The 72,089-nt window shown below is 37.3% G+C and overlaps 2 protein-coding genes and 1 pseudogene across 3 annotated transcripts; all 3 read left to right on the plus strand.

The window, feature by feature from the left end:
- Positions 1 to 11,538: 11,538 nt before the first annotated feature.
- On the plus strand, positions 11,539 to 34,465 carry Klrg1 (killer cell lectin like receptor G1). 2 transcript variants are annotated; one of them, XM_047550486.1, is made up of 7 exons: positions 11,539 to 11,751; positions 14,648 to 14,748; positions 16,642 to 16,812; positions 22,467 to 22,567; positions 22,961 to 23,060; positions 33,389 to 33,487; positions 34,320 to 34,465. In XM_047550486.1, exons 1-6 carry the CDS (start codon positions 11,670 to 11,672, stop codon positions 33,392 to 33,394), a joined length of 561 nt encoding a protein of 186 aa, XP_047406442.1. In that variant the 5' UTR covers positions 11,539 to 11,669; the 3' UTR covers positions 33,395 to 33,487; positions 34,320 to 34,465. The 2 variants fall into 2 exon arrangements, with proteins under 2 accessions (XP_047406442.1, XP_047406441.1); XM_047550485.1 differs by lacking the exons at positions 33,389 to 33,487; positions 34,320 to 34,465 and having other exon boundaries at positions 22,961 to 23,894.
- A 19,254-nt stretch (positions 34,466 to 53,719) lies between these two features.
- LOC124983222 (polypeptide N-acetylgalactosaminyltransferase 1-like) lies at positions 53,720 to 55,475 on the plus strand. The gene has a single exon (XM_047550301.1). It carries the CDS (start codon positions 53,725 to 53,727, stop codon positions 55,402 to 55,404), a length of 1,680 nt encoding a protein of 559 aa, XP_047406257.1. The 5' UTR covers positions 53,720 to 53,724; the 3' UTR covers positions 55,405 to 55,475.
- Positions 55,476 to 55,678: 203 nt separating this feature from the next.
- LOC124982777 (purine nucleoside phosphorylase-like) lies at positions 55,679 to 56,210 on the plus strand (annotated as a pseudogene).
- Positions 56,211 to 72,089: the final 15,879 nt, after the last annotated feature.

Below are 72,089 nucleotides of genomic sequence, written 5' to 3' on the forward strand. Positions count from 1 at the left end.
GTAAGAAATTAACATCGTCACATTATTATCAGCTACATTCCAGACTTCATTGAATGTCACTAGTTTTCCACTAATGTCCTTTTTCCATTATAGGATCCAATCCAGGATACCATATTGCATTTATTTATCCTGTTACTCAGTCTCCACTGGTCTATGACAGTTTATCAGTGTTTCCTTGTTTTCCATTATCTTGATATAGTTGATAAGTATTGACTAGGTATTTAATAGAATACTCCTTAACTTAGAGTTATTTCATTTTTTCCTAATATTTCACTGGGGTTATAGGATTTGGGGGAAATACCTTAATAACTAGGTATTCTCATTGTGTCATAATTTGGGGGTATATGATATCACCAAGATTCATCATTGGTGGTTTACATGTTTATGTGGTTGAGATACTATTTGCCAGATTTCTCTTTAATAAAGACACTCTTTTCCCTCTAACTGTTTTATTCTGTGGAAGCAGGTATTTAAGTCTTGGCCACACTCAAAAGGAAAGGAATTAAATTCTACATACTGAAAGGATAGTATCTACGTATATTATTTTAGATCTTTCGTAAAGAGTATTATTACTTCTCTCTCATTTATTTACTTAAATCAATATAGATTCAAAGTCTTTTTTCTTTGGGTTATAATTAAGTATGAATTATTATTTTGTGACTGAAATTGTTCTATTGGGAATTTTTTCAGGTTGGTTCGTGTGTGCTGATATGCCCTCACTTAAAAAAAAAAGTTCTTTTTTTTTTTTTAGTTTCATCAAGCTGAATTTATTTAAGTTCTATAGTTTGTCTCAAAAGTAGTTTCAGTGTGGTTTTACACATTAATAGTGTCATAAGTATAATACTATAAGCTTAGCAAAGAATTGCATTTAAATGGTAATTATTTTCATTTATTTTACTCTTAGTTTTGTAAATTTCTGAAAAATATTTTTAAATTTATTTTTATTGTAAACAAAAGGGATACATCTTGTTTCTGTTTGTACATGAAGTAGAGGCATATACCATTTGTATAATCATACATTTACCTAGGGTAATAGATTTTGATTCATTCTGTTATTTTTTTCTTACCCCCCCCACCTCTCCCACCCCTCTTTTCCCTCTATACAGTCCCTCCTTCCTCCATTCTTGCCCCCCTCACACCCCCCATTATGTGTCATCATTGCTTATCAGTGAGATCATTCACCTTTTGGATTTTTGAGATGGCTTATCTCACTTAGCATGATATTCTCCAATTTCATCCATTTGCCTGCAAATGCCATAATTTTATTCTTCTTTATGGCTGAGTAATATTCCATTATATATATATATACTACAGTTTCTTTATCCATTGATCAATTGAAGGGCATCTAGGTTGGTTCCACAATCTGGCTATTGTGAATTGAGCAGCTATGAACTTTGATAGACTATATCTCTGTAGTATGCTGATTTTAAGTCCTTTGGGTATAGGCCAAGGAGTGGGATAGCTGGGTCAAATGGTGATTCCATCCAAGTTTTCTAAGGAATCTCCACACTGCCTTCCAGAGTGGCTGCACTAATTTGCAGCCCCACCAGCAATGTATGAGTGTACCTTTTTCCCCACATCCTTGCCAACACCTATTATTGCTAGTATTCTTGATAACGCCATTCTAATTGGGGTGAGATGGAATCTTAGGGTGGTTTTGATTTGCATTTCTCTTATCACTAGAGATGTTGAACATTTTTTCATATATCTGTTGATTGCTTGTAGATCTTCTTCTGTGAAGTGTCTGTTCATTTTCTTAGCCCATTTGTTGACTGGCTTATTTGTATTCTTGGTGTAGAGTTTTTTGAGTTCTTTATAGATTCTGGAAATGAGTGCTCTATCTGAAGTATGAGTGGCAAAGATTTTCTCCCACTCTGTAGGCTCTCTTCACCTTACTGATAGTTCCTTTGCTGAGAGAAAGGTATTTAGTTTGACACTATCCCAGTTGTTGATTCTTGCTTTTATTTCTTTTTTTTTTTTTTTTCAGTTTTTTTTTTTTTTTTTTTTTTTTTTTAATGGTAAGCAAATGGGATACATGTTGTTTCTCTGTCTGTACATGGCGTAAAGGCATACCATTGTGTAATCATAAATTTACATAGGGTAATGTTGTTTGATTCATTCTGCCATTTTTTCCCTTCCCCCCCTCCCCTCCACCCTTCCCCTCCATCTATACAGTCCTTCCTTCCTCCATTCCTGCCCCCCTCCCTAAACCCAACTCCAACCCCAACACTAACCCTTCCCACCCCCCATTATGTGTCATCATCCACTTATTAGCGATATCATTCTTCCTTTGGTTTTTTGAGATTGGCTTATCTCACTTAGCATGATATTCTCCAGTTTCATCCATTTGCCTGCAAATGCCATAATTTTATCGTTCTTTATGGCTGAGTAATATTCCATTGTATATATATACCACATTTTCTTTATCCATTCATCAATTGAAGGACATCTAGGTTGGTTCCACAATCTGGCTATTGTGAACTGAGCAGCTATGAACATTGATGTGGCTGTATCTCTGTAATATTCTGATTTTAAGTCCTTTGGGTATAGGCCAAGGAGTGGGATAGCTGGGTCAAATGGTGTTTCCATTCCAAGTTTTCTAAGGAATCTCCACACTGCTTTCCAGAGTGGCTGCACTAATTTGCAGCCCCACCAGCAATGTAAGAGTGTACCTTTTCTCCCCACATCCTCGCCAACACCTGTTGTTGCTTGTATTCTTGATAATTGCCATTTCTAATTGGGGTGAGATGGAATCTTAGGGTGGTTTTGATTTGCATTTCTCTTATTACTAGAGATGTGAACATTTTTCCATATGTTTGTTGATTGCTTGTATATCTTCTTCTGTGAAGTGTCTATTCATTTCCTTAGCCCATTTGTCAGTTGGATTATTTACATTCTTGGTGTAGAGTTTTTTGAGTTCTTATAGATTCTGGAGATTAGCGCTCTATCTGAAGTATGATTGGCAAAGATTTCTCCCACTCTGTAGGCTCTTTCTTTGCATTGCTGATAGTTTCCTTTGCTGAGAGAAAGCTTTTTAGTTTGAATCTATCCCAGTTATTAATTCTTGCTTTTATTTCTTGTGCTATGGGAGTCCTGTTGAGGAAGTCTGGTCCTAAGCCGACATGTTGAAGCTCTGGACCTACTTTTTCTTCTATAAGATGCAAGGTCTCTGGTCTGATTCCGAGATCCTTAATCCATTTGAGTTTAGTTTCGTGCATGGTGAGAGATATGGGTTTAGTTTCATTCTGTTGCATATGGATTTCCAATTCTCCCAGCACCATTTGTTGAAGAGGCTATCTTTTCTCCATTGCATATTTTTGGCCCCTTTGTCTAGTATGAGAAAATTGTATTTATTTGGGTTTGTGTCCATGTCCTCTATTCTGTACCATTGATCCACCTTTCTATTTTGGTACCAATACCATGCCGTTTTTGTTACTATTGCTTTGTAGTAGAGTTGAAGATCTGGTATTGCGATACCCCTGCTTCACTCTTTCTGCCAAGGATTGCTTTAGCTATTCTGGGTTTTTTATTCTTCCAGATGAATTTCATAATTGCTTGCTCTATTTCTGTAAGGTATATCATTGGGATTTTAATTGGAATTGCATTGAATCTGTATAGCACTTTTGGTAGTATGGCCATTTTGACAATATTAATTCTTCCTATCCAAGAACATGGGAGATCTTTCCATCTTCTAAGGTTTTCTTGAATTTCTTTCTTTAGTGTTCTGTAGTTCTCATTGTAGAGGTCTTTCACCTCTTTTGTGAGATTGATTCCCAAATACTTTATTTTTTTTCGAAGCTATTGTGAATGGGTAGTTTTCCTAATTTCTCTTTCTGAAGATTCATCGCTTATGTATAAAAATGCCTTAGATTTATGTGCATTGATCTTATATCCCGCTACTTTACTGAATTCACTTATGAGATCTAAAAGTTTCTGGTGGAATTTCCTGGTTCCTCTAAGTATACCATCATATCATCAGCAAATAGGGATAGTTTGAGTTCTTCTTTTCCTATTCGTATCCCTTTAATTTCTTTGGTCTGTCTAATTGCTCTGGCTAGAGTTTCAAGGACGATATTGAATAGAAGTGGTGAAAGAGGGCATCCCTGCCTTGTTCCAGTTTTTAGAGGGAATGCTTTCAGTTTTTCACCATTTAGAATGATATTAGCCATGGGTTTAGCATAAATGGCCTTACAATATTAAGGAATGTTCCCACTATCCCTATTTTTTCTAGTGTTTTGAGCATGAAGGGGTGCTGTATTTTATCAAATGCTTTTTCTGCATCTATCGAAATAATCATGTGATTCTTGACTTTAAGTCTATTGATATGGTGAATTACATTTATTGATTTCCTGATGTTGAACCAACCTTGCATCCCTGGGATGAAACCCACTTGATCATGGTGCACTATCTTTTTAATATGTTTTTGTATGCGATTTGCTAAAATTTTGTTTAGAATTTTTGCGTCGATGTTCATTAAGGATATTGGTCTGAAATTTTCTTTCCTCGATGTGTCTCTGTCTGGTTTAGGAATCAGGGTAATATTGGCTTCATAGAATGAGTTTGGGAGAGTTCCCTCCTCTTCTATTTCTGGAATACTTTGAGAATTATTGGAATGAGTTCTTCTTAAAAGTTTTGTAGAACTTGGCTGAGAACCCATCTGGTCCTGGACTTTTCTTTGTTGGAAGGCTTTTGATGACTTCTTCTATTTCATTACTTGAGATTGGTCTATTTAAATTGTGTATGTCCTCCTCGTTCAGTTTAGGCAATTCATATGTCTCTAGAAACCTGTTGATGTCTTTGAAATTTTCTATTTTGTTGGAGTATAGATTTTCAAAATAGCTTCTAATTATGTTTTGTATTTCAGTCGTGTCCTGTTGTGATATTCCTTGTTCATTCCGAATTTTAGTGATTTGGGTTTTCTCTCGTCTTCTCTTTGTTAGTGTGGCTAAAGGTTATCAATTTTGTTTATTTTTTCGAAGAACCACACTGTTAGTTTGTCAATTTTTTGTATTGTTTCTTTCGTTTCAATTTCATTGATTTCAGCTCTCAGTTTAACTATTTCCTGTCTTCTACTACTTTTGGTGTTGGTCTGTTCTTCTTTTTCTAGGGCTTTGAGGCTGTAGTGTTAGGTCATTTATTTTTTGAGTTTTACTTCTTTTATTAAATGCGCTCCATGAAATAAATCTTCCTCTAAGTACTGCTTTCATAGTGTCCCAGAGATTTTGATATGATGTTTCTTTGTTCTCGTTTCCCTCTAAGAATTTTTAATTTCCTTCCTAATATCTTCTGTTATCCATCATCATATAGTAGCATATTGTTTTAATCTCCAGGTGTTGGAGTAGTTTCTGTTTTTTACTCTTTCATTAATTTCTAACTGCAATCCATTTGATCTGATAGAATACAAGTAGTGTCCTCTATCTCTTGATGTGGACATTAGCTTTGTGGCATAATATATGGTCTATTTTAGAGAAGAATCCATGTGCTGCAGAGAAGAAAGTGTATTCGCTCTTGGTTGGATGGTATATTCTATAAATGTCTGTTAAGTCTAAATATTGATTGTGTTATGAGATCTATGGTTTCTTTGTTCAATTTTGTTTGGAAGATCTGTCCAGTGGTGAAAGAGGCGTGTTTAAAATCACCTAGTATTATTGTGTTATGGTCTCTTTGGTTTCTAAAATTGAGAAGGATTTGTTTAACATACATGGATGAGCCACTGTTTGGGGCATAGATGTTTATGATTGTTATATCTTGCTGATTTATGCTTCCCTTAAGCAGTATGAATGTCCTTCTTTATCCCTTCTAACTAACATTGGCTTGAAGTCCACATTATCTGAAATGAGGTGGATACTCCAGCTTTTTTTGCTGAGCCCATGTGCATGGTATGTTTTTCCCCATCCTTTCACCTTTAGTCTATGGGTATCTCTTTCTATGAGGTGGAGTCTCTTGCAGGCAACATATTGTTGGATCTTTCTTTTTAATCCAATCTGCCAGGTCTATGTCTTTTGATTGATGAATTCAGGCCATTAACATTCAGGGTTATTATTGAGATATGATTTGTATTCCCAGTCATTTGGTTCATATTTAAAATTTTTGACACATCTTGGTTCCTCCTTTATTTGACAGTTCCTTTAGGATAATTCCTCCCTTTGCTGATTTGCTTCTTTGTTTTTTATCTCTTCCTCATGAAATATTTTGCTGAGAATGTTCTGTAATGCTGGCTTTCTTTTGTAAATTCTTTTAGCTTTTGTTTATCATGGAATGATCTTATTTCATCGTCAAATTTGAAGGTAAGTTTTGCTGGGTATAAGGTTCTTGGTGGCATCCATTTTCTTTCAGAGCTTGAAAAATGTTGTTCCAGGCCCTTCTAGCTTTTAGGGTCTGGATTGAAAATCTGCTGATATCCGTATTGGCTTCCCCTGAATGTAATTTGTTCTTTTCTCTCATAGCCTTAAATTCTGTCTTTATTTTGTATGTTAGGTATTTTCATTATAATGTGCCTTGGTGTGGGTCTGGTTGTAATTTGTGTATTTGGAGTCCTATAAGCCTCTTGGACTTGATTTTCCATTTTCATTCTTCAGATTTGGGAAATTTTCTGATATTATTTCTTCAATAGATTGTTCATTCTTTTGGTTTGTTTCTCTAAGCCTTCCTCAATCCCAATAATTCTCAAATTTAGCCTTTTCATGATATCCCATAGTTCTTGGAGATTCTGTTCATGATTTCTCACCATCTTCTCTGTTTGTTCAACTTTGTTTTCGAGGTTAAATATTTTGTCTTCAATATCTGTAGTTCTGTCTTCCAGCTGTTCTATCCTATTGGTTATGCTTTCTATGGAGTTCTTAATTCGGTTTATTGTTTCCTTCATTTCAAGGATTTCTGTTTGTTTTTTTTCCAATATCTCTAACTCTTCATTGAAATGATCTTTTGCTTCCTGAATTTGCTCTGTTAACTGTCGATTGGTGCGATCGTTCAATGCCTGCATTTGCTCTTTCATCTCATCGTTTGCTTCCCTAATCATTTTAATTATGTACATTCTGAACTCCCTTTCTTTCATTTCTTCTGACATGCTGTCGTTGGATTCTATTGATGTAACATCTAGATTTGTTTGGGGAATTTTCTTCCCTTGTTTTTCCATATTGTTCAGGAATCAATGGGTCATTAAGATATTGCAGATTTCCTCTATCGACTTATAATGTCCCTGAAGATTGCTAGTATATCCCCTCTTATCCTTCAGTAGCCTGAAGTCTTGGAGGAAGTTGATAATGCGGAGCTCCACAAGGAAGCTGCCTCTCTAGGGTGGTAACCCTCAGGTGCGTATATTCCCTGCTAGTGGGCAGAGGTGCCTCCACTTGTTGACCCAATGGTCATCCAATGGGGAACTAGGCTGTGGGCTGAGGCAAGGCCTGTTTGTGCCTATGTCTCTGCCTTTACCGTCCCTGTGGGAAAACCTCCCCCGGCGGGGAAGAGTCACTCGGTGGGGACGTCTTGCTGGTCAGTTGCCCTCCTAGAGGTTCCCCTCAATCTACAACTACCACCTGGGCTGGGCTGTCTTCCTCTGCAACGATCCCAGGGGCCCGAACCTACGTCCTGGGCCTGGGAGCCTCACCCTTCGCAGGCGAGTCTCCTTAGGCTGCCTCTCCCAGAGAATCTGCCCGCAGTCCTGGAAACTTCGCTCCGCCCCTAGGCGTGTCTCTGTGAGGCTCTTCCAGTAAGAAGCCACCTAGCTCCTGGGACCCTGCTCTGCACCAATCGCCTGGCTATGCAGCCCCTCCCCTGAGCCACCACCTGGAGCCCCGTACAATAGCTCCGAGACCCAGAGACCCGCACACACCTCCTCCTCCGGACAGCCGCCCGGTGTTCCGACGCAGTCACTAGGAGTCCAAGCAACTCACTTCGGGTCTCCTCCCTCCCGCCAACCACCCGTAGCCCTAGGCAGTCACTCCAAGTCCAAGGACCGCTCTGTTCCTCCTCCTCCTCCTTGGGGTAGCCCCCAGGTGTTCAGGAGCGGTGGCTCCGAGACCAGGTGACTCACCACGCTCCTCCTCCAGGCAGACCACCGGTGTTCAGGAGCGGTCGCTTTGAGTGCAATCAAACTCACCACTCGCCTCCTCCTCTGGCAACGCCTGTGGTTCGATGCAGTCACTCCCAAACTAAGCGTCCCACCGCTCTCATCCTCCAGGCAGGCCACCAGTGTTCTGGAGCAGCTGCTCCGAGTTCAAACAGCTCGTCACACAGCTCCTCCTCCGGCAACTGCCCGCGGCTCTGATGCAGTCACTCCCAGGTCAAGCAACACGCCGCGCTCCTCCTCCTCCTCCGGGCAACCTCCCGGCATCAGGATGCTGCTCGGCTCTGAGTTCAAACCAGTTCACCACGCAGCTCCTCCTCTGGCAACCGCCTGTGGTTCTGATGCAGTCACTCCCAGACCAAGCGTCCCGCCGCGTTCCTCTCTTCCTCCGGGCAGTCCCCCGGCGCTCAGGAGCGTCCACTCTGAGTTTCAAACAGTTCACACGCAGCTCCCTCCTCTGGCAACCGCCTGTGGTTCTGATGCAGTCACTCCCAGACCAAGCGTCCCGGCGTGCTCCTCCTCTTCCTCTGGGCAACCCCCGGTGTTCAGAAGCGGTTGTTCTGGGTCCAAATAGCTCGCCACCCAGCTCCTTCCCAGGCAGCCGCCCGGAGCCCCAGCGGCTGCTGCTCGAGTCCAAGCGCTATGCTGAGCTGCCTCCTCTACGATGATCCCAGTTGTCCGTGTTTACTGCTCCAGCGGGGGGGAGGGGCGTCTCGTCGGGCAGCTCTACTTCACAAATTCCCTGCGTTCCGGGGCTACCGCCCTATCCAGGACGCCTCCCCAACAGGAGAGACTCACCGGCAGCTTTGAGTTGGTCCCAAGTCTTTCACTATCTCCTCTTTTGAATCTTGCGTCCTGGAGCAGCGTGAAATGCACCCGCCCTCTAGTCCGCCCTCTTGGCCCGCTCCTGCTTTTATTCTTATGCTAGGGGAGTCCTGTTGAGGAAGTCTGATCCTAGGCTGACATGTTGAGATTAGGACCTACTTTTTCTTCTATAAGATGCAGGGTCTCTGTTCTGATTCCAAGGTCCTTGATCCATTTTGAGTTGATTTTTGTGCAGAGTGAGAGATAAGGGTTTAGTTTCATTCTGTTGCATATGGATTTCCAGTTTTCCCAGCACCATTTGTTGAAGAGGTTATCTTTTCTCCATTGCATATTTTTGGCACCTTTGTCTAGTATGAGAAAATTGTTATTATTTGGGTTTTTGTCCGTGTCCTCTATGACATTCTTATTTTCTAATACTAAAAGACTGTAAGAGGCTCCAAGCTCATTTTGAATTTTCTCTGTTGTAGCATAGAATTAGCTATTTCTTCAAGGAGATTCTGGCTCTTGTGTTGCCTGCCTTTATTTTTTTCTACAACAACCACAATGTAAGCATACAGATCAGTAATGTTAAGTACTATATGGACTAAATGTGTCCCACAAAAACACATTCAAAACATATTTTGAAACTCTAACCACCAAAGTGACTGTTTTTTTTAAAAATGGGACCTTGAAACAAGTTATTAAAGTTAAATGAGGTCACAATATCGGGACCTTGATCTGATAGGATTAGTGTTCTTATAAGAAGACACCAGAGAGTTCACTATCCTGTGCACACAATGAAGAAGGGACGTTTGAGGATATACCAAGAAGTCTGCAATTCAAGCGGGGAGCCCTCACCAGATACCACTCCTGCTGACGCATTAATCTTGGAATTACAGTCTCCAGAACTGTGAGAAAATAAATTTCTGTAGTTTAAATCTTCCAGTCTGTGGTATTTTTATGACAGCCTAACACAAGTAGGTTTCCAATGTTCTATAGAGGTCTTGAAATTTTCATCTTGCAAAGCTAAGCCCTATATGCATTGAACAACTTCTCTTTCTCCCTCCTTCCTAGTCCCTGTCAAACACCTTTCTGCGTTCTGTTTTAATGAATATTAATACTTTAGATACCTTATCTAAGCAAAATCAAACAGTATTTGTCCTATGATCATTTCACTTAACACAGTGTCTTCATGATTCATCAGTGTCGTAGCATATGACAAGACTTCTTTCCTATTTAAAGCTGAATAATATTCCTCTGTATGTATAACCACATTTTGTTTATGTTCCCTTCCTTTAAAGGGCATCAGAATTTGTTCTCATAAGCAACTAAATTACTGGTGGATCTTTTTGGTACTGTCAAGCTTTTTTTGTTTGTTTGATTGTTAGTCCTGTTAAGAAATGCAGGCTTCTGTTCTAACTGTTCAGAGCTGACTCTGAAGGAGGCCCTCTCCACTAGGGCATGCACAGTTTTAGCTTATGTGAGCCGGATTCCCCCAGCCCTGCCCCATAATGAACCCAGGGCCTCACAAACGCCAGGCAAACATTACCACTGAGCCTCATCTCCAGCCCTCAGTTTTAGCCGTGTGTGTACAGACTTGCTTATATCCCACAAACCTGTGGGCAGTTTTCATGCAGTCTTCTGGGACCCTCCTCTCCGTGCAGCTCTCTCTTGTCAGTTTCCCTGCTGTACAAATTCCAGCCACTTAAGCAGCTCATAACTCCAATCTCTGCTTCCTTAGTTTGGTGAGAATGCTGTTCAGTTTAGGATTCATTTTCCTGCTCTGTGCCAGAAAGTGGCTGTATGCAGGAAGCTATAATGATGCACTGTAGCACTCACATTTATGTTTCTCCTCTCTTGAGGATCACAATGCAGCCTGTTTGTGCTTGTGTGTATATTGGCATGTTAAGTCTTTGGTTGGAAAGCAAGTCCAATACCACTCTGTTATGACTAGAAGCAGAACTGCATTAGTTTTTATTTTTTAAATCAATATGCTATCCCTGTTTCTCTTTTCTTCCTCTCTACTAATTTTATACACTCTCATTTGGTGATCTTATCTATTCTTAAAACTTTCAATTGAATTTCTGTTTTTCTTACTTTAACTTTTAGTAACCTTCCACTACTAGAAATAGATTACTAACACTTCAATATGCATTTTTTTAATTTGCTCTTTTATATTGGTCATTTCTGATAAAATAAGACAAGAGGGAAACAAAATTAATGGAATTTCTGACAATGTGAAGAATAAAGGTTAGAGCACACCTGAAGAATGTTTTGGGAAGACAGGACTATGTCCTATTCACAAAACATAACTGGGCAATAATCCTTTTCTCCTGTGATATAGGCACATTCAGCCAACAGTTCATTTCTCTGTCATGTATCACTACCCACAATCAATCCTATTGGCACATATCTATTTTCTCAGAAGAAAACAGTAGAGAAAACAATCTGAGATAAATGCTAGAACCACACTCATTTTTATTTTAGGATCCATAATAAAATTGCTGGATATGAGAACCATTTTACTTGCTCATTAGAGTTAGGTAAGATGAGAATAATTTAATATGGATATAATGAGCATCTAGAGTGTGTGGTTGAGTAAAAAAAATTTTTAGCAATGTAGAATGTTAATTTCTATAGGAAGCCCCAGAATTTGAATCATTTCCTGAAAAATTACTTCTGCTTTTGTCAAGTTTTCTGCTACCAGTTTAGTGACTAGGCTATTTCCTTACTGATACAAATCTTCTCATACTTCTATCATTGAACTCTCTTAAGTGAATGTGAAAGATATTAGGTGGAGATGACTGACAGTGCTATTTATTCCGTGTTAGAATTACCTACCACAACCCAAGTCCAGAATGACTACAGACCCCAGCAAAAAGGTGAGTTAACCAAGTTAGCTTGGAAAGCTGTGCATACTGACTCTAGGCCATGGATGAATAAGAAGTAGTAGAATAATTTTGGAGTAGAGGGTGCAGAAAAATTAAAGATAACCTGAAGAAATACTTTGGGTTCAGTCTGAAATTATGAATTGGAGTATGGAAATTTGGAATATGGTATGAAATATGATATTAGGTCTCAGGTAAATTCTTTTCTAGTCATTCACTTCTGTTATCACATCTAATGCCAAGCTAGGACAATGCATTATTATTTTTTTTTTTTATTGCTTCTGAATTAAAGCAAGAACTGTGTTGGGAGAAGTTTCTCTCTTTAATCATGTTTGGAGTAAACTTGGACCAGCTATTAAATTCTAGACACCTTGTTTTTCTATGAAATGAGGAAGATACCAATAATTTTACTAATTGGTAATGGCAAGATTTTGTCAAAAAAGAAACAAATTCACATTTGTAGAGTTTTTTCTTCCTCATTCTAGTGTTGTACCAAAATGGTGGTGATGGAAGATAAGGAAAGAACACTACCGATAAGTAGTCCCGTGATTTTGTTGGGGTTTGAAGGCAGAAAAAACTGTAGAACCCTGAGAGAATACTATCTGAGACAGACAGATAAGAGGGTAAATGCCAAAATTAATACTGATTTATTCTTAAGCAGATAACTTCCAGAAGAGTGTATTCTTTAGGTAGCTCCATAAGCTTTCTTATTGCTCCATAGTCTTATTGATAATGATTTTTACTGTTGCCTGTCAAAAACATTGTCATAATTTGCTAAATCATTTCCATATACTTGGGCAGTTAGATTTATTTCTATAATTATAATTATCAGCACATTTTTATTTGTATTTTCTTTCCCTTCTTTTGGATTATATCTTTGCTAATTTCTAAGAAATAGAAATATTAATATACATTTGAAGTAAAAGTTCAAAGTCACATAACGGGATAAATGGGAACTTAATAGTTGAAACTAATATATAATGTATATTTAAAATAAATTAAGAAATCTACTTTCTTAAATTGGATGGTGTACAAATATAATTATGTTTTAATGAAATTTTATCATTTAGCATAACATCTAAAATGAATGTTTATTTCATTAAATGTTCTTGTATGGTACAAATGTATTTTTTTATGTCACTAGAAATCTAGTGTTTCTGGATTCATCAGTCAAAATATTTGCTATGTGGAATTCTCTCTTTCTTAAGGCATCTCTCTCTGTGAATTTCTTTTACGAAATTCAGAACACTTCATAGATACACATATATACAGAATAATTTATCTAAATCTAAACAGAAAAATGAGGTCAAAGTGGGCAAAATTAAATTCCTAATTAGAGATTACCAAAAAAGGAGTCAAAATTAGAAGTTGAATGTCGTAACTTTAAATAATTTCACCCTTTATGAATAATTCTACACTATCAGGGTATGAGACACCTATGATTTTGAAATAAAAGTTTTGGGAAAAATACTTCACTTTTCAAACTAAAAGATATTATTCTTAGATATGTTGTATGCAGCATAGTTAATATGAAGTAATGTTTTCATCTTTAAGTATTTGGTCAACCTAAACTCACTGTGTTTCCAATAAGGGGAGTTTACAAAGCAAAAGGAATTTTTTCATTTACTTCTGAGATGTAAGTTACTTATTTTTGTTTACATTTTATTTATTTTAACTTTAAATAGATAATACATTCACATGGTCAAAATTCAAAAGATACCAAAAAAAAAAAAAAAAAAAAAAGTAAAAAGTTTCGTCCTATCTCTGTCCCTCCCCATTTGTCCTCTCCAAGGCAAACAACATATCAGGTTCTAGCACAGATCTAGTACAGTCTATTTGGGGAATGTTTCTTTCTTCTTTTATTTTGTGGTGCTGGGGATTGAACCCAGGCCTTATGACTGGGAGGCAAGCACTCTACCAACTGAGCTATATCCCCGTCAAGAGAATGTTTCCTTTCTTTCCTTTTTTTTTCAGACAGGGTTTCACTATGTTGGGCAGGTTGATTTCAATTTGTGATCCTCTGTCTCAGTCTCCAGAGTAGTGGGATTATAAGCATGTGGCACATCTCCTGGCTTAGAATTGTTTTCTTGTCCCATAACTATACATATTAGAAATCACTCCATATAAGCAACAAACAAAACACCTCACATAGTCCTTTGTTAGAAGCTGCATGTATACTTTAGGGCTATATCAAAATGTATTTGGTCTTTTATGATTGGCACTTAGGTTGTATTAAATTTTTTTCCTCCCACAAAGATAGCTGCCATGAATAGCTTATAAATATGACATTTTGCACATGTTTAAGTACGTATAGAAAAATTCTTAAAGAGAAATTGCTGGGCCAAAGGGTAAATACCTTGTAATTTTGGTAAATATTGCCAAATTTCCTCCAACCTCTGAAGCGGTTGTACCAATCTGTGTTCTCACTACCAAAGTATAAGAACATGTAAGTCACAATTTCAAAGGAAAAAAGTTTCTTTAACTTCTAAATAAGTATCTTTGTTGATACAGGTGTTGGCGGCACTTTAGACTTAAAGCAAGTTTCTGAGAGATTCAGGAAAGAAATCTCTTTTTTCTTTTTTTTTTAAACCGGTACATTATAGTTGCTCATAATGGTCCGTTTCGTTGTTCTGTATTTGTACATGCACAAAATAAAGCAATATAATTTCAATACATTCCCCCCAACCCCACCCTTCTTTTCTATTTTCCTTTTTAGCTTCCACATATGAGAGAAACATATGACCCTTGAACTTTCTGAGTTTGGCTATTCAGAAAAGAAATCTTCATGGCCTGGTCTTAGTTTCCCACTAGACCCAATGGCTTCAAGATCCCAGATACACTTTCCTGACCTTTCTTCTGAGGATTTTGCATTGAATTCTTGTTTTTATAGCTCCTTCCAGGCCTTCTCTTGCTTGCCTTGTGGCCATAGCTCTGGGGCTTCTGAATGCAATTCTTACAAGTTTGCTGCTATACCAATGGATTCTGTGCCAGGTAAGTGCTAATATAAGTAAAATTAATCTTTCATTGTATCCATTTTACATTTAAACAGTGTAACATAACATTTGAAAATGAAAAATAATTCAAGTAAAATAAATTAGCAACTGTATACAAATACGTCTCGGGTGTAGCCTCCTCATTTTTGACTATAGTGTAGTCTCCTCATTTTGACTATATGTATTTATATGAGTGGTTTATTTCTTAGCAGTATTGTAAACAAGTCCTTTTAATTTTAAAACCCAACCCTTCATTCCCCCCAAACAAGCCTTGGAATACTTCTGACCATCGAATACTTATAATTTTGTATATGGTTTTTTAGTTTCCTATGTTGTGTCCTAACAATTTCCCACTTAGTACCACATTTATCATAATTAAATTATAATATTTATAATAATTAAATTGTAATATTACAATATTAAATTGTAATATTATGGTGTTTAACCATTCACATAAGCATTTGGTTGCTTTCGTATTTTCTAAAACTAGGTTTCCAAGATTTAGTTCCTTAAGGTCCTTAAATCTGATGATTCAGGGGACTAAGTTTATTTTTTCACAATTCGGGTCCTAACTTAGGTTTTATGTCATGGGGGATAATTAGCGACAGATTACACAGAAATGATTCATTAGGATTCTAATGTTTCAGCTTCAGGACCTCTACCTCACACTCAAGTCCTACTTCAACAAAACAAATAAAGATTTTTGATACAAGGTGGATCATGGTTGAACGGAAAAAGCACAGATCTAAAAGGTGCCAATTTAATAGCTCCACATGCTGATCCCTGTATTGGTGCCATGTCAGACCTTCCCATGGAGAGTTACCTAATCTTTATAGGACAAGGGCTACATTCTCCACTATTAAACTCCTAAATCTAGAGTAGATATAGAGTTATTCTATTATTATTATTCTGCTAGGGTATCAAATCCAGAGCCTTGCAAGCACTCTACCACTGAGCCACATCCTCTATTCTGCATTATATATCTATATATGCTTACGTGGTATAATGGTGCATACTTGCTCATTGTAGACTTGTGGTTATGATGAGTTTTTGGCAAATATGTTCATGAAGTAGAAATCAATAAAATTGTGGAATCTTGTCTGGAATTATCTTGAAAGCTTATTCACTTCTCATATTTTTTCACATTTTTAAATTGGTGCATTATAGGTTGTACATAATGAGGGCTTGCTACCTATTCATACATGCACACAATATAACAACATGATTTGGCAAGTATCATTCTCCCTTTTATTTTTTTGTATATTTTTAGTTGTAGGTGGACATGATACCCTTATTTTATTTTTATGTAGTGCTGAGGTTTGAACCCAGTACCTCGTGCGTGCTAGATGAGCGCTCTATCACTGAGCCACAACCCCAGTCCTCTCCCTCTATTTTTAAGAAATATAATCTAACCATTTTAAAGACCTCAGGAGAATTCTATACTTTTCACTTTAGCATTTGATATGTTTCTCTGTTAAAATTTCTTTTTCTTTCTTTTCTTCTGTCTTCTTTCTCTCTTTCAGTTATTTTATCTGGGAAATATGTAAATAGTAAACAGATATATTTCATGCAATGCACAATTATTTTATCTGGTATGTATTATCATGTGCATAGAGGTCTCTAGTGTGAGTAATGTGCTCTCCACAGTCCTCAGGCATATGTACTATGTTTTCCTTCTCTGCTCCTTCACAGTCACATCCTTGTCTGGTGGAGTGTATGCTAGCAGTGTGAGGCATTGTGTTTGAGGCTACCCATTGTACATTTCTCTACAACCTCAATCTGAAAGATGGTAGGCCAAGGAAGACACTGAGAATGCCATATTTCCTTTTGTCTCCTTTTCATTTCTAAGACTATTTGTCTATGAAGATGGTGAACCAGGTCTTTCTCTCTAGGGTCCAACTACTTCACTTGCGCCAGCTGTCCTAGCTGCCCAGATCTCTGGATGAGACATGGTAACCATTGTTATTATTTTTCAATGAAGAAAAGGGACTGGAATTCTAGTCTGCACTTCTGCTTAGCCAAACACTCAGATCTCCTGATGATAATGGACAACCAGGAAATGGTAAATACAAACATTTATAAAATGCAGTTTTTATTTTTTAATTAATGCTGTTCAAATGTGCCAGGTATCTTCTTTGAGCAACAAAAGGAAACTGTGATTTTGGGGAAGGTTGTATTCTTCCCTTTCCCTCCCCTCCTTTCTTTTCTCAGGCTCCTTGCCTTTCCCCCCTCTCCTTCCCAACTCCTTAACCTTACACTATCTGACCTAATTACCCTCAGGTACAGCCACCAGATGCTTGCATAGGGATGTGTGTGTATGTGTGTGAGTGTTGGAGGTGACAGGGTTAGAAATAGTACAGTGATGAAATAGAACTGAAATCCAGGTCTAAATAAAAGAAGCATCCGGATCTGTAGTCTCTGTGATTGAGGGGAGTCTCTCGGGGTTGAGGTAGGTCTAGGAGTTGAGTCCAGCCTGAGTAACACAATGAGACTCTGTTTCAAAAAGAAAAAGGAAAACAACAACAACCAACCCCCCCCCCAAAAAAAAACCCAACAAAACAAAACAAAACAAACAAATAACAAAAATCAAAACAAAACAAAACAAAACAAAAAAACAAGAAAAGAAAAGGAAAAGAGTCAGGCATGCCCTAGCGGCAGCTAGGGAGGTTGAGGCAGGAGGATGGCAGAGCTCAAGGCCAGCCTCAGCAACTTAGTGAGGCCCTAAGTAACTTAGCAAGACTGTGTCTCAAAAAAAATAAACAGGGTGGCTGGGGATACAGCTCAGTTGGTAGAGTGCTTGCCTCACAAGCATAAGGCCCTGGGTTCAATCTCCAGCACTGCAAAAAGAAAAAGAAAAAAAAAAAAAGAGTTATTAAAAAATAAAAATAAAAAAGGGATGGGGATGTGGGGCTCAGTGGTTAAGCACAACTATGTTCAATCCCTGGTACCAAAAAAAAAAAAAAAAAAAAAAAAGAAAAAGAAAAGAAACTTAAGATTTAAAAATAAGAAGGTAGCAGGTTCCTATACAAAAGCCAGTGAATTTGGGAAGGGGTAGAAGAAGAGAGATCACAGGCACAAAAAGGCCACAGGCCATGGCAGGGGCTTAAATGTCTTCTTTTTAAATGTTTTTTTCATTCATTGAAATTCAGTAAGTTCCAGACTGGGAAACAATGTCCAGAAAGTTGGATGGAAGAAAGGAAACTCTGTGTGTGTGTCTGTGTGTGTCTGTGTGTGCACATGTGTGTGTGTGCATGTATGATCATGAAAGTTTTTGCAGAACTCAGTTGTTGGGGTTCCATTTCCTGTAGGCATCTCAAATCCTTTGTGTCCATAGAGCATCTTAGTCCTATGGCATCTCAAGGCAATACAAGGAATTCACATTCCAGGCACAAAAATCAATCAAATTCAGTCATAACTAATACATATGAAGAAAATCAGAAATTCCAGCTTGATTTTTAGGATTTAGAAATCCTACTTTGATTTTTTGGTTTTCATGCTGACTTTTATGTTCTGATATTGCTGTTTTCTTTTCTTCTTTTTTTTGGGGGGGGGGGGTAGAATCATGTCACAGAGAACAGTTTATTATGAATTAAACTGTACTAACATCCCTTGGAGATATCCAGAGAGGTAATTACTCTAAAGCAGTTAAGTAGAACATACAGACCCTAATTTTCGTAACTTCCTATTTTAAGAAAAGATTAAAGTATTTTGATTCTTATTTTCTGTCAAAGGAATACTCATTGATTTGAAATTCTTGATAGAAATTTAAACTTCAAATAATTCTACTTCTGTGATTGATGTTTCCTTTATGCCTTTTCTGAGCTAAGGTAGAATGCATTTGGCTCCATTCATTAGATGTAAAATCTTAGTTTTATGGCTTCTGGTAATTGCCTGGCTTTCTGGACTTGGTTGCAGAACTCCTACTCTCATTCTGATATAGCTGCATCTGAGGACCAGCACTGACTGCTGTCAATAGCAGAAGTGAGCAAGAGGTTGAAACATTTGCCCAACATTGCAAATACCAATAAATAGGAGTACTGAGTCATAATGGAACACATTGCCACAGCAAATTGTAATAGAACAGCTACTTAAATTATGCAGTGTGACAGTGAGAGATGAGGAGGGAAAAAATAGGGTACAGAATATCTGGGAGTTGGGGATACTTCTGTTTCTCTGAGGTATTCAGAGGCGGGAAGGAACACTAGAGGGATTTTGTCCTTCCTTCCTTTCTTTACATTCCCTGCACCCTGTTTCTACTGTTGAGTAAACTGAACGGAGTTAAATTGGCTGCATTTTCAAAATGAGACTATTTTTTCTTAAGGCCCTTTGTTTCAAGTCAGTATTATAAAGGGTAGATATCTCTGTTAGATTTAATAACCACAGATAAGTTTTACTTTTGACATTCCTGTGTATTCTTGCTTGATTCTCTGGCTTCTTTTTCTCTCTCCAACTTTTGTCAGATTCTGCAGAACCAAATTTACATATCTAATTTTCAGAGTCTCTTGTCCTAGCATTGTTATTCTTTTGATCTCAAGGCAAGGTTTATATACTATTTTAGGAAATGGTGATGTTCTAGTATTATGCTTGAGTCTCAACAGTTACCAACACGGCATTTTTTTTTTTTTAAAGTGGTATATCTGGACCAGTTAAGACAGAGTTTTTCACTGGCATTCCATTGGTGAATACTGCTAGAGAATGAAGGTTAAATGCCTATAAAGAAAATGCTGTTTACACCTTTAAGTAATATGTTCAATGTGTTCTTATTCAATCCTCAGACATCCATGCAATACCTCTAAAGTTAAAGCAATAGATCCAATCATTTTTATATTTTATGAGTACTCTGTATTGTACTTTTTTCAAGTCAATTACATCATTGCCTCAAATAGTTTACCAAAAAAAGTTCTGAAGAAAATGTATTAATGATGTTGGACAATATAAGACTGTTTAAAAATATGTATTATGTGTTTCTACAGTTGTTGGACATCCTGCATTTTATGTTGTTTTTTATCACATAACATTATCTCTTCTTTTAAAAATTTGTTCTAAATAACTATACATGACATTATCTCATTCCTGTTTTTTCCTAGCACTTAATTATTTCAGGCAATTTTAAAAAATTGTGAAGTACTTTATTTAAAAAGTTATTTTTAAGAATTCTGTGTTATTCCACTTTGCTCAAATATTTTCACATTAGACAAAATTCTGTTACACCCAATTATTATGACCTATGAGCATATTTATATGAATTATTTTTATTGGGGTCATTTATATTATTTTATATTATATTCCCTAAAGTTAAGTTGGTTAATAAAAAATGACTAATTTAATAGTTTTGGTTTGTTATTAGTTATTATCAATAATTGAATAATGTAGATACATTACATAAACCATGTTAATTTTATCAGTTTGAGGAGTATGTTTTGTGCCTTAATAGTTTTAATTTCAATTTAAAATATTACCTACAAAAATGTGTGTGTGTGTGTGTGTGTGTGTGTGTGTGTGTGTAAGGTAACCTACAAAAAAATGAAAGAAAAGAAAAAATGAATCCTATTTCATTTTCTTGAGTCCTGTCTTTACCTTGCTTGTTACTTCTTTTTGCAAGTTTTCTTTCTAAAATAACGAATATTACAAACTCTAAAGTGATACAGCTTCTAAATGCTCTAGTTCACACACTCTGGGGGATAATATTTCTGGGTTAACACCTTTACTTATACTTTTATGCTGGTTTTTTTGGCCACACAGATGCACACACACAAATTTGCTAAGTACATAGAAAGTAAATGCACGCTGGGTTGAAGGCCTCTCCCAACTAGGAAGGTTTCCAAGTGAAAGCGATATAGTAAAAATTTTCAATATGTAGCTTCACCAGTAAGAAGTAGTAAAAAGGACTGTTCGAGGACCTCAGAATTGTATGAGTACTGAAAATGTCATAGTGCTGGGATGGAGTTTGTAAGTGGACATCATTTAATCCTAGCTTTTCAGACACTAATTGAAAAATCTGAGCAAATCTTTATCCATTTCTGTGCTTTATTAGTTGCCATTCCTCCTCTCTTTGGGAAGGTCACATTTGAGTTGAGACTGAGACCTGAATGACAGCCATAAGAAAACCTTGGGGGAAATTATTGCAGACAGAGGGAAAAGCTATGCAAAGGCCCTGAAGCAAGAATGCATTAGGCATGTTAAAGGAGCAGAAAGAAGGTGCATGTCGCTGGAATTTAGTAAGTGAGTAAATAGTTATCAGGGGCCAGACTATGCAAGACTGTATACATAGAGAGGATTTTAGATTTTTAGGACCGAAACATAAGGAAGAGAAAATAGAGGCTTTTCTGACATGGGAAATACCATAAAAGCTTGTTGAACTTCCTATAGCATCCTTTTTGGTAGTGCTAAGAGGTTTTATGCCTTTCTTGACTTTATAATGGAAAGTCTTTATTCTTCCTGATAAAAAGTCCAATTAGGCAAAGGGAGATGGTTCAGAGTATAGCCCATGAGTTCTTATTTTCAGCAATCATTTTCCAGGGGTAGAGTAAAAATGACATAAAAATGGAATGTCTGGTGGTATCCTAATAACTATAAAGAGTTGGAATTTTATTGCTTTCTTGGTTTCTGAATAAAAAGCACTATTTACTTCCAAAGAAATTATCAACTAATTCAATTCATATTCAAGTAATTAAGTTATTATTTGAAAATATTTAAAGTGTAATCATTCATTATGCTAACAGCAAGTCTTACAACAAAATTAATCTTCTTGAATTTATCCTTTATTTCATGTATATAGTTAATTCCCTTAGGATATAAACTTCATTTGATTGTAAAACCGTACAGAGTAAAGCATCTTTATCTCTGTTCCTTTGGGTAGCATGACACATATAAGTGGTGTAACCAATTTAAATTTACCTTAGTTTTGTTCCCTTGAGTATTTTTTTCTTGTCATATATAAGGTTGATGAGGACTTGGAAAATGAATTTGGTGGGAAAACACAAGTATATTACTAAAGGATCAGTCATAAGTTATATATTCAGTGCTGAGAAAAATGACTCCTTCTGCAGCAATATTTGGTTTCTTTCTTTTCAGTACCTATCAGGTGTTCTATCTAATCAAGGAGGAAGTTGCAATGGAAGGTAGAGATGTAAGGTTATCTTATCTCTCACATGACTGTAATATAGACATAAAGGTCAAGTCTAGGAAGCTGCTCCTCCTTGCAATCAATAGATCTCTAGAATTAGAAATTAAAAGAGGGATGAGTTATTTAGGGTGGGAGCTTGTTGTAGTCAGTTTGGACTGGTAAAATAAAATACCCTGGCATGAGTGGCTTGAACAACAGGCATTTATCTCTCACAATTCTGGAGGTTGGGGAAGCCCAAGATCAAGGTCTTGTAGATTTGGTTCCTGATGAGCGCCACTTCCAGTTTACAGAAGGCTACATTCTTGTTGTCTTCCTGACAAGAGCTCAGGTCTCTTATTTTCAGGAACTGAAATCTACCCTCATCACTTCATGTAAACCTAATTACCTCCTAAAGGTTCCACCTTCCCAAGCCTTGCCATTGGTAGTTAGGGCCTAAACATATGAATTTGGGTGCAGGTGGACCAAAACATTCAGTCCTCAACAATGGTCATGAGGGAGGTGTGAGGATAATAATTGACCGTGACAACGGAGGCTTTCTAGTTTGCTGAATCTTACTCATCCTTCCTCATCATCTTCAATCTCCCCTTTAGAGCCTGCTTAAAGATTTCATCAGTCAGGATTTTCACTGGATTGGTCTGAGGAATAATTCTGGCTGGAGGTGGGAAGATGGATCAGCTTTAAACTTGTCAAGGTAAAGGACTTCAAAGGAGTGAAGTAGAATAAGGAGGAGGAGGAAGAGGAGAGGAGAAGGGAAAGGAAAAAAATGATGTGGCTCAGAGCTTGAGAAACAGATGAGGGATAACAGTGCAACAGTGCAGAGGAGAGGAAAGACTGAAAGGAGAAGAAAATAGGGACCAAAAAAAAAAAAAAAAAAAAGAAAAGAAAAAAGGAATGAAGAGTGGGGAGAAAGTGAGAAAGGAGGAAAAAAAGGTGCTATTTTAAAGGGAGACTAATGCACAATTTTTATTCTGCTGTTTTGAGAGTTGAGGGAGAAAGAATTTGCTCAATTTCTATCCCTTCATGCTTTTCAACTCCTTTACTGTGCATGTCGCCACAAGTGATTGACTTTTCTGAATTCTTACAGGGTTCTTTCTAATAGCTGGGTGCAGATGTGTGGTGCCATCAACAAAGACGGTCTTCAAGCTTCCAGCTGTGAAGTTCCTTTGCAGTTCATCTGTAAGAAGGTCAGACATTGATGCAAGGTTGCACTATCCTGAATCTCAGAGCTGTCGTGTATCTTTGAAAAGAGGGAACTGGCCTTTGGGATATTGGGCCAGCCATGAGTATATATTTAGTGAATGCAAGCCTGCTAAGATAGTGGTATTAGGCAGAAGACTAACGTGGCCTGTAGAGATTGATATTGTACTGCTGGTTTCTCTCTGAGACAATTTAAATATTATGTTAACAATGCTTAAAGATCATATTTAGGCAAATTTATGAAATAGGTAAAAGTTTGCTTTTAGTAGTTCTCTGTCAGCTCATGCTGGCTCCCTCATCCCCACACCTACCATCTCTGTCAAAGGTATACCTATTTTTCCATCAATGACTGAATGGATAAAGAAAATGTTGAATGCATACATAGTGGGAAATTATTCAGCCATCAAAGGATTGAAATTCTATCATTTGTAGTAACATGGATGAGCCTGGAGGACATTATGTTAAGAGAAATAAACCAGACACAGAAAGACAAATACCTTATGTTCTCATGTGTGAAAGTGATAAAGAGTTGATCTCATATTTATGGAGAGCACAATAGTGGTTATCAGAGGCTGTAAAGGGAGAGGGTGGTAGAGTTTGGTTAACTGTTATATTGAGGAGTAATTTCTAGTGTTCCATAGAACAGTAGGTTGACTAGAGTTAACAATAATTTATTGTGGATTTCAAAACAGTCAGAAGAGAGACCTTTGAATGTTTCTAAATGTTTGAGGTGATGGCTGTGTTGGCCTGAATTGAGCATTATATATTTTATGTATGTATTGAAATATCACTCTCTACCCTATAAACATGTACAATTAATATGTCAATCAAAAATAAAAAAAAGATAAAAACAAAAGAAAAAATGCCTTTTCTATGTTTTGTTATTATGAACTGATCTGAAGACACCTCTGCAAATGCATATTATTGCTTCTGTCCTAGAGGGGTTTTATGTGTATTGATGGGTTACTATGTTAACTTCTCCCTGAGCATATATTTTTTGTCCTACTGATCCTTTGCAGATAAAGTTTTAATCTAAAGAATAATGCCAACCATGAGAAAATACACAGTGGAAAGTGGGTGAGGACAGGGTGGAGCTTTGTGTTTCTCAGTTCTTCACACTTACATAAAGACCTGCATGCACAGATGTGGTTGAATAAACCAAGGTGTGACTATATCTTTTCTATGCAGCTGTTGTGTGATTTGTATTAATTTCATGACAGTCATTAATCTGATAAGGCATTTTCATAGATGAAGATTTACAGAAGCAGTTTATGTGATTGGATTCCCAAATCATTTTAGGCACCAATGTAGCAAAAATGAGAAAAACTTAATATTATTTCTCCATAGAGGAGTTTGGACATAGATAAGGAGAGAAGGTGCTGTTTAAAGACACAAGAGACATTATTGAGGGTTGGGGAGATAGTTCAGTTGGTAAAGTGCTTGCCTTATAAGCACAGGGCCCTGGGTTCGATCCCCAGCACCGCAAAAAAAAAAAAAAAAAGAGAGACATTATTGAAGTAGGCCAAAATTCTGAGATACTAGTTATCCCAGGTTGTCATTTTGTTTTTCTTTTCTTTCTTTAATCTTTCATACTTTTTCTTTTAAAGAAATGGACTGCATTTTTTCTACCAATGCATCCCAAACACCTAAGATAGTGCTTACATTCAGTGAATGAATACATACATGGATGAACAAAAGATATAAACTTAATATCCTAGCTGTTTCTGTTAGCCCATCAGTTAGAAATATTAAAGGCAAGAAAAACAGGATATCCTAATCCTCTCTTAACTACCCATTTGAGCATTCAGTAGCTGACTCTAAAAAGGCAAAGGGTCAGATTACTCTGGATATTATGCTTAAAGAAAGAAGTAGTAGAAACAAACTCCCATCTGCTTAAACCTTTTAACTTTGGTTTTGGAGCAGGGGTTGCCCTGATTTATGAATATGATGGTAGTGACACCAACTTTGTTAAGGGTGTAATGACAGTGATTCCATTTGGGCCATTGCTTAGTTGCTACAGGGTACACACTTTTATTTATTTTAAGATGAAGGAAGGGGCATTGTTAAGCCTTTAGATTCTCACCTGAGCAGGCAGTATGTATGTGCCTTCCTTTGTGAGGCGAGCTCAGACTTCTTGTAAGCTTTTCTCAGCTGCTGTGAGCATTGAGTCCTGTTCATCGCTGCTTAGGCTTCATTAAGGATGTTACAATAGAATTAGCAGCTCATTTCCTAGTTGTTTATTTAAGCCTTAGACTTATTACTTAGGAGCTAAGGTTGATTATTGACTCAGCTCTTTTACATTGCTTGGTGTTTTAAAGTTTGGTAAAAACTAGCAACTGAATATTTTCTATTAGAATTTAAATTCCACAGCTGATTCCTTTGATGAACATAATATAATAAATATATCTAGGACATGCAATGTTTGGAATAAAACATTATTAAGGTAGTAACAGAGCAGTAATAAAGTAGAAATGAAGAAAATCCAGAGAGGGAAAAACCTTTATAGAGGCTACTTCTATTTCATATCCATAAACCAAGTAGGGAAAGTGGAAATAAGATTGTCTAATCCTTTTAATATAGCAAGAACCTAGGCTCTTGTCTCTTTCACTTTTTGTCATTTTACTGTACTTTAATAAATGTTTTTGGACTTTGGGTACAGCGATAAGAGTTAAACTCCTCAGTTTGTGAAGTCAGAATCTTTCTTAGTCCATATATGTGTCTCTCAGTTTCTGTTTACCTTTCTGCTTCTTTCTGTATGCCCACTTCCATTCACCTTTCCTGCAAAGGAGCATACTTTGATGTTAGAAAGATTCCTTAAGCATGCTTGTTTCCTTATGAAACAAGTAGTTTTCGTCTTCATCTTTTTTGTATTTAATTAAATGATTTTTTAAATTAAATGATTTTAAATATATCTCACTGTTTACTTTTTTCACTAGTGCTAAGTTTTTGAAATCCATCCATGTTGCTGTATGTGCTCATAATTCAACCTTTTGTCTCCTGGGTAGTATCCATTTGACATTTGCCACCAACATAGGGGAGAATATTCTCACTTTTTGCTTTCTTCCGAGGTGCTGGGGATTCGAACTTGGGCCCATGCACACGCTCAGCAAGCGCTCTACGGGTGAGCTATTCGCCCACTTGAGATATTCTCTATGTATTCCTACTCCCAACTCTTCCTCCACCCCAGGTAAAGGTCCTACAGTCTACTCTGTTATTTAGAAGACAAACCAGAGAGTTTACTGATTGATTCTCTTCTTTCTTCCTTTCTTCCTCACTCACTCCCTTTTTTTCTTTTTCTCTCCTTTTCTTCTCTCCCTCTCTCCTTCCCTCTCCCTTCTTTTCTTTGTTCCTTCCTTTTTCTTTCTATCCCAGGGAGGCTCTACCACTGAACTACAAGCCAGCCTTTTTTTTTTAATGATTTGGAAACAGGGTCTCACTGAGTTGCCCAGGCTGATCTCAGACTTGTGATCCTCCTGTCTCAGCCTCTGAGTTGCTGGGATATGACCAGAGTGCGCCAGTGCCTGGCTCTTTCTCGTTTTTTTTTTTTTTTTTTTTTTTTCACCATATCAGCAAATCTTCTTGTGTATACCATGAGAATACATTCTAATTTTCACCACTTCTCTCCATCTCCACTTTTAACTCTAGTCCAGGTCACTGTGTGGTTCACCTGGATTACAGTGACATTTTTAATCACTCCCACCTGTAAAAAATAGTTCTATTAAGGTACATTTGACATACAGTAAGTGTAATATTTTATTATATATACTTTTATATATAATTTTTATTAATTTTAAAATATATGTTTCCATGAAATCATCTCCACAACCAAGATAGTCAATGTGTCAATTAACCACTGTAGGTTCCTTGTGATGTTTTGTAATTCTTTCCTTTCTCTCCTCCTGTCTCCCAGTTCTCCCCATTTCCTGGGAAATTCTGGATCTAACGTCTGTCACTATAGATGAGATTGCATCTTCTGAAGTTTTATAGTATATAGTGAATCATTCAGTATGTACTCATTTTTTTCTTACTTGCTTTATTAATTAGTTTATGATTCATCCTTGTCCTGTTTATCAATATTTTAGTTTTTTATTGCTGATATTCCATTATATGGATTTACCATATTTTATTAACTAATTGTTTATGAAAATTTAGGTTGTTTTTAGTTTTGTCTATTAAAAATAAAGCTGTTGTGAATATTTGGGTACAAGTCTTTGTATGGACCCAGACCTTCTTTTCTCTTTGGCAAATAACCTAAGAGGTGGAATAACTGGATTAAATAGGTATGCATTTTATTTTATTTTTTCTTTGTAAATTAATATTATTTTAAATGGATTGATCATAATTGTATACACTTGTGGAGTATAATGTGATTTTTTATATTATTAAGTTTGTTTTTAATGCAAATATTATCTTGACATTAAATGCAAATGTCCCAACAGTCAACTGTGTCCATACCCCATGTCACACTGGCTTTCCTTCATTTTCTCAACTATGTTTTGCTCCTTCTCACAGAGGGCCTTTGCACCTTCCATTTCCACTGGACATTCTTTGTCCTCCGCTGCATGATTCAGACATTCATCTTTCAGTGGGCATCAAAAACAAACTGCCAGTTTCTCCAAGGCTGCCTTTCTTGGGCTCCACTTGTATGCTGCCTGGACTTTGCTTTCCACACACTTATCACTCACATTTCCACATATTATCCACACTCTGGTAATGTGCTGTCTGACTCTTGCCCACTGCGTGTTTAGGACTGCATGCTCAGTTAAGGAAAGTCTGTGTCTTTTATGGCTACCCCTAATGGTTAGCAGAGTGTTGCAGAGGAACCAAGGAGAGGGCAGACTTTACTATGGCATTGCTAAGCATCTTCAGAAGGATAGGAAAGGCTGGTAGTATAGGGGCTGACAGAAGCTGGGGCAGCATAGCTCAGTGGCAGAGTGCTTTCCTAGCATGCATAATGCTTTGGGTTTGATTCCCAGCTCTGCAAAAGAAAGAAAGAAAAGGATGGCAGCCTGGTGCAGTGGTAGCATGCTGCAGCTGGTAGCTCAGGGGAGAAATGGAAACTATCCTCTGTTGAAGTCCTCTTCTCTTTTCTTTCTCATAAAATGAAACTGTGCAATGAACACTCAAGACTAGTTGCTTTACTGAGAATGCACTTGATTATACTACTTTTAATTAACTTGGATCAATATTTGTGACGTTTCTTGTCTTGCCTTATAACGAAGTGAGAAAGAAAAAATTCCCAAACACCAAAGTGAGATAATTGTCATTTGAAAAAAAAATGAGCTGGCATTTTTTACTTTACTATATTTCTAAAAAGTATGAAGTTAGAGTTCTTTTAAAATTGTATACTGGTTTTGTACAATCATTATTTTCTATACCTTGCTTCAGACCTCACTATCTCAGATTGTATTAGTTTACTTGGATTGCCATAACAACAGATACCAGACTGGGTGTCTGAAACCACAGAAGTCCGTTTTCTCACAGAAATTTGAGGTCAAGGTGTTTGTTACATCAATTTCTTCTGAGGCCTCTTTTACTGGGTTGGAGTCAGCCAGACTTCTCCCATTTTATTCATGTGGTCCTTTTGTGTGTCTGTGTCCTAACCTCCTTTTCCCCTCATATTTTTTGTGGTGCATTGTATTTGTATATAATGGTGGGATTTATTGTTACACATACATACATGTGCATTTTATTAAGAAAATACCAAACTCTTTTCCAAAGTGGTTGTACAGTCCAAAGTCCAATTTATTGTGTAAGAATTCCATTTCCTCTACACCACAGAAGTATAGGCAGTCTTTTTAATTTTAGCCATTGTATAAGTATGTAGTGATATTTCACTGTGGGTTTCATTACCATTTCCTTAAAAACTAATGATGTTGAGCATCTTTTCATGTGCTTATTTGCCATCCATATGTTTTTGATAAATTATTCAACTATTTTGTCCATTTGTTTTCTATTTATGAAGTTTTCAAAGTTCTTTATATATTTTCTCTAAGTTCTTATCAGATATGTACTTTGCAAATGTACACTTTTTTCTCAGTCTATGCCTTGTCTTTTCATTATCTCAGCAGTGTTTCAAAGAACTGAAGTTTTTAAAATTTTGGTGAAGTCCAGTTTATCAGTGTCTATTGTGAAATACATATTAGACCTTCCACCCTCTTTCCTCACTTTATAACTCCTAAAAGCCTTGGAATCTTCAGAGTGATGAGTGTGTTTCCTGTGCTAATGAATTATTGGGGGCTGGGGACTCCTAGATAGCTTAAGGTTGGGAGGATGATCACCAAAATGATCAAAGCATGATTAGAGGGTTGGGACTTTCAACCCCAGCTCCCCACCTCCAGGAAGGAGAGAGGTGCTGAAGGTTTAGTTAATCACCAATGGCCAATGATTGAATCAGTCATGCCTGTGTAATGAAGCATCCATAAAAACTCAAAAGGACTGAGTTCTGGGAACATCTGGATAGCTGAACAGGTAGGGTTCCTGGAGCATGGTATATCCCAAGAGGGCATGGAAACCTCATGCCCCTCCCTGTATGCCTTGCCCTGTGCGTCTCTCCCATCTGGAAGTTCTTGTGTCTTTTGTAATATCCTTTATACAAAAGAGTGAACGTAAGCAAGGGTTTCCCTGAGTTCTGTGAAGCAAACTAATTGAATGTGAGGAGGGGTTTTGAGAACCTGGCTGATCAGAAGCTCAGGCCACACACAGCCTGTGCTTGTTTGCAACTGGCATGTGATTTTGGGGGTAGTCTTGTGGGACTGAGCCCTCAACCTGTGGGTTCTGATGCTATCCTCGTGTCAGAATGGAACTGAGTTAGGGAACACCCAGCTAGAACCTACTTGAGAATCCACTGCAGAATTGATTGCTTGTGTGGTCTGTGGGAAACCTGCCGAAAACTGCCAGCCCCAGCATTTGGTCACAGATGCGGTCTGTGTGTGAAAGTTTGTTTCTGGGGGAAAACAAATTGTCTTTTTTTTTTCCTTCCTAATCAATCTTTTCTATTATAGTTTATGCTTTTGTTTGTTGTCTAAAAAATCCTTGCCCAGTCCGAAGTCACAAAGATTGCTTCTATGTTTTAATCTAAAAATTTTGAAGTTTTAGGTTTTGTATTTAGGTCTGTGATCAGTTTTGATTGAACTTTTGTATCTGGTATGAGGTGTGGATTGGAGTTATTACTTTTATTTTATAACCGTCCAATTGTTCCAGTACCATTTATTGAAATAACTACTTCAACATTGACTTCCCTTGGTGAAAATCAGTTGCTCATATTCATGTGGATCTATTTCAAATTTCTCTTTTCTTCTATTAACTTATTAACTATTAACTGTTCTTTTATTTCTTCCTCACAGTAACTTTAAGAGTCTTGAAATCAGGTAGTGTAGTCTTCCAACTTTGTTTTTCTTTTTCAAAATTGTTTCTACATTCTGTGATCTTTCCTATAGATTTTACATAAATATTCTTTAAAAAATTTTATTTTACAAATATCCTTTTAATAAGTTATTTTGTATATATATGAATATATCAGGGAGACTTGCTGGGTCATGGGAATATGCAATTTAAGCTTTTTAGATACTTTAAAATAGTGCATTAATTTAAACTCTCCAGCAGTGTATAAATTGAAGTTCTTATTTCTTTGCGTCCTCACAAGGCAAAGGTGAGGTGAACTACAGGTTCCTCACAATTATGATGCATTTTACTCCTGGCTCCAACCTTGGAGAGTAGAGTTTTAACTTAGGAGGAGGTATTTCAGATTCTTCGCATTACAGCATCTATAAGGTAAATCATTCCCTTGGTAGTAGTGCTCTCTCCTGGCAAATCTTTGATGATGATAATAGTCATTATTTCCATAATAGTACTGAGGTGGAAAAAGACATAAAAGGGAGAGGAGAAAACTTCTGGCACACAGAAAGAGTATTAACACAACGTGATAAAAGCTCAGGAAGACATGATGTTCAAGGTGGAAGGAGCACTCATCAGTATAAATGTCAAAGAGCTGTAAAGTAGCATAATGAAAGAAAAGCATTCATCGAATTTGGCAATATGGATGTCATGGTTCATTACTCTTTATTGGTGTGATGGTGACAGGTGTACAATTTGAGTAAGCCAACTGATGAATAGGAGATAAGGAATTAGAAACAGTTCATTTAGAAGATTCTTTTAAATGTGGTTTGGTTTTGACAGAAGGGGAAAGATAATATCTAAATAGTTATATGTAGGGTCACTATATTTCGAATATGGATAGGAGGCAGTAAACATATTTTTATTAGTTGAAGTGGAAAATCCAGTTGAAAGAGAGTTTTAAAATGCATGCAAGAGAGAGAATATTTCATAGACCAAGATCCTTGAGGCGGTGGGGGAGCATGAGACCCAGCCTACAACTGGAAGAAATATCTTGGGTGGAAAGAAGCCCCCTTTCCCTCCCCTGGGTGGGGAAGTATGGGTGCAGATTCTGATATGTTTGTAAGTGATAGGGGAGAAAATGTAGACTGTTTTTGCATGGTAAACTTCACTTTCTTGGTGAAATGAGACAAGGTCATGTGTTAGGAATGATAGGTTTGGGAGTTAATAGCAGAATTTTGGAATAATCACACAAGCAGCACTGAGCTGAGGTCAGGCAGGAGGGTATACATTTTTTGTGATTTCAGTCTGTACTATTGCATGATTTTTGGCAGCAGCTTGTACCAGACTAGTTATAGTAACAGATGGGTCAGGTGATAGAAATAATGAAGAGTTGGGTTTTTACAGGGTCGTTTCAGAGAAAGGAAAACTGTATAAGAAACTGAAGGAGTCAAAAATAGAAAAGAAACCCAATTAGGCATCTTGAAGGGAAGGAAATGTTGGAAAGGAAAAGCTTTGGGAATGGTAGTGTAGGACATTTGGTAAAATACCACACTATGTGCCTACAACAGATTCTTAAAAATGTCAATCATGGGCAAAAGTGTCTGGCAAATTAGAAATTATAAGATACTACTAGATTACTTTTCAAAAAGGTTGAAGTAATTTTCCTCCCACTAGCAATGGATGATACTGGTTCTCCCTTATCGACTCCACATCATCTCAATGTTTTATATTTTGGCATTATTATTATTATTATTATTATTATTATTATTCCTGTGATAGAAGAGGAATGATATGCCTTTTTATATTTTGTGTTCCTCTACTATTGGCTGTAAGCATATTCTCAAGTTAATAATTTTGATACTTTCTCTGTATTTATATCCTTTGACCATTTGTTTGGTCAGGTTTTTCTTTCCTTTTCTTATCCATCTTTAGGTGTTCTTTGTATATTAGTGATAATGACCTGTTTTCAGTCACATATGTTGCAAACATTTTCTTTCTATTAATTGTTTTTTCAAACATTGCAGAGGACTTTTTCTTCCCATTTATGCATTTAAAGTTTTTAAAAAATTATATATTTAACAAAAGTTAACAAAAATTGTACATGTTATTGTGTACGACATACATTTTTTTTCAAATTGAATCAACCTATGTGTAATGAATTTAAACAATCAGGACAAGATTACCATCATTCAATAGCCTATTGTTTTCAATTCTCCATGACACTAACAAAAATTTGTTAGAAGAGAATGCAGCTACTAACAATCTATGCAGCTTTCCTTCCCAACAATCTGAGTATTCATAAATTGTAAGACACATATGTCTTCAACAGCATATTGTTTTGAAACTATATGCATTGTGCAATGGCTGAATTGAGCTAATTCACATGTATTATCTCACATATTTATCATGTGGTGAGAACACTTTAAACCTTAGTAATTTTTAAGAATATAATACATTATTAACTATATTCACTATATTGTACACAGGGTGTCTTGAATTTATAATTTATTCCTCCTATCTAATTGAAGTTTATATCCTCTGAGTACCCCATTTTAAGTTTTGTGTTTGTTTGTTTTTTGTTTTGTTTTGGTACTAAGGATTGAACTCAGGGGCAGTTAACCACTGAGCCACATTCTAGGCCCTTTTTGGTATTTTATTTAGAGACAGGGTCTCACTGAGTTGCTTAGAGCCTCGCTAAGTTACTGAGGCTGGTTTTGAACTCATGATCCTCCTGCCTCAGTCTCCTGAGCCTCTGGGATTACAGGTGTGCGCCACTTTACCCGACCCATTTTAATTTCTAATCAAGTCAAATCTCTTATTTTTCCTCCCAATTGTAGATTATGGTTTTCCATCTGGAATCCTGTACTTTGAATCATACATATAGTTTCCCAAATTTTTCTCTAATAAGTTTATATTTGTTATTATTAGTGTGTTTTACAGTTTAATACTTAATTAATTTTTCCTGATGTGAATATAGGAGTAGAAAAGATGACTGAATTCTGGGCCAGAGTCCTGAATCATTGTGAAGGAGGGAACAGGTTTGAGAGGGACAGTGACAAAAAGGAGTAGAGGATTGGTGAGTATGGTTCAAAAGAAGTCACTTTTGGGGGGTACTTTTCTGTGATAAAAACAGCCATGTCCTGCATAATGTCATTTTGCTCATCGAGGGACCCATATACAACGGTTGTTCCATAAGCCTGTAATGACACATTCATATTGCCTAGTGACACCACAGCCATCCTAAAGACAAGTTGTGTACAGTGTTTGTCTTGATGCTTCTGTAAGCAAAGCTACTGCACTGTCAGTCATAAAAGTATAGTGGTACAAGTATGTACGGTACATAATGCTTGATAATTATAACCAATTACTAGGTTACTGGTTTATGTATTTACTATACTATACTTTTAATCATTTTTTCTTTTTCTTTTTTTTACAGTGTTTGGGTTGGAACTCAGGGTCTCATGTGTGCTAGGCAAGCCCTGTGCAACCGAGCCACATCCCCAACCCCCTTTTTTCATTATTTTTAAGTGTTTTTTTTTTTTTATGTATTAAAAAAACTTACCATAAAACACAATGTGCCATGTTGCACTGGCAACAACCTCAGACACTTCATGTTACAAAGAGATACATCAGTGAAAAAAGAGTTTCTACTCTATCCTCTGACCCCCAGACTACCCAGGCTTCATTCCTGTGAAAAACATTATTGACTTTTTTGTGTCCTTTTCCAGATACAATCATGTAAACATGTATGGATATAAGTGCATGCACTCACATTTAATTCAAATTGTAATATAGTGGGCACACTGCTCTGAACTCACCCTCTCCTCCAATCAACAATATATTTTGACTCTTTCTGTGCCTCATTTTTAATTGCCTCATTTTTTGTTTTGTTTTTGTTTTTGAGACAGGGTCTACTATGTTGCTGAGGCTGACATTGAACAAGCTCTAATGATCTTCCTACCACAGACTCCCATGCAGCCAGGACCAATGGATGTGCCAGCAGGCCTCACTGTCTCATTTTTTAATGTACTGGATGGAATTCTATTTTGTGGATCTGGAAATTTATTTAGATGGTCTCCTACAATGGAAATTAGTTCATTTCTTCTCTTCTTCTTCTTTTTTTTTTTTTTTTTTTTGGCTTTATAAAAAGTTCTGCGATGACTCTTTTTCTGCTGATGCAATTTTGCGCATTTTGAGAGTATGGAGATATTAACAAGGCTTGTGTATAAATAAATCAATGAATCACACTCCTACAAGCAACGTATGAAAGTTTCATTTTCTCTTCCACCTTCACCAACACACTTTTTCAATTATGTTGATCTTTGCTAATTAGAGAAGTAAAAAATGGTTTGTCATATGGCTAATTTGCATTTCCCTTATTAAGAATGATATCAAGCATCTTTTCATCTGCTGAAGAGCAATGCATATTTCTTTTTCTGTGGCATGTCAGTGCCTAGCCTTTATCCTTTTTTTTTTTAAAAAATGGGTGATTGATATTTTTCTTAATAATTTATATAAGAAAAAAAGTTTTTATGTGTTAATGTTAGCCATTTGAAAATATTGTTTTAGTTTATAATTTTTCTTAACTTGTATCTGATAGAATTTTTTTCTTTGAGAAATTTGGATTTTATATATCAACTTATCTTTTATAAATATGAATTTTTTTTTTATAATTCAGAATCAGTCTGTCTTCATTCCAAGATTACACAAATCTCCCATATTTTCCTCTAGTACATGAATGGTTTTAATTATTATTTTTTTTGCTTAAATATTTCCTTGGAATTTATTTTGGCATAAAAATGTGATACAGGATTCAACTTAACTTTCTATCAATGACATTTACTGGTCACCTATATCATTTCTGAACTAATTTGAATGTTGCCTACCTCATGTATTAAGTTCCTTGGAAGTATGTGGGCTGATTTATTGCTTTCTAATATGTTCCATTGAATCATGTGCTTATTCATGTACCCAACTATCCTATTTAAATTATTATTACTTTATAATATATTTTAGCACCAATAGAATTATTTAATACTTTTCTTATTAGAATTTTTTTTTTTTTTTTTTTTTTTTGCGGTACTGGGGATCGAACTCAGGGCCTTGTGCTTGCGAGGCAAGCACTCTACCAGCTGAGCTATCTCCCCAGCCCTAGAATTTTCTTAAAAATTCTTTTTGCTCATTAATTTTTCTATGTGTAATTTATTTATTTATTTAATTTTTGGTACCAAGGATTGAACCCACTGAACCACACATCCCTGCCCCTTTTATTTTTAATTTTGAGACAGGGTCTCACTGAGTTTCTTTAGGGCCTTGCTAAGTGCTGAGGATGGCTTTGAACTTGGAATCCTTCTGCCTCCAGCTCCTGAGTCACTGGGATTACAGGTTTGCACTATCATGCCTGGCTGTGTGTGTATTTTAGAATCAAGTTGGTAGAAACTAACCTTTCTTTGTTGATTTTTCATAGCCCAGGACTTGATATTTCTTTTTAATTAAAATTACCTTTTATGTTCTTCAGTAGTATTTTAAAGAATTTTTCACATACATTTTGCAATTAAAGGATTTATGGAGGACATCTTTATAAAACTTTGTTGTTACTACTATTGTCAATAGGGTAACTATAAGTTTACATTTTCAATTGCTTTGTTTATATATGTAAAGGCTATTGATTTCTATTATTAATCAGTCATTGTTCTGATATTTTTCTTTGAGTGGCTTATTTCTTCATAGCCTATTTTATTTACTAGAATGTAAATCTCATGTAGACCTGTCTTGTCTGTCTCATCACTGCTTTATTTCCCAGCCACAGATACAATGTTTGCCTCAGAGAAATTTCTCAAATATTTGAGTGAATGAATGAGTGAATATGTAAATGGGGATAATAATACCCATTTTACAGAGTTGTCAGGGATTGTTTTATATATTTTCTTTTCAAACAGTTGGTACTTAACAGGTACTCAATATTTGACTATAGTAGTATATTTATTTAGAAAACCTTCAAACCTACAGATAAGTTGAAAGATGAGTGCAATGAACATTGGTATCACCTCTTCTAAATTCACCTATTGGTAATGTATTGTCACCACTGCTCCTTCTCCTCTTTCTTTCCTCTTTCCCGCCTCCACTCTTCTCTCTTACTAAACCGTCTGAAAGGACGGTTGCACAAATCACCTTTCCTAGCCTATAAATGCTTTTGTATAAAATTTCATAGTAGAGACATTCTTCAAACACTGTCACTACAACCTAAGAAAGCCGTATGAAACCATAACATTACTGTATAAACTCATACATAAAATTTCCCAAATTGTTCCAAATATGTCCTTTAAATATATAGAATTCTGCATAGAATCTATATTTCAGTGTTTCTCTAGAGAAATAGAACCAAAGTATCTATCTATCTATCTATCTATCTATCTATCTATCTATCTATTTTTCTATCTATTATAAGGAGTTGACTTGTGCAACTATGGAGGCTGAGCTGTCCCATGACCTTCATCTGCAAGTTGAAAACCAAGCAAAATTAGTTGCAGTCTGAGTCTGAAGACCATAGAACCATGGGTCAATGGTCCAAGGGCATGAGAAAATTGATGTCTCAGATCAATCAATGGGGCAGGGAGATGGGGAGAAAGAGAGAGAGAGAAAGGGAGAGAGAGAGATTGACTCTTTCCTGTGCTTTTTTTTTTTTTTTTTTCTTCCTTCTGTTCAGGCCCTCACTGGACTGGATAACGCACACCCACATTGGGGAGAGTAATCTGCTTTACTCAGTCTACTGATTCAAATGCTAATTTCATCCAGAAACACCCTCATGGACATAACCAGAAATAATGACCATAGAGAACTCCCCATAAACCCGTAGGTACAAGCTGAGAGAGAAGACAGTATAGCAAGAGTGGGCACCATGGGTATTTGGGATGCTTCTTTATGAAACTAACTTTATGTCTTTGAAGTCTGCTTGGGCTTCATCAAGTACATACTATTTTCCCTTGACATTGAAGTCTTGCTGTACACAGTCAACTTAATGACTTGGTGTTTTGGATAACACCTAGTTTATGATGGGCTGCTCAGGTAGCATGGTACTTGGTGGCTCATGGTTAAATGTTTGGTGTCTGCTAACACTGTTTATGGCCAAGAGCTGTTTCCTGATAACAGAACAGTTATCCACAGAGGATGGCAGAGCTTTGCTCCAACATTCTAAGAGCTGGTTCTGCAAGTTACTTAGAGGGCTCCAAAAAGCATCCCTATTGGACAATGACATGTCAAACATCATTGGATCTACTGGATTGTATGGCCCAAATGGCCAGCATCCTGGGCCCGCTACAGAGCCTTCTCTTATTCTGGGCCTCACTAAAAACTAGCAGTTTTTTGGTCATTCAGCAAATGGGCTAACAACTAAATATAGAATATGTTGCCTCTCAAATTCAGAGATCTCCTGATATCGTGTCTTCTATTTGGTTGTGAAAGGGGACAGAGGCAACAACTTATCCTTTACCTTATGCATAGACTGAAAGTTTATTTCCCTTCAAATTTCACAAATTTCAAATTTCATCACCAAAATGATGGTATTTAGAGGTGGGGACTTTGAGAAGTGATTAGGTCATTACAGCAGAACCCTCACAAATGGGACTAGGTCCTTATAAAAGGGACTCCAGAGAGCTCCCTTGTTCTTTCTACCATGTGGAACACTGCAAAAGATGACCCTCTAATAAACCAGGGAGCTGGCTCTCACCAGACACTATCTATCAGCACCTTGATCTTGTTTATGACACCCAGTTTTTAGTAATTTGTTACAGCAGCCCAAAAGGACTAAGATACTTTAGGAGAAATATCTCAACCCCATACCACTGAACTCCTAGAATTTTGCTGAAGTAGGTCCTCAAAGTTTTATTGGATTAATTTCTCACTCTTTGACATGCAAATATCTTGCCATTATGTCTACAGTAGTTGCTACTTTTTGCTCCCCAAGTCTCATAAGCATAATGCCATCAATGTAATGAACCGGTGTAATATCTTGTGGAAGGGAAAAGGGAAAGAGGGACAAGATCCCTGTGAACCTGTGGGGCATGGTGGCTCATGCATACCTGAAATCTCAGCTACTTGGAAGGCTGAGGCAGGAAGATTGCAGGTTTGAGGCCAGCTTGGGCAGCTTTGTGAGATTCTGTCTCGAGGGCTGGAGTTGTAACTCAGAGTTAGAAGGTCCCTGGGTTCCATTCCCAGGACTACCCACCTCACACCCCCCCGCCAAAAAAAAAAAAAAATCATAGTGAACCAAATTACAACATGGGTCTGAACAGTAGAAATGCCCCTTAAGATAGACTAATATATTCATGATCTTTCCAAATGAAAACAAACTGCTTTTGGTGATCTTTACTAACATGTATGGAAAGTGAGAATATATGTTAATTTGCTCAAGTAATAAAACCATGTCTGATACAGCAGTTACCCAATTAAGCATGTGATAATCCATTATCATTCTCTAAGATCTTTCTTCTAAACAGGGTCAACAGGCAAGTTGAATGGGGATGATGTGAGAATCACCATCCCTGCATCTTTCAGGTCCTTGATGATAATACTAATCTCCATAGTCCCTTCAGGAATATGCTATTGCTTTTAGTTTACTATTTTCTTGGGTATAGGCTGTTGTAGAAGTTTCATTTGGTCTTTACCAGCATAATAGCTCTCATTTCACAAGTTAGGGAGCTGATGTAGGCCAATCCCAGCTACCATGTGTGTCTATTTTAATTGTAGCCTAGGTAATGGGAAATGACTACAAGATGGGCTCGGGACTCATTGGATGTCCTGGGAGTTAGAGCTGAACTGAAATTCCTTACTTGATCTCCATTTGCCCATCCTCTGACTGATGGACCACAGATGTTTTGGGTCTTCTGGAATTAGTGTGTTCTCAGATCCAATGTCAATAGTTGCCCAAGGTCTAATTATTTCCTTTTCTTCAACAAATAGTTACCCTGGTCTTAGGTGCCTTTTCAGAAGGCTGGGAGAAGGATTAACTGAATAAGTATTTGGTATCATTTCAGGGTCTTAACTCAAGAGGATCCAACTTCCTGTTCATTCAATGGGTTCTGGATCTAAGTCAAGTCTGGGAATTGATTGAGGGTCTGTGATTCTGTTTTTCTGATACAGTCTAGACTTTTTGTCCTCCTGCCCTCAAAGGCCTGAGTGCCTGGGATGGCAGGTGAGCACCGCTGTACTGGCTTGATTCTGCTGTTCTTTACACTAACCAAACTGCTTTGTGTTGAATGTTTGTGACCTCTCAAAATTTGCATGTTAAAACCCCAATACCAAATGCGGTGTTACTTGGAGGTGGTTACTTTGGGAAGCAATTAGGTCATGAGGATGGAGCTCCCATGAATGGGATTAGTGTCCTTCTAAAAAGAGACACGAGACCTTGCTTCACAAGGCCTTCAATTTCAAGGCTGGATAGTCTCTGCCCATAGTCATGGTTATGGGGCTCCCTGGATTCCTGGGGTGCTGACCCCTACTCAGTATGGCTATGGGGCAGGGCCATTGTCCTAATGATTATGGAAAGTGGGATTTCTGTCTCTACCCATCTGCTCTGGAAAGGTGGAATTGCTGCCTTAGTGGGACCAGAAAGTGAGCAAGTCAAGAGGATTATTCTTGAATCTCAAGAATATTGTGCAGTTACCTTATTTTTTTATTTTATCATTTTAGTTTTCCATAATTATTTTACTCTTCTCCTTTTTTACCAGACTTAAAGATTTTTATAAGGTAGCAATACTAATATTTTTTTAACCTTTGCTGCCACCATGTGGTTCTTTTTCATTATTGCACATTAAGAAAAGTCAGCTGCTAACAGAACAAGGACAAATGTAGGAGACACACATTAAAATTGTTTTTATAAAAAATAATAATGCAAAGGATCTGAGGCATGAATACAGTTTTGTATATATTCTCTCAAATCCCACCAGTTGACATTTTTTTTTTTTTTTTTTTTTTTTGTGGTGCTGGGCATTGAACCCAGGACTTGTGCTTACCAACTAAACTATATCCTCAGCCCTAGTTGACATTCTTTATCAAACCAAAATGCATAATTTCTCTGGGGATGTATTAATTGTTGATCCTGACTTGTTGCCTACTGTCAGTTGTTTTTAAAATGGATTCTGGAAAAAATTACATAGGAAGCCAAACCTGGTATCTACAGTAGCTCCAAAATCTTAAAAATTTGTTAGTAGACTTTCATTTTGGTCTAGAATTTGTTATATTGGAGCAAAGCACTTTGACTTTTCCTAAATGAAAAAGAGAGAGAGAGAGGAAAAAAAAACATTTTAAAAAGTAGAATATGCTTATAACCCATTTTCCAGGCAAAATTTTCATAAAAATTTTCATGTGAAAAATATTGATTGCACATCTTTATTTAAAAAAGAAGCATATATTATCTTCAGGCATGACATTGAAGAGTAGATAGCCTTGTTCTTGAAAAACAACTGAAGAAAAACAGTGTTAAAGATACTAAGCCCAAAAAAGAGGGAAAAAAAGAAAAAAAGAAAAAAAGCTGGGGCTGGGATCGTGGTGGAGCACTTGCCTCACGCATATGAGGCACTGGGCTCGATCCTCAGCACCCCATAAAAATAAATAAATAAAGGTACTGTGTCCATCTATGACTAAAAATATTTTTAAAAAAGAAAAAATACTCAGCTAGTCAGCAATATAAATACTAAGATTACAATACAGATCAGGCATTAAAAAGTAAAGTGTCTGAATTTAGCACTCATGGCTAGTAAAGGATAAAATGAGTGTTTATGAAGAGAATGTGAATGATTCTTGACTATTTGAACACCAAATGGAAAATCATTTGATGCTATTTATGAATAGCATGAAACAAACCTTAAGTTGTAAGTCACATTTTTCTAGTGAAAAAGCCAAAAAAAAAAAAAAAAATCGCAGTGGGAAAACGCATAGAAAGTTACCATCAATGGAGTTAGCCATTTTGTGAAAAAATAATATATAAGACTTTAAACTGGACTCTGTAAACAACTGGGTAGGAAAGTCAAAGGGACATGTTGGTGGAAAATAAGAGAATAATCATTTTGCAGGGAAAGGGAATGGTTGTAGAAACTATTCATTATAAAATAAGGCCTTTAATATATTACTAATAGTAGTGGTTGTGAGGAAATAGAAAATAAATTTACTAAACGCAGCACCCACACAAGATACACTAAGAAATTTTGCCTACATAAGCCCCTACCTTCATTTAGAAATGTACCTATGCCAAAATTAGTATACTTCTGTGTTAATATAAAAATGAATGTATTCTAGCCAGGCATGATGATCACACCTGTAATCCCAGCAGCTCAGGGAGCTGAGGCAGGAGGATCACCAAGTTCAAAGCCAGCCTCAGCAACTTAATGAGGCCCTACAACAACAAATTAGTGAGACCCTGTCTCAAGGTAAAAAATTTTAAAAGGGCTGGGGATGTGGTTCTGTAGTTAAGCACCTCTGGGTTCAATTCCTGGTATTCCCCCCAAAACACACATATATTCTACACTGTACTATAGTTGATTTTTCATCCTGATGTGAAAAAAAAAAAAAAAAAAAGAAAGAAAGAAAACATCTTCATGAGTTCTGAAAAGAATCTGGGGGCTTAGGCATAATGGGTAAATTGGCTCAAGATCTGTGTAGATGTTTAAGTTTCCAAGTGGAGAATTGAGATGCTAGAAAACACTGAGAAATGAAAGGCAAGTAGAAAATCAAAAGCCAAGAGGAGAGTATGTTGGTTGCCATAGAGAAAGATCTGGAGAAATGAAGCTGTATAAATGCAGTAATTTCCAAATGAGAGAGATGTGGGCAAAGAATATCTGGAAGGACCCTCCTCATTTTATCTGCTCTTCACAAGTCATTTTTTGTTTTTGTTTTTTTCTGTTAGTTAAAAATTCTTATGTACTGTTTTTCTTTCTTCTTTATTTGTTCTTTTTAGATATACATGATAGTAGAGTATATTTTGATATATTATACATATGTGGAGTATAACTTATTCTAATTAGGATCCTATTCTTGTGGTTGTACATGATATGGAATTTCACTAGTGGTATATTCATATATGAACATAGAAAAGTTATGTCTGATTCATTCTACTGTCTTTTCTATTCTCATTCCCCTCCCTTCCTTTCCTTCCCCTCTGTCTAATCCACTGAACTTCTAATTCTTCCCTCCCCACCCCACTTGTTGTGGGTTAGCTTCCACATATCAGAGACAACATTTGGTCTGTGGTTTTTTGGGATTGACTTATTTCACTTAGCATAATAGTCTCCAGATCCATTCATTTACCAGCAAAAGTCATAAAGTCATTCTTTTTATGGCTGAGTAATATTCCATTTCACAAACCATTTCTGAAAATATGTCAGTTCAAGAAGGGAATACTTAAAAATAACAGAATGAATCAAACAACGTTACCCTATGTAAATTTATGATTACACAAATGGTATGCCTTTACGCCATGTACAAACAGAGAAACAACATGTTTCCATTTGTTTACAATAAAAAAAAAAAAAAGAAGGGAATACTTGGAAACCTCAAATTCAAATCTATATATGTTTGTATTCTAGGAAAATGCAGACCATAGGACTTCTATTACTAGTCCTAAGATTTTTATTGCCTGTCAATACTGATCCAAGGCAATGTTAAGATTCTTGTGTCATAATATCCTTTGCTTCACCAAAGAAGTATTCTTGGTAAGAACTTCTTTTTGTCTCTTTGGTTTAGGAGTTTGTATTTTCCCCCTTTTTCTTTTTATACAAATTGAATAGATAAGTTAAAACACTGGGTTTGATCCTATAAATCTGTAGAAAGAAAAATATTGCAAGACCTTCAACTAATAACGTTGACAATGTCAGGTTCTGGTCATTATGCTTTCAAAGGATCTTGTTACAGTCGCTTTCAAAGGATTCTTGTTACAGTCACATAGTACCTTGTCTTAAAGGTCACATGAAGGCTCTTGTTCCCCTCTAAGGTGAAAGTTGTACTCTCATTTTAGAAGTGTTCCCAACAATACCAACAGAAAAGTCACATAATTTTTCCTTCTGGCTCCAGCTACACTAGGTTATGCTTCCTCCGGGATTTATAGTTTCTATTTTTGGCCAAGATTTTGCCCATCCAAAATAACAAGTGACTCAATATCTTGTTTCCAATGCAATTATCTTAACATTTTACAGTTAGCAAAAAAAAATTTGCAATAGAGTTTTTCTTCCATTATAATATTCACAGAGGCTCTTATGGAAGGTAGCAGCATTCCTGAAATAGTAATACTTGAAGAATCACTCACCAAGACTGTGCAAAACTATTTTCCTGAAACATGGATCTGGGACTTGGTAGTAGTGAAGTAAGTAACTTCCATTTGTATGTTTTTCTTTGACTGTGAAAATATTATTTCATTACTTTCAACTATTTTTTATCAACAATTTCTGTCATTTAAAGGAAGAAAAAGGCCAATTTATAAAAATTCTGTTCCAATTGTACTAATCCATCAATTACAAACATATTTATATTTCTGTCACTCCCAGAAAATTAACATGATGACTAATCATAATGATGACTAGCTTTCTAGTTTCTCAGAAACATTGTATTAAGAAGAAATTTGAGGCAATCTTACGTGGAGTAAATCACTTGGGAGAATTATAATTTATAAAATTGTCAGATAGTATCTAAGAGTAGAAGTTCAGTGATAATTTCAAATCCATACTCATAACCATAGTTGGGAAAATAGAACTCTTGTAATACCTTTTATTTTTTCAACTTGAGCCCTGATTATACTGTACATTTTCTATAACTCTTTTGATAAGACTCAAAAGTATGGCATTAGGTCCCACTCATCAGTCACCATCTCAGAAATAACCAATTCACCTGCTTACTTTCTGTTCTTCACACGGTGTCTTCCCAGCTCATCAGGTGTGGCTGAAGTAGGAGGAACCGTCCCTGACACCATCACGGAGCGGAAGGCAGGGGCCCTCTGTCTGTCCAATGACACTGGGCTTGGTCTCTCTCCCACGGCCTCCCTCCGGGTCTTCCAGCCCTTCTTCGTGGAACTCACAATGCCCTACTCTGTGGTCCATGGAGAGGCCTTCACACTCAAGGCCACTGTGTTGAACTACCTTCCCAAATGCATCCGAGTAAAGATCTTTCCAAATGAATAGAAGGGAAAGAGGAAATTAGTATGTGTGAATCAAAAATAAAACTTGAATTTGAATTTTGAAAAGAAGAGGTTCACATTGGTCATGTAGTGATGTATGAGAGATTACACTTTATTTATGTATGATCTATCAACAGGTACAAATGTGTTCTACTGCCAGGTACAACTCATTAGAATGAATAAAATAAAACAATTAAAAATTAAAAAAAAAGAAAACTTGAAGCAAGGTTTTACTACTTCCTTTCTGGAGAACCTTTTCTTGGGTCCTTTGAAAATACTGCTTAGTCAGTACAGAGAAAATTCCCTCACTAATTAAAGTAGTCATTTATTGAAAAAAAAAAAAAAAAGAAAAGAAGGAGAGAAAATGAAAGATCACATTTGACCCATCAACACCTCTTCCAGAACCTTAAACAATTCCCTGATGCCAGCTACTTAATACAGTAACGTGTTGCTTAACCATGTAGATAGATTCTGAGAAATGGGTTGTTAGGTTATTCTATTATCACTCAAACACCATAGAGTGCACTTATACACACCAGATGGTGTAGCTCAATCAGTCCCTGTGGCCTCTTGATGCAATCAAGAAATGCGGTAAACATAAGAGGTGTGAGGTTGCTGCCAATTTAAAGTGACATATTGTATATACGTAAATATATATATATATATATAAAATCTACTATAAAGCATATATATGTGTTTATATATATGTATATGTGTATATATACATATATGTATATATTAGTAGACTTTAACATGACAATAAAAGGTACAGCAAAGCTAGGCATGATGGCACACACCTACAATCACAACTATTCAGGAGCCTAAGGTAGGAGAATTGCAAGTTCAAGGTGAGCCCAGGCAATTTAGTGAGATCCTATCTCTAAATAAATAAATAAGTAGGGTTGGGGATGTAGCTCAGTGGTAGAGTGCCCCTGGGTTCAATCCCCAGTACCTCAAAAAAGAAAAAAAAATGTATAATACAGTAAATATAAAGATTCTCCTGATTTCATGGCTTTCCCAAAAGAAAAAGACCAAGATTCTTACTGCCTCTGTGCAAACAGGAGACAAACTGTGTCCTGGTTTGTAACTCCCAAATCACTAGGTGAGTGAATGTTCTCTAAAGGGACTCTCTCTACTCAAAGATGATGAATATATGACGCTTCCTTAAATTAGGTTCTCCTCCTTGGGTCACGGAGAAGACTCCAGTCAATGTTGCTCTGACCTTGTACTTGCCTGTTTCTTAAACAAGGGACCAGCCCTTGAATTGCTCACAGAATTTAGGTTACCTTGAGTTTTGCGGGGATTTAAAGGATACCAAGTCCCTGGCACATTCAAGCTCATATCTGCAGGTCATGTATTTCAGGAAATATGAATTTCTCTGTGAGTGCAGAAATACTACAGTCTTCTGAATGCTGAGGTGCTGAGGTGGCTTTGGTACCTGAAATTGGGAAGAAAGACACAATTGTCAAACTCCTATTAGTTGAGGTGAGTTTGACTTGTTTTATGGTCATCCCGAGTCCAGAAAATAGAGCAGTATTCCTGTCTTTAATCTTTGGGGATAAAAGAATTATAAGAATGATACATGAACTCAGTATACTTCGTAGCATATGACAAGTTCATGTCTTAAAAGAGAGTGAGTTTTTTTTTTTTTTTTTTTTTTTTTTTTTCTACTTGTCTTTTAGCTATCATTAGCTAAAAGTTGGATTAGATATATTCCGTACCAATTTCTTTTTCTTTGGCTACACCTCTTCTTTCAGTTCCCTTTTTTCTCTACTTTTTCTTTTAATTATCCTTCCTTATTCCCTTCTCTTTTACCTGGGATCCCCTCAGATCTCTCAAACTTTTAGTCCTTTACTGATGTAATGAAAATTAGAAATCATCTAACTCAAGTCTGCCACTTCACCAGAATGAAAGCTTATGGATTATCTCCCAAAATTCCCATTTTAAAAACTTGGATCCTTAGTCCATTTTCATCTGACTTTTCCTTCCTTCCATCCAAGCCTGAAGGAATCAAGAAAGAATATTCCTTAAACTCCTTACTCGTGTATCAGGTAAGAGTCACTCAAAAACAGCAATAGGAAGATAATATCATTTTAAGTTGCAATAAATTTTTTCCACATATATCATCTAATTTTATTTTTTGTTCCTATTAAGAAATCAGAAATTTTATTCCTATTAAGAAATCAGACACTGTGTCCCTTTTTGCCCATTAAGCAAATAAGGAAACTGAATCTCATAGAATATCAAGACTTTAACTACATTAACATAGCTTTCTAAAGTACAATCAAGACGCCATATAGGATGTTTTCATTCCTCATTTGTAGCTCTTGTTATAATATAGGAACCTCTTCATCTGGCACATATAAAGGCTTAGAAAGGAAATAGCTCAGGGATAGTTAGGAAGAGCTCGGAATAAAAATTAACCTAAACTAAGGGGCAAAACATATAGGACATTTGATGAAAAACATGTTTCTTAGTCTTATGTAAAAATGAACTACTTCATGTCCAAAGACATTTCATGCATTAAGTGTATTAAATCATGAAAATATCATTACCATCATATTTTTCTCTCATTTTTGTGATATTACTTGCTCTTTTACCATTCTATACTTAATACCAAATGAACCACTTGAGAAAAGTCTATAGGAACTTATCACAAAAGGTAATTTTTCCTTCCACTAGGTATAAAATTAAGAAAGACAGATTTTAACTACTCATGTTCATGACTGTATTCCCTGTAGCTAGAATAGTGACTAGCATAAAATGATTTTCTGTCCTATGTGTTCAAAAAATGTAATTTGGAATAAAAATTTTAATTTTAAATAACTCCTCATCTAAAATCCATTGTACAAAAAAATTAACAAAGCAAAGAGGAGATAAAATAAATAGCTTTGTCAAAAGTGACAAACTAGCATCATATTCTCATGAAGTACATTTGAGAAAATTATCTTACCATTATTGAAAGTTTTAGAAAGGTTTTGTATAAAAGGTAGAAGATATGAAGAGAGTCACTGGTGATTAATGAGATTTATTTATGAAATATCCAAGAATAAAATAACAAAAGATCATCAGTCAGTTCTGGTTCTCTGGATATTTCATCACAAACTAATCTACCTCCCACTCCTCTCTGCCACACACACCCATAGCAAGGACTTCTAACAAAGTAGCATCCTCTAGTAGCTAGTGAAATCTACTGAGACCATGGCAACAGAGAGAGCATCCCAGAATGGCAAAGGTTCATATTTGGTTTATTTACTTAATTATTCTTATATGTTGGGTGTATATCACTACATAGGCCAAAGCTTAGGGCAAAGAAACAATTTGTCTTTGTATGTCTATAAAACATTTTAAGAAGGCTTCAATAGAAGTAGATAATCATAGATCACAAAAAACTGAGAGTCTTCTTTTAAACCACTGTTGTGCTATTCAATGCAGTGGGCAATCATAGAAGTAGAGATGTAGCTTGGCAAGCCACCTGGTACTAGGAAATGTGAATTTGGAATACTCAAATCATGAACATTTTCCAAGGAGATAGCCAGTCAAAGTTAGAGGTGCATTTCTAAAACCACTGTCCTTAGGACTTATTAGAAATAAAGATATTATACATAATCATTTATATATTTGAGTTGTTTATTTATCAAGATGCTGGAGTATCTGAAAAATTGCCCCTGAAGCTCCCACCAAAAGTAGTGAAAGATTCAGCCAGAGCCTATTTCTCTGTTTTGGGTGAGTCATTCAGTTCCTTGAGGACTTGGGACAATGGCCATTGTCACAACCCATGGACTCGCCACACCATTTTTTTTTTTTGTTGTTGTTGTTGTTTGTTTCTAAGTAGAATTTTTAACTGAATTTCACCTCTTTAATGCTTTTCCAATATTTCTGTTTCCTTAGTATCCACTTAGGTTCCAACATACCTGACCCTACCTTTAAATTAAATTCCTTCACATGAGCTGTATTTTAGAAGTGACTCTAAGTAAATTGCTGTTTGTTCTTGAAGATAATGGTTGTTCTGATGTCTCATCTCTCATTTTCAGGTGACATATTAGGTTCTTCCATAAAAAATATACAAATTCTTCTCCAGATGCCCTATGGTTGTGGAGAACAGAACATGGTCCTTTTTGCTCCTAACATTTATGTACTGAAATATCTCAATGAAATCCAACAGGTGATTCAGGAGATCAAAGCTAAAATCATAGGCTATCTGAATATTGGTAAGTAAGAGACAGAAAGTTTACTTTGCTGTTGTAAATATTCATTCCACAAATAGAATTAACTTTCAATAGAGGCATGGTAATGACCCTCTCAGAGGGACTTATATGCAGAAGCAGCTAGGACACATCAGTGGCTCTGTCTGGCTTCTTCAGCATCAGCCTGCACAGAGTAAGATTCTGTCTTACTCTGATGTATCACTGATACTTCATTAAACATCTAAAAACCTTCCATTCCAGTTTATCAGAAAGAGCTGAAATACAAACATCAAGATGACTCCTACAGTGTCTTTGGGGATCAAAATGGCAAGAATCAAGGCAGCACTTGGTAAGAAAAAGGCTTTGTGTGCTAGGCTTTCTGCAACTCTTGTTCTTCAAGGAAACCCTGTAATCTAGATATTAAGAACCTCATTTTATAGAAGCAGAAACTAATACCTAGGATTATTAAGTAAATGTCCCTAGGTTGCACAAATAATTTGCATAATTAAGATTATCTCAAGGTTTATCTGCATTGACTTCCAACATTTTTCTCAAAGACTCATACATAACAATTTTAGGCACTTAAGTTATTTTCCAGAATCCAGAGGTGCTAGAAACTAAGACTAGAAAAGTTATTTATATACATGTGTATATATATATATGTATGTATATAATATCTATTACTACCTTGCATTTAATAACAGTAATATTTTTCTGAGATGAAATACACAAACAATAGATAATAAATGAAAAAGAAATTAGTGGAAGAGGGAAAGGGGAAGAATTTAATATTTTGAGACAAAAACACAGACAAGAGGTTAATCAATATAACAAATTGAAATTTCTTATCTATCAAAGAAAATCAGGGAAAGGGAGAAACCCTACCACGAGAGCACAAGTGTCTTAGTAAATTACCAGAGTAAAAAGGAGCCTAAATCCCTGAAGCAATGAGAAAGTAAACCAGAAAAGCACTTGAAACTGCTTGGTAGTGGATTCATGGTAGGTAGATTCCAATGGCTTTGGGTGATCCCCCCACTCTAAGCACTCAGAACTTTTCATACTTACTCAGGAGTGTTGGGAGGACCCTCATGAAGCCTGTGTATATGAAGATGCTCCAAGAAAACAAGTTATCTTTATCACCTCACTTGTGGTCTTCCATCAGGTGTACAGTTTTTGTGTTCAAGATTCTTGTCCAATTGAGACTTCATCTTTATTAATGAAACACACATTACTCAAGTCCTCACCTGGCTCTCCAAGAAACAGAAGGACGATGGTTGTTTTAGGAGCTCTGGGTCACTGCTCAACAATGCTATGAAGGTGATTTCTTCTTTGTAAGCTAGCTGCAAACACAATGACTCACTAATCCATGATAATTTTTCTAAGGATGAAGATACATAAGAAGGGAGAAGGGAATTCCTAAATGAAGAGACTGAAAAATAGGAAAGGGCAACAGGTAGGAAAATAAATCCACATACCACTGAAGAGAAAGAAATAGAATCTAGGTTGGTAATGTACTTTAAACAATGGGGATGTAGTTAAGAAGAACTTCCAAAGAATCACAGAAGTGAAAAGATTGACCATGAGAAGAGAAAAACATCTTAAAGTGTTTCCTAAAGTGGAATTAATCTCTTTCTCTCTTTTATTTACAGGGTGGTATAGAAAATGAAGTCATCCTCTTGGTCAATATCACCATTGCCCTTCTGGAGATTCCATTCCCAATCTCTGTGGGTACCATTTTACTTTCCATCTTCCCAGATCACTATGAAATCTTTTGTCCTGTGGCAACCACACTCCTCCAAATGCCAAATGATATTTGGCATCTACCAAATCTCATCAGGAAGGAGCACTTGGGTTGGGGATGTAGCTCAGTGATAGAGTGCCTTCCCTAGCATGAGGTTTAATTTCTAGCATCAAAAAGAAAGACAAGAAGAAAAGGATCTGCCTGTTCAATAAAAATGTGAATGTGTTCCAAAACTAACCCAAAACAAATGTCCTCTAACACTGTTCTTATCATTTATATTTTAATTGTAATTTTTTAAAAATGAGAGATTTCTAGCATATAGGGATACAGACACACAAATATTTATAGCAGTGCAACTCATAATAGCCAAATTATAGAACGATCCCAAGTGCTCTTCAATAGATTAATGGGTGAAGAAAATGTGTTATATTCAACCATAAAGAAGAATGAAATGTCATTTTCTGGTAAATGAATGGAAATGGGGAGCATCATGCTAAGTGAAATAAGCCAGACTCAGAAAATCAAGGGATCAAATGTTTTCTCTCCTGTGTGAAAGCTAGAGCAAAGTAAGATGACAAAAAGGGAAAGGGCCAGATATCATAAGGATGGAGGGAATACCAGTAAAGTAGAAGAAGGAGATTGAGGAGGGGAAGGACAAATCAGAAAGGGGAGGAAACGTGGAAAGAATTTGACAAAATTACACTATGTACATGTACAGATCTACCATAGTGAATTTCACCTTTTATATCAATAAAGCACCAACTCAAAATAAATAGATAAATAAATAGAAGGACAATCAGTAGAGAAAGGTGCATAGGAGGAGGGAGAAGAGGAAGAAAGAGGAGGCACTGAAAAATGAAATGGAGCAAGTTAAATTTCATACATGTATGATTTATCAAAATAAATCCCACTATTACATGTAACTTTAATGCACTAATATAAGCACTTAAAAAAAGAGGAATGATTTCTTGCGGGGTACAGTGGGGTGCACCTGTAATCCCAGTAACTCAGTAGGCTGAGGCAGGTGGACCACAAGTTTGAGGCCAGAACAATAAATAAAATTCTAAATAATTATACGAATTATAGTGGAAATTATAGATTGGAGAGAACCATTATAGTCACTGAAGAACAGACAAAACAAAATTTGAGTTAGAGGATAAAAGATCAGTATTATTGTGATTAGTGGAGAGGAACATGCTAAGTGTTTTGGACTGGGAGAGAAGTGTCATACAGAAAAAAAGCAGAAATATAGAAAAAGAACTGAAAGTGAACCTACAGTGATCCCTCCTAGTACTCTGCTTAAAGACTGCAGCATGGGCAGACTTTGATTTTCCTCCTGAATAAGAGAGCATATGAATGGTTCAAGAGCAGACATTCCTTGATGTGTTTATTTCCCCAGAGAACTGACTTCAGCAATCATGCAGGTCCTGATTCAGAAAAGTCTGCAGTCAATATGTCAAAGATTTTCCCCAAAACCCTGTCCCATCCAAGGCCCATTCCCACGCTTTTCTCCCGTTGTGTCTTTCAGATGAAGCAGCTTCAGTGGCCCCTGTCACACAGGTAAGCAACTTACACTTCATGTCCCAAGCCTTCATTTTTTCCCTCAAAACCTGTTCTCCCAAATATAAAATCATCTCCGTCTTTCATCTCCGTCTTTTATTAGTATATGGATTTTTCATACTGCATAATGTAATGACAGAAATATACATCTTGGGAGTGGAGCACTAACTTTCTAGAAGGCTTCTCTAATTCCTTTATCAGAAGAGTCTGCTATATTTCAGGGTAGATATCTAATAGATCCCCCTTTACCACAGTTAGTTTTGTTTACTTTAGTCCTGTTATCCATAGCCAATTAGAATTATATTCACTCTTGGCAAGACCTAAATCATGCTGTTTATTTTCCTTTTATCTCCACAGATACAGAGAAGCACAATTTTTTTTTTTTTTTTTTTTAATTTGCTGTGCTGGGGATCGAACCCAGGGCCTTGTGCTTGTGAGGCAAGCACTCTACCGACAGAGCTACCTCCCCAGCCCTGAGGAGCACAATTTTTGAGGCATATATCTGCAAACTGTGCTTTCCTGGAATTCTCAAAATAAGGACGCTCTAAGAGAATTGTTTTATCTCTGCAATACAGACTGACCAAGTTGAATAAACAAACATATTTCTAGAGAGTCTCTATCATTAATTCCTTCTTCATTCAATTCAATTTATTCTACTTGCACTGTACCCTGTACTTGCAATGAGCAAAAAAAAAAAAAAAAAAAAAAAGACATTCTAATGGAGGTAAGAGCATAGATTATAAAATTGGGAACAATTCAAAACAGCCTTAATATTATAGAACTTCAGAATATACACAGTAAAGTAATAGTAATTTGAGAAAGCTTTTATCTCTCTTCTTCAAAAAACAAAGCCTTTTTTGATGGAGAGATTAGTAATAATAAGAGCATAATACATATCTGGGTGGAAAAGCATTTTTTGCACTAGCAGAAGGAGTGGTCTTTAATGCCAGGTAAAATGACCAGCCTAAGTAGATAGGTGTTCCACATTGCAGAATGGTAAAGATCAATAGATTAGTTAATAAGTATTTTAAGGTGGGAGACAGAATAACATTATGGCATTTCACTGAGTTAGAAATTAGTTGGCTTGACTTAAGAGTTCAAAACCTGCAACTGGCCGCCGAGCACGCCGCGCGCTGTGAGGACCGCACCCGAGCGGCCTGCGGGCGGCCCTGCGGCCCCGGTCAGCGGCGCTGAGGGGGCCCAGAGCGAGCAGCAGTGGCGGCAGCATGCGGGGCAGCCCCGACTAGCCCGCCGAGCCCTGGAGGCCCTCCGCTGAGGCGGGGGCGGGCGCGGCGGAGGCGGGGCTCGCGTCGGGCCCGCCCGCCCGCCAGGGGAGACGCCGGCAGTGGCCGAGGAGGCGGCGCGGCGGACGGCGGCCCGAGAGTAGCGCCCGCGCTGCGGCCCGCGGGACCGCGCCGCGACCGCCCGGGCCGGCCCGGAGGAGCGCCCGCCGCCGCCGCCGCCGCGCGCGGAGCGAGGAAATGTGGGACACATGGATTTGGAATATGAATTCATTTGAAAAACCGCTTTGGGGGTGTGAACGTGATTTCTGATGAAACTGGATTGGAATTATTTTCATGATCTTTGTATATATATATATATATATATATATATATTTTTTTTTTTTTTTTTTTTTTTTTTTAATTTTGCATTTGACTTAAAGTGCCATGAGAAAATTTGCATATTGCAAGGTGGTCTTAGCCACCTCCTTAATTTGGGTACTGTTGGATATGTTCTTGCTGCTTTACTTCAGTGAATGCAACAAATGTGATGAGAAAAAGGAGAGAGGGCTTCCTGCTGGGGATGTTCTAGAGCCAGTACAAAAACCTCATGAAGGTCCTGGAGAAATGGGGAAACCAGTCGTCATTCCTAAAGAGGATCAAGAAAAGATGAAAGAGATGTTTAAAATCAATCAGTTCAATTTAATGGCAAGCGAGATGATTGCACTCAACAGATCTTTACCAGATGTTAGGTTAGAAGGGTGTAAAACAAAGGTGTATCCAGATAATCTTCCTACAACAAGTGTGGTGATTGTTTTCCATAATGAGGCTTGGAGCACACTTCTGCGAACTGTCCATAGTGTCATTAATCGCTCACCAAGACACATGATAGAAGAAATTGTTCTAGTAGATGATGCCAGTGAAAGAGACTTTTTGAAAAGACCTCTAGAGAGTTATGTGAAGAAACTAAAAGTGCCAGTTCATGTAATTCGAATGGAACAGCGTTCTGGATTGATCAGAGCTAGATTGAAAGGAACTGCAGTATCCAAAGGCCCGGTGATCACCTTCTTAGATGCTCATTGCGAGTGCACGGTGGGATGGCTGGAGCCTCTCTTAGCAAGGATCAAACATGACAGGAGAACAGTGGTATGTCCTATCATTGATGTGATCAGCGATGATACTTTTGAGTACATGGCAGGCTCTGATATGACCTATGGTGGATTCAACTGGAAGCTCAATTTTCGCTGGTATTCTGTTCCCCAGAGAGAAATGGACAGAAGGAAAGGTGATCCAACTCTTCCTGTCAGAACACCTACAATGGCAGGAGGCCTTTTTTCAATAGACAGAGATTACTTTCAGGAAATTGGAACATATGATGCTGGAATGGATATTTGGGGAGGAGAAAACCTAGAAATTTCCTTTAGGATTTGGCAATGTGGAGGAACTTTGGAAATTGTCACTTGCTCACATGTTGGACATGTGTTTCGGAAAGCTACCCCATACACATTTCCAGGAGGCACAGGGCAAATTATCAATAAAAATAACAGACGACTTGCAGAAGTGTGGATGGATGAATTCAAGAATTTCTTCTATATAATTTCTCCAGGTGTTACAAAGGTAGATTATGGGGATATATCATCAAGACTTGGTCTAAGACACAAACTACAGTGCAAACCTTTCTCTTGGTACCTGGAGAATATTTACCCTGATTCTCAAATTCCACGTCACTATTTTTCACTGGGAGAGATACGAAATATGGAAACAAATCAGTGTCTAGATAACATGGCTAGAAAAGAGAATGAAAAAGTTGGAATTTTTAATTGTCATGGTATGGGAGGCAATCAGGTTTTCTCTTATACTGCCAATAAAGAAATTAGAACAGATGACCTTTGCTTGGATGTTTCCAAACTTAATGGCCCAGTTACCATGCTCAAATGCCCCCACCTAAAAGGCAACCAGCTCTGGGAGTATGACCCAGTGAAATTAACCCTGCAGCATGTGAACAGTAATCAGTGCCTGGATAAAGCCACGGAAGAGGACAGCCAGGTGCCCAGCATTAGAGACTGCAATGGAAGCCGGTCCCAGCAGTGGCTTCTTCGAAATGTCACCCTTCCAGAAATATTCTGAGACCAAATTTTTAAAAAAAGAAAAAATTAAGGATTGACTGGGCTACCTCAGCCTACATTTCTGCCACATTCTTAAGTAGCAAAAAAGGAAAAGTGCTTTCCTCCTCTGCGGGATGTAGGTTTATCAGCCTTTAAAACTCAAACTCCTCTAGCTTTTCACTAGCTGTGAACCAGCCTTCCTGTCCAAGGACGTGAAACTGCATAGTAGTGAGACTGTGCACACTGATGTTTACAAGATTGAAAGAGTCTTTCATCAAGAATCATGGGAAAGAATATTCAGTCCCCGAAGCACAGTGCCAGGTCATGTTGGTCGATTGGTGTTTGGGTTCCTGAATGGCAAGGCCTGTGTGATGATGCAAGGCAGGTTCCACATGTATGAAGGCTACCCGCTCTGGAAGGTTTGGAGTTCGTTTCCCTGCCATGTCTGATGCTTACGACCGGAACATAAGGGAGAAGGCTCTAAGTACCTGGAAACAAATGGGGGAGAAGCGAGAGCTACAGGAAGGCACCTATGTGATGTTGGGGGGCCCCAACTTTGAGACTGTGGCAGAGTGTCGCCTGCTGCAGAAGCTGGGGGCGGACGCTGTTGGCATGAGCACAGTACCAGAAGTTATAGTTGCACGACACTGTGGACTTCTAGTCTTCGGCTTCTCACTTATCACTAACAAGGTCATCATGGATTATGAAAATCTGGAGAAGGCTAATCATGAGGAAGTATTAGAGGCTGGAAAACAAGCTGCACAGAAACTGGAACAGTTTGTCTCCATTCTTATGGCCAGCATTCCACCCCCTGACAAGACCAGTTGAACAGCCCTGGAGTGGTCCAACCCCTAATGAGATCCACATAACTACCACCTACTTTTGATTGATGAATTCAGGCCATTAACATTCAGGGTTATTATTGAGATATGATTTGTATTCCCGGTCATTTGGTTCATTTTTTAAATTTTATTTATTTATTTATTTCTTTTTTGACACATCTTGGTTCCTCCTTTATTTGACAGTTCCTTTAGGATAATTCCTCCCTTTGCTGATTTGCGTCTTTGTTTTTCATCTCTTCCTCATGGAATATTTTGCTGAGAATATTTTGTAATGCTGGCTTTCTTTTTGTAAATTCTTTTAGCTTTTATGTATCATGGAATGATTTTATTTCATCGTCAAATTTGAAGGTAAGTTTTGCTGGGTATAAGATTCTTGGTTGGCATTCATTTTCTTTCAGAGCTTGAAAATGTTGTTCCAGGCCCTTCTAGTTTTTGGGGTCTGGATTGAAAAATCTGCTGATATCCATATTGGTTTCCCCCTGAATGTAATTTGGTTCTTTTCTCTCACAGCCTTTAAAATTCTGTCTTTATTTTGTATGTTTGATATTTTCATTATAATGTGCCTTGGTGTGGGTCTGTTGTAATTTTGTGTATTTGGAGTCCTATAAGCCTCTTGGACTTGATTTTCCATTTCATTCTTCAGATTTGGGAAATTTTCTGATATTATTTCTTCAAATAGATTGTTCATTCCTTTGGTTTGTTTCTCTAAGCCTTCCTCAATCCCAATAATTCTCAAATTTGGCCTTTTCATGATATCCCATAGTTCTTGGAGATTCTGTTCATGATTTCTTACCATCTTCTCTGTTTGTTCAACTTTGTTTTCAAGGTTAAATATTTTGTCTTCAATATCTGAGGTTCTGTCTTCCAGGTGTTCTATCCTATTGGTTATGCTTTCTATGGAGTTCTTAATTTGGTTTATTGTTTCCTTCATTTCAAGGATTTCTGTTTGTTTTTTTTTTTTCAATATCTCTAACTCTTTATTGAAATGATCTTTTGCTTCCTGTATTTGCTCTTTTAACTGTCGATTGGTGCGATCATTCAATGCCTTCATTTATTTGCTCTTTCATCTCATCGTTTGGTTCCTTGATCATTTTAATTATGTACATTCTGAATTCCCTTTCTGTCATTTCTTCTGCCATACTGTCATTGGATTTTATTGATGTAACATCTAGATTTGTTTGGGGCATTTTCTTCCCTTGTTTTCTCATATTGTTCAGGAATCAGTGGGTCATTAAGATATTACAGATTTCCTCTATTGATGTATAATGTCCCTGAAGATTGCTAGTATATCTCCTCTTATCCTTCAGTAGCCTGCAGTCTTGGAGGAAGTTGATACTGCGGTGCTCCACAAGGAAGCTGCCTCTAGGGGTGGTGACCCTCAGGTGGCGTATATTCCCTGCTAGTGGGCAGAGGTGCCCCCACTTGTTGACCAATGGTCATCCAAAGGGGAACTAGGTTGCGGGCTGAGTCAAGGCCTGTTTGTGCCTGTGTCTCTGGTTTTACCATCCTTGTGGAAAAACCTCACCCAGCAGGGAAGACTCACCCGGTGGGGATGTCTCGCTGGTCAGTTCCCCACCTAGAGGTTCCCCTCAATCTACAACTACTGCCTGGGCTGGGCTGCCTTCCTCTGCAACGTTCCCAGGGGCCCAGACCTACCTCCTGGGCCTGGGAGCCTTGCCCTTCACAGACGAGTCTCCTTAGGCTGCCTCTCCTCAGAGAATCTGCCCGCAGTCCTGGAACCTTCGCTCCACCCCTAAGCGTGTCTCTGTGCAGCTCTTCCACCAAGAAGCTGCCTAGGTTCTGGGACCCTGCTCTGCACCTAATCGCCTGGCTATGCGGCCCCTCCTCTGAGCCCCCACCTGGAGCCCCGTACAATAGCTCCGAGTCCCAGAGACCCACCACACACCTCTTCCTCCGGACCGCCACCCGGTGTTCCAACGCAGTCACTAGGAGTCCAAGCAGTTCACTTCGTGTCTCCTCCTCCCGCCAACCGCCCGTAGCCCTAGGCAGTCACTCCGAGTCCAAGTGACCCGCCCTGTTCCTCCTCCTCCTCCTCGGGGTAGCCCCCTGGGTGTTCTGGAGCGGTGGCTCCGAGACCAAGCGACCCACCGTGCTCCTCCTCCAGGCAGGCCACCGGAGTGGTCGCTTTGAGTCCAAACAACTCACCACTCACATCCTCCTCTGAGCAGCCACCTGGAGTTCTGATGCAGTCAGTCCTAGACCAAGCGACCCGCCGCTCTGCTCCTCTTCCTCTGGGCAGCCCCCTGATGTTCAGAAGCGGTCACTCTGAGTCCAAACAGCTCGCCACATAGCTCCTCCTCAGGCAGCCGCCCAGAGCCCCAGTGATTGCTCCGAGTCCAAGCGCTGTGCTGAGCAGCCACCTCTACGATGTTCCCAGTTGTCCCTGTTTACCACTCCAGCGGGGGGAGTGGCGTCTCGCCGAGCAACTCTATTTCACAAAGTTCCCTGCGTTCCGGGGCTACCGCTCCATCCGGGACGCCTCCCCAACAGGAGAGACTCACCCAATGGTTTTGAGTTGGTCCCAAGTCTCTCACTATCTCCTCTTTTGAATCCTGCATCCTGGAGCAACATGAAATGCAGCTGCCCCGTAGTCCACCATCTTGAAACCTCCTCATGAATGAAAATTTTAAAAGAAGAGATGTTGTTTGCAGAAATAGAAATGTTGTGGGATCAGGGAAAGAGTGAAAAAAAGGGTAGAGGAAGGAAGTAGGAAAGACATCTTGGAGACCTTGAGTGAGTTCATGACTGGGACCTGCTGTAATCATGTGGAGTCATTGAACTTTTCTGGTATGAGTCATGTGGAATTGGTAGACTATGACCAGTACTACTCAAGACTTGACTACTCCTTTTCCCCAAATCAGACTACACTGAGGAAATTGTGTTAATTGACTTTCTAATATTGTGACAAAATACTTGGGATAATCATCTTCAAAAAATTAAATGTTTATTTTGGTTCATAGTTTTTGTGACTTCAGTCTGCAGTTGGTTGGTCCATTGCTTTGGTGCCTGTGGCAAGGCAGCACATCATGGTGGGAGTGGTAAGGAACAGCAAAATTATGGAACCAGCCTAGGTGTCCATCAATGGATGAATCAATGGAAGAAAATGTGATACATATGCACAATTGAGTTTTATTGAGCCATAAAGAAAAAATGAAATTAAGTCATTTGCAGGAAAATGAATGGAACTTGAGAACATTATGTTAAGCAAAAATAAGGTGAATTCAGAAAACCAGAGATCATATGTTTTCTTGCATATGTGGAAGCTAGAGAGGAAGAAGGAAAAGAAAAAGTAGGGGAGAATCTCATGAAAATTGAAAGAGACAGACCAATAGAGTTAAGTAAAGGGATCAGGGTAGGAAAGAGGAGAGGGAGAGGGAAATACTAGAGAATTATATCAACCAAATTACATTGTTATATCATGTGCATGTATGAATATGTAACAACAAATCTACTATTATGTATAAGTATAATGCACCAATTTTTTAAATGGGAGGATAAAAAAGTTCTATCACCTTCTAATAGTGCCATGGGCCAGGGACCAAGCCTTTAACACATGTGCCTTTGGAACACATTCCCAATCCAAACGACAACAGAGGAGAAAAGGTAAGTCCTACAAAACCTTTTGTTCAGAGACTCTTTACTTAAAGATTATTTTGGCTTATTTTCTCATTAATGTACAGAGAGAAAAGAGCCCCTCAGTGTTCTGGATGAGCTGGTAGACTTCTGATTGGATATCATGGAGCCCAGGATTCCTTCTCCAATGGATGGAATACCCTATTCTATTCCTATTTCAAAAATTTGAGAACCTCCACCCTCAGGACTGTGTTTGGCAATGTCCACAGGCACTCTTACACAGGGCACTTCCTTCCTCTCTATTGTATACCCCAATCACAAGAGAGCCACATCTGCTTAGAGGCTAAGTTTTTGGGACTTCCCCACAAATGGGCACAATGGAGAATCCCACCTTTATGCAAGGGACAAGAAGCAATGCAAGTAAATGATCAAATGCTGTTAGCACTGTATTTGATGGGGAAAATCCTATTTATTGGCCTCTGACTCTTGTTTTTCTGACATTTTTTATCCAATTGCAATGAAAAGATACAAGGCAGGCCTAGGACAGAAAGTGGAAGCAGATCTCAATGTAGGCCCCATGATAAGCAAGTTAGACAAGGTTGAATATTGAAATACATTGCTATAGTTTGGATCTGAAATGCCCTCCAACAGGTCTATGTATTCAAGGGTTAGTCCCCAACAGGGTGCTCTTGGAAGGTGGTGGAAATTTTAAGAGATCTAGTGGGCAGTATTCCACCCATTGGTGGTGTCCTCTTAAAGTGGGTAGTGGGCCCTTCTTCTCCACTCCTTTTCACTTCACAGCCATGAGGTGAGCGTTTCGTTTCACCACATACTGCTGCCACGATATGCTCCCTTACCATAGTCCCACAGCAACTGGGCCAATTGAACATGGACTAAAACCTATAAAACTGTGAGCCAAAATCAACTTCTCCTCTTTATAAACCGATTATCTCAGGTACTTGTTGCAGGAATGGAAAGCTGACTAATACATAATGACAGTGCTAATCTATGTTAGTATCAAAAGTGAGCTTAGAGAGATTGGTTAAGAATGATTTATCGAAGGTCTTAAGAGAAGTCTGCATTTTATCCTATAGATAATAGGAAGCCAGTGGAATCATTGACAGTGGCATACTGAGATTTGTTTAGGGATAGTTACAAGTAGAAAAAGTGAGATAGAATTTTCACAGAATTTTATTCTCTTCTTGCGTATATTTTGTACATCTATTATAGTAATTATTGCATTTTATATGTCTTTTTTTCACATCAAAAGAAGTAGCTTCAGTCTTTGCTACTTACTGTCTACATAACTTCGGGCAAATTATTTGTTCATGTAATCTTGTGTTCTTTCTCTCATGTGGACAATAACCCTTATATACCATTTTAATCATCTTTGCTAAATAGTTAATATTTCATTTATTCCAAAACACAAGCTTTTTATTTTAATTTTACTTGCTATTGGAAATGGTGCATAGTCAAGACATAATTTAGGATGCTTGATCTTCAGGTTAGTGAATATCTTTAAGCCCATGCCCTGGAAAGAAAATGATTAGTCAAATATAAACATAAAAATTACATAAAAGCCCCATTTCATATAAAAATTAAATTAGCTAATCTAAGATATTATAATTTCACATTATCAAAAAGAGTTACTCTTTGAATTTTGTTACTCATGCTCCTTAGCATAGCAAAATTGAGTTTTGTAATACAAAGTTTAGTGTTGTAAAACCAGAGAGTACATTGAAAGGTACACAGGATGTATAGTCAGACATTTGTTCTGGACTTGGCTTTGCTACAATTAGCTTTGTCACTTGAGAAAGTCACTTATCTTCTCTATGTTTGTTTTCTCAGCAGAAAAACAATGGTAGCCTAGACTCTCACTTTTTAAGACTTTTTTTTTTTGTGCTGGGGATAAAACCCAGGCCTTGTGCATGCTAGGCAAATGCTCAATCACTGAGCCACATCCCCAGCTTGACTTTAAGATTTTTACCAATACCATATTCTATTAATCCTAAATCATTCACAAACCAGAATATTAATAGGTCATATGGGCTTTACCTCCATGTCTGTAAGCATCCTTTTTATCTCTATGTGATATTGTGTACAGGAATTTATCATGAAGGGGATTATCATTCTTGAGACAATTTTCTTGATTTTCTGCCTGCTAATATCTTGTGGAATGAAGTCAATGTGATGCATACTTGGCGGATTATGTACCTATAAAAGTTAGGAAAAAGGAGGAAAACTTTCTTGTTCTGTTTTGGATGATACCCAGTGAAAATAAAAGAATGATTTCTTGCCTGTGTTCATGGTCTACTAACAAGATTTTCATTGCAAAAACTTTTATCCTAAAGGTGATTACCATGTTCAAATAAAAGAATGAAAATATTTCATATATCCAGGAACATCAAAAAAGAGCTCCAGTTGTGGACCTTGTGTTTGAGAAAGTTAATATTTATAATTCTATTTAATATAAAATATAATAAATATAAATTCAATGATATATATTTATAATATATCAGTCAGACCATAATTATAAAACATCGAGATTATTCTTTTCAGGCCATGACTGCAGTGTTAAAAAAGTGGGGAGATCATGAACTAAAATTGAGTTCCATGCATGCATTAGTTTGTTGGGAGGAACCCAACTGCCATGTACAACCATTAAGCTAAAAAAAAAAAATAGCATGCATTTAATTCTCTAAACTATAACACATGAAATCAGGAAGCAGATAAATAAATTGCAAATGATTTGGTCAAATGGAAGAGTGTCATACTTCAGAAACCACATGACATGCTGACAAAGTGCAAACAAGTTTGCCAGACAGGACCTCATAATCAGAATTTGGAGTAAAGCACCTTCAGAATTTGGATTTTAAAGTAACTTAGAAGGCAAGGGATGGGTGGATGTGTGTGGGAAGAAAGCAGAAAACAAAGGGATTGCTTTTACTTCACTTCAGAATCCTCACAGGCTTATGTTTCTTGGGCAGAAGCATTCATGACATGGAATGGACACTCTCAGGGCGGGGGCGGGGGGAAATAGCTCACAACTCACTCTACATTTAAGAGCTCCATTTGTAAGATCAGATTTGTTATCTTAAAACCAACAATATAGCCCATTTTGGTCCCAACAAACAAACATTGCTCCCAACCCAGATGGTATGATCAATTTTTAGTGCTTCAGTCACAAATATGAATGAACAACTAAGGATCATCAGTGAGTTTCCAACATGAATGACAGAGACTAAAACCAACAGTGAAAGGAAAGTCATAGAAAATAGTAGCCATTCAGAGAGTAAGAAAAAACTCCAAAAGAAAGAACCAAAACAAAATCCTATAACATTTTCATAGAAACTATTGTTTCCCTGAAGCAAGAACAAGACACTAAATAAAATAAAATAATAAGAGAACAATAAATAGATTTTGGAAATTAAGAATGAGATAAAGCTAAAACAAAATCTTTAAAGATATTTAAATGTAAATATTGAGGAAATCTCCCAGAAAATAGAAAATCAATGGAAAATAGGGGGGAGAGAGAAAAAATAGAGGTTGATTTATGTACATAAATACACCACAGTCAATCTTCATATCATGTACAACCACAAGACTGGGATCCCAGTTAGAATAAGATATATTCCATGTTTGTATAAATATGTCAAACTATACTCTATTGTCATATACAACTAAAAAGAACAATAAAAATATTAGCAGTATTATGACTTTCTCACCAATAAAAATATTCAGAGATGTTTTCATATTTTGTTGTATTATAGTTGATACAGATATCTTTAAAAATTATCTATACTTATCACTTCTTCAAAAACACAGTGATTATTAAACAAGGTTTAAAATATTTTTATTTGTGCCTATTTGTTATATAGAATGGTGGGGTTCTTTGTGGCATATTGGTGCTTTTATATAACATTATTTGATAATTTCATTTTGCAGTAATTCCCCTTACTTGCCCATCCTCCCTCCCCTCTGCCCTAAGGATCTCTCTTCTACTTTTATGACATCCTTGTTTTTTTTTTTTTTTTTTCGTGGTGCTGGGGATTGAACCCAGGGCCTTGTGCTTGCGAGGCAGGCACTCTACCAACTGAGCTATATCCCCAGCCCTACATCCCTGTTTTTGTTGTTTTTTTTTCCCCACTAGCTTCTCCATGAGAGAGGAGACATAAAACTTTGGTCTTTCTGAGTCTGATTTATTTTCCTTAACACGATGCTCTCCAGTTCTATCTATTTTCCTGAAAAGGAAATAATTTTGTTTTTTTAATTGCTGAATAAAACTGCAGTCTGTATATATATTGCATTTTCTTTATCCATCCATGTATTGATGGATACCTGGACCAATTTCATTACTTGGCTATTGTGAATTGTGCTGTGCATCTAACTCCAGAGTATACTGACTTGACTTTACCAGGGTCTGGAGTAGCTGTATCTTATGGTAGTTTTGTGTTTAGTTTTGATTTTGATAGTGGCTGTGCTCATCCACATCCCCGCCAATCACGTATAAGATCCTCTTCCCCCATCATACATCTCATCAGCACTTACAGTTCCTTGTATTCTTGATGATTGCCATTCTGACTACAGTGAGATGAAATCTCAGTGTAGTTTTGATTCACGTGCCCCTTATAGCTGAAGATGTTAAATGAATGTTTGATTATTATCTTCCTATCTGAAAATACTTGTGCAACAGAGGTGGCAAACATCTGGGCAACTCTGCATCTAGTTGTCATTCAAATGTTGAACTTTTGAAAAGTCAAACTGCATGCTTTCACTCTAATGAGAGCGTGTGGCCTTCCAGCAATACTATACAAACTATCTATGTTTGGTTGTTAACAAAAATGTGAAAGGATGTGGCAGAGTGTTGCAATTCGAGCTAAGATATGAGTGTTGTTCATGCTTACTCAAATTTAGCACTTGTTGACTTTAACTTTCTTACATATAGATGTACTATATTATTTAATATGACAGAACAGAAGCATATGTTAATTAAAAATATTTTGAGAATTTTACTTCCTTTTATATTCCTATACATTCCATTTCATGCATTTAAGAATGATATTCTGAAAAGTTATTCATAGGGTCATCAGAAAGCAGTAAAGTTTCCATGGCCCCCCAAAGAGTGAGAGTTTATGTCTTGAATGAAATGCTCAGTCCTATATACTATATTAAGTATGGCCCTTCACATAACTAAATTTTTAGGGCACTAGACATAAATAAAAGACCTTAAAAGTTTCCAGAGAGAAAATATTGAACAAATAGGAAAGAGAATTAGAATGGCACTGGGCATATCAGAAGTAAATTTGGAAGCTAGAAAGCAATAGAACAAATGTCATCAAAACTCTCAATGAAAATGATTTTCTGACTAATGTTCTCTACTAAGTCCAAGTATCAGTTAATTATTAGAATAATTAAAGATATTCATAGTTCTGTGGGGCTGGGGATATAGCTCAGTTGGTAGAGTGCCTGCCTTAAGCACAAGGCCCTGGGTTCAATCCCCACACAACAACAACAAAAACAACAGCAACAAAAAAATAAAAGATATTCATAGTTCTAAAAAAAATGTTTACCTTTTGGCTTTCTCTCTCAGAAAGCTACTACATGATATGTTCCACTGAAAAGAGGAGGCACACCAAGAAAGAAGTCATGGGATCTAGGAAACATTGGGCCAAGCCAGGAGAGTTTTGAAGGGAATCCCTCAAATGATGATGAACATCTAGTCTACAGAATAGTCAGGCCAGAAAAGAGCGGGAGGTTGGGGGGCTCCAACAGGAACAAAAGCGGAGCTTAAAGAATGGAATGAACACTATTTTACAGAAGCACTAGAGATTTTGAAGACAAAGAATCAAAGAGGAGGCCCACTAAGCAAGAATGAAAATAAGGCAATGATTAAACTCCAGTAAAAATAAAAAGAAACAGAAGAGGAAACAATATCATAATAAACTATTTTTCTTAATGTTGAACAATGTTTATATGATTATAAAAATGAAAAATGACTAAGGATTTAGCATAAATTATCATATAACTATACTGACAAGATGAGAATAGAGGAATAAACAATGAGTTAAAATGCTGCTTTACAATAAGAGTCAATAGATAATATTAAAAATGGTGAAGAAAGACCAATGGTTGTGTGCATTATTTTGAAACTTGAAATTAAAGAAATAGTTGAAATGGTTGAAAGTATACACTGAGAAGACATAGGATGAGGAAGGGTGGTGGGGAGCCAGAAAACTATTGTTCTTTTTTTTTTTTTTTTTTTTTTTTGTAGTACTCTTTGCATTTTTAACTAAGCGCATATATTTCTCAGATGAAATAATTACTCAAGAGGTCTTTTATATATAATCATGTTTTGGGGAAATTAAAATATAAATTGTAAAACTTTAGTAATAGATTTTTTATTTTTATTTTGGTACTGGGGATTTAACCCAGGGGTGCTTAACCACTGAGTCACCTCTCCAGCCCTTTTTATTTTTTATTTTGAGACAGGGTCTCACTAAGTAGCTTAGGGCCTCACTAAATTGCTGAGGCTGGCTTTGAACCTGTGATCCTCCTGCCTCAGCCTCCTGAGCTCTGGGATTATAGGAATGCACTACTATGCCCAGCTAGTAATAGGTTTTCAAAATAATTTTGTTAAATATGAACTAGAAGTTCTTATCATTTAAACACTATAATCTAAGCCCTAGTTTTAATTTAAATAATGATGAGTTTCCATCAGTATCCTGGCTAAATAATTTTTTTGAATTTATGTACCTTGCATTTTAAAACTTGCTATCAATCAAAGTCAATGATTTTCTTGTTATTCTTCTTCTTCCTTCCTTCCTTCCCCTTCCCCTTCTCTTTCCTCTTTCCTCCTCTTCCTCTCCTCCTCTTCCTCTTCCTCCTCCTCCTCCTTCTTCTTCTAAATTAGAGTGACCATGTAATCACTCTTCATAAATGCTGGTCTTGACCCAATATAAAAACAAAAAGAATTTTCACATGTTAACTGGGGTAAGACTACTGCAAACAGTTTATAATTCATTTATTTATTTGGTACTAGGGATTGAACCGAGGGCACTTAACCACTGAGCCACATCCTTAGAACCCCCACCCCATTTTGCATTTTATTTAGAAATGGAGTCTCACTGAGTTGCTTAGGTTCTTGCTAAGTTGCTGAGGCTGGCTTTGAACTCACTGAATCCTCCTGCCTCAGCTTCCTGAGCTGCTGGGATCACAGACATATGCCACTTGTACCCGACCAGTTTATGATTTAAATTGTGCTTTTGATAATTTTGAAAACAGTTTGAGAACCCCTTCTTTTTAATTTTTTTTAATTATTTTATTTCATTCCTATTTTAGGAACTGTTAAAAATTTGTAACATTAAAAAAAAACTTTGCTGCCTAAAGACCAACATTACTCTGAAAGGATCTGTACTTAGTATCTTAAAGGCAAAATGATTAAAATATGCATTTGAATCACTATTGAGGTAGCAGTCATATAACAAATTATAGGCATATTACAAAACATCTGAAATCAGATACAAGCTTTGCAACTTACTGCCTGTTTTACTTTCTGTTTTATCTTGAGTACCTTGGCTAAATTTTTCCATACTGTACTTTTAGATCTTATAATGAATCTCTTATATATATAAGGAATCCCTAAGATATCTCTTAGGGATGCCATAAGCATTTAATATGATAACAAATGTTAAAAAACTTTGCCAATTAATCTTCAAACAAGTGTAAACTATTTGAGTTATTATTTCCTTTTTCTGAGTAGGGATTTTTCCTTGCTGTGAACCCCTCATGTGGCCTTCCTGGTCCAAAGTTGATGGGAACTCACCCAGGAAGGGGAGAGCTCAGCCTCAGGCCTCATGGCAGCACACTTGTCCACAGCTTGGAGGGCACAGAGGGACTGAGGAGAAGTTGTGACTCGCAGATGGGTGCTCGAGGTTGGGAGACTTTGTGCTGAACTGAAGCTCAAATCCACCTAGGAGAAAGGGGAAATCCTCAGGTTAGTAAGCTATTTATTATTACAATTCCAAAGCCCATTGAACTTTTGAGTCATTTGCTTATTCACAACACACTAGTCTGTTTTACTAAATTATGATTGTCAGAGTGTTGGTCTTGAGACTCTTTGCTTCTCTTTCCTTCGCCATGTTCATTTGAGTAGTTATCATGTGGGCAGTTATGTTCTACAGCCACAGAAGAGTCAGAGATACTCTTGTTAGTTATTTATTTTTAAGGATATTTATATATCTGATCTATTGCTTCAGGTGAAAAGTCAGTTATTCTAAATGGAGATCTATCTATCTATCATCTATTCATCCATCCTCTGTTTATCCTCCATCTCTTCCTACGCTTTCCATATCAGGGGGGTGAAGTGAATGACTTTGGACTGAGTTGTATTTACAGTATACAACACAGCATTATTATTATTATTTTTTGTGCTCAAATAAACTTTAATTATACAAATTACTTTTGCTAAACTTAGTCATTCTCTTTTCCCCTAGGGGTATTCCAGCTTTATCACCATCATAGAAGGTAAAGTAAGATAGAACTACAGGATCAGACAGAGTCCAAACAAAACACATTTCACTTACATATTCACTTACTTCACTTCCTCAACCCCAAATACTGTTTTAGGGTAAGTGTATTATGGTGCTAAGGGGAATGAGTGAGTCTCAATAGACCCCCCAAATGGACTATGCAAAACCTCGGACCTCCTTCCTTCCTCTGGAAGTTTCAACTGTGGCAGAAATGACGGCAGAACTTAAGAATGATGTTTCTGACACAAATCCCCTAGATTTCCTCCTAGTTCTTTTCCCTTTGTCACAATTATAACTGGCACAATGATGATGGATTGGCTGGGTATAGGAGGTATACAGATGAAGGTAGATGGACTCAGGGTAAGGATAGCTGCCATGTGGGTGGGGCTTAGGGTCTTTGGCTCTGAGGTACTTGGGGATTCTGTTTTCACTCTGATCCACTGGGTCAATAACCACTGAGGGACCAGACCAGACTCTGTAGGTGCTGCAGAGAAAGGACCAAATCACTGACTTCACTCCTCCAGTCAGAGGTAGAAAAGATTCACTCTGGAGAGATTTGGTAGAAACCTCAAAACAAACAGGTAACATATAGATAAAGGGAGAGAGAGGTATCACAGTGAATAAATTCAACTAGGTTAAAAGACAAGACCCTAGGGCTGAACAGTCTTGAGGCATAGGAGGCAGAGGGAATACAGGAATCAAGTATAGGAAACTATACCTGTGAAGCCCAGGATACGGGCAATAGTTTGAAGGGGAAGCTTGGCTGTATGCCTAACTTCCACAAGGTAGGAGATAGAAAATGGGTAAGATATTGCACAGAGGACCCAACAACAAGTTGTGGGAGAGAGAGATTGTTTGGGGCAAAGTAAAACAGTTTCATATGCTTTCAATTGGAAGCTGGCCAAAAGCATGATTAGGGACTCTAATAAGGGACATACTAGAGATGCTCTGGCACCTCAAGTCCAGAGTGGGTCAGCAGCTCTCCATCCCAAAGAGCAAAAGCAGGCACCACAGGACCCTGGAAATTTGTCTGTAGTGTGTGGACCACAGAGAACTGGCCACATCCACCAGGCTCAGCTTCTTGGCCTCATACTCCAGCAGCAGTCCCACCTTCTCCGGTTGCCCAATACCCTCAATTGGGGCTTTCTCGTTGGCCAAGATGGTGTGCCACTTGCGCTGGGCATAGGAAAACACCCAGGAACGATCATCAATACCGATGCAGGTATCCCGGGACATGTCCACATCTGCCACTCCTATCCGGAATTGCTGGGAGCGCTTCACTGTCACCTCCCAGTAGTGTCTGCCACAGGATCTCTCAGCAAAGGAAACTATCAGCAATGCAAAGAAAGAGCCTACAGAGTGGGAGAAAATCTTTGCCAATCATACTTCAGATAGAGCACTAATCTCAAGAATCTATAAAGAAATACCAGGGTTGAGTGGTGAATTAAAATTTGGATAGTGGCAGCTAGAACAGGCCAAACTGATAAAGTGACAGTTGAGTCAGACCTTGTGAGAGGTGAAAATAAGCCATGAGGATACCCAGGGGGAAAGCATTCTTTTTTTTTTTTATTTATTATAAACAAATGGGATACATGTTGTTTCTCTCTTTGTACATGGAGTAAAGGCATACCATTTGTGTAATCATAAATTTACATAGGGTAATGTTATTTGATTCATTGTTATTTTTTCCCTCCTCCCCACCCCTCCCACCCCTCTTTTCCCTCTATACAGTCCTTCCTTCCTCCATTCTTGCTCCCCTCCCTAACCCTAACCCTAAACCTAACTCTAACCCTAACACTAACCCCTCCCACTCCCCATTATGTGTCATCATCTGCTTATCAGCAAGATCATTCGTCCTTTGGTTTTTTGAGATTGGCTTATTTCACTTAGTATGATATTCTCCAATTTCATCCATTTGCCTACAAATGCCATAATTTTATCATTCTTTATGGTGGAGTAATATTCATATATATATATATAAATCACAGTTTCTTTATCCATTCATCTATTGAAGGGCATCTTGGTTGGTTCCACAATCTGGCTATGGTGAATTGAGCAGCAATGAACATTGATGTGGCTGTATCTCTGTAGTATGCTGATTTTAAGTCCTTTGGGTATAGGCCAAGGAGTGGGATAGCTGGGTCAAATGATGGTTCCATTCCAAGCTTTCTGAGGAATCTCCACACTGCTTTTCAGAGTGGCTACACTAATTTGCAACCCCACCAGCAATGTATGAGTGTTCCTTTTTCACCACATCCTCGCCAACACCTACTGTTGCTTGTGTTCTTGATAATCGCTATTCTAATTGGGGTGAGATGGAATCTTAGGGTAGTTTTGATTTGCATTTCTCTTATTACTAGAGATGTTGAACATTTTTTCATATATCTGTTGATTACTTGTACATCTTCTTCTGTGAAGTGTCTGTTCATTTCCTTAGCCCATTTGTTGATTGGATTATTTGTATTCTTCGTGTAGAGTTTTTTGAGTTCTTTATAGATTCTGGAAATTAGCGCTCTATCTGAGGTATGGTTGGCAAAGATTTTCTCCCACTCTGTAGGCTCTCTCTTCACATTACTGATAGTTTCCTTTGCTGAGAGAAAGGTTTTCAGTTTGAATCTATCCCAGTTTTTGATTCTTGCTTTTATTTCTTGTGCTATGGTAGTCCTGTTAAGGAAGTCTGATCCTATGCTGACATGTTGAAGATTTGGACCTACTTTTTCTTCTATAAGATGAAGGTTATCTGGTCTGATTCCAAGGTCCTTGATCCATTTTGAGTTGAGTTTTGTGCATGGTGAGAGATAGGGGCTTAATTTCATTCTGTTGCATATGGATTTCCAATTTTCCCAGCACCGTTTGTTGAAGAGGCTATCTTTTCTCCATTGCATATTTTTGGCCCCTTTGTCTAGTATGAGAAAATTGTATTTATTTGGGTTTGTGTCCATGTCCTCTATTCTGTACCATTGATCTACCTATTTTGGTACCAATACCATGCCATTTTTGTTACTATTGCTTTGTAGTAGAGTTGAAGATCTGGTATTGCGATACCCCCAGCTTCGCTCTTTCTGCTAAGGATTGCTTTAGCTATTCTGGGTTTCTTATTCTTCCAGATGAATTTCATAATTGCTTGCTCTATTTCTGTAAGGTACGTCATTGGGATTTTAATTGGAATTGCATTGAATCTGTATAGCACTTTTGGTAGTATAGCCATTTTGACAATATTAATTCTTCCTATCCAAGAACATGGGAGATCTTTCCATCTTCTGAGGTTTTCTTTAATTTCTTTCTTTAGTGTTCTGTAGTTCTCATTGTAGAGGTCTTTCACCTCTTTTGGGAAAAGCATTCTTGAACAAGGAATAGTTAATAACAAGGCACAAGGATGTATTTTATGATATAAGGAGACATTTTCATTTATTTAAATGAATTCAGGGACACTTTTTAAAAAAGATCATGAACAAACAAGTTATGTGGACAATTGACATGAAAGATCATGACTGGTCCAAATGGAATGGAAGAATATCTAATTTGCATTAAATTCCCCTTTTTAAAAAATTTTCTGAAATCTTTATATATCTTGTTCTTTCATCTATGCTTATGCTTTATGGTTCTTTCTTTCTTTCTTTTTATTTTTTGCAGTGATGGGGATGGAACTCAGGGTCTCTTGGATTCCAGGCAAGTGCTATATCACTGAGCTATCCTCCTCATCCTGCCCTCTAGTCATCTTTTATCATTCAAAAATGGGTGTA

This window comes from Sciurus carolinensis, chromosome 4, assembly GCF_902686445.1.
Source record: "Sciurus carolinensis chromosome 4, mSciCar1.2, whole genome shotgun sequence".
In the NCBI taxonomy this organism is placed as follows: Eukaryota; Metazoa; Chordata; class Mammalia; order Rodentia; family Sciuridae; genus Sciurus; species Sciurus carolinensis.

What these genes read in the sequence shown, in the direction of transcription:
- Klrg1 (XM_047550485.1), top strand. Translation starts at nt 11,670, where the DNA reads ATGACTGACAGTGCTATTTATTCCGTGTTAGAATTACCTACCACAACC. An exon ending in ACCAATGGATTCTGTGCCAG is followed by an intron (nt 14,749 to 16,641) that starts GTAAGTGCTAAT and finishes TCTTTCTCTCTA; the next exon opens with GGGTCCAACTACTTCACTTG. An exon ending in TAATGGACAACCAGGAAATG is followed by an intron (nt 16,813 to 22,466) that starts GTAAATACAAAC and finishes TCTCCCCTTTAG; the next exon opens with AGCCTGCTTAAAGATTTCAT.
- LOC124983222 (XM_047550301.1), top strand. Translation starts at nt 53,725, where the DNA reads ATGAGAAAATTTGCATATTGCAAGGTGGTCTTAGCCACCTCCTTAATT.